The sequence below is a fragment of the Callorhinchus milii genome, unplaced genomic scaffold (assembly GCF_018977255.1).
Source record: "Callorhinchus milii isolate IMCB2004 unplaced genomic scaffold, IMCB_Cmil_1.0 Scaffold1, whole genome shotgun sequence".
Classification (NCBI taxonomy): Eukaryota; Metazoa; Chordata; class Chondrichthyes; order Chimaeriformes; family Callorhinchidae; genus Callorhinchus; species Callorhinchus milii.
The window spans coordinates 53,096,284-53,163,984 of record NW_024704742.1 but is presented as its reverse complement, the minus strand read 5'-3'; the positions used below and the strand labels follow the sequence as shown (position 1 = coordinate 53,163,984).

Genomic DNA, 67,701 nt, shown 5'->3' with positions numbered 1-67,701 from the left:
GGCAAACATTTCCACAATTTTCTATTGGCCCTGGCTCATCAGGAAGGCTTGGAAGGGCAGACCAGTCAGTCGGGGCGGGGAATCATCCCACTCAGATCCTATTGCTATTCACTTGGTGGAGTGCTGGCCAGCCTGACGCAAAACTTAATAGCATTGACGATTTAGGTGAAGTATTTGGTGCACTGATTGAACTTGTTGCTATGTGATTTGTTTCACTCAAACTACATAAAATCAGTTTTTAAATATTTACAGCAGACTCAAAACCACCATTTACAGAAGATGTGAAGCTGGATAAATATCCTGATGTTTTTACTTTATTATCTCCCATAGTCAGGAGTCATCTATGATAATACAAATAATCATTGCATTTGATATAGTGCTTTTAATGTCGGGAGGATGTTGCAAAGCATTTCATAATATTTACTGTAAAGTGTAATGGCAGTGTATTTTGTAGGCCACCACGTCAGCCAGCTTGCGTACAGCAATATCCCACAAACAGCCATGAAGCAAAGGATCAATTTTATTTGGGGGGATTGTTGGCCAGGAAAAACTCCCTTCTCTTTTCAAATAGTCCCATGGGATCTTTAATATCCACTGAACAGGCATAGACTGGAGTCCAGTTTAGTGTCACACCTGAAGGACAGCACCTCCAGTAATGATTGGCATCCGCGAGATTACATTTGAGTATCAGCCCTCACAGCTTTGGAGGCAAGAGAGTGCCACCTGAGCCAGGCTGGCACCCATAGAGAAGAGCGATAATATTTGCAGTGTTCCTTATTCTAATTAAGACAAGTAACACACTGAGTAAGAATCATGGCAAATGTGTTCCTTAAAGAAGTAGCTTCACTGTATAACAGCCTCCCTCACTTACCTCAACAACGAATGCTCTTAATATTCAACTGGTCCCACAGATCAGCTGCTGACAGCCTGGTGAAAAACAACAGGAAATCAACTAGAGTCAGCTTTCTTATCTGGGTCAAGGGAATGTCAGTTGTTTCTACATATAAGGAGAGTTAACATTGGGTAGAGAACAATGGCGGAAGAAGATTTTTACGGTTGGGAGGGGCGAAGCCGGAAGTCGTGGGAGGGCAAAATCACGACCAAAGACACCAGCATGATCACCAGGTTCCTTTGAAGTGTCCATCTTCACCATCGTCCACAGCATTGACTTGGAATAGGCCAGGAATTCTTATCTCAGACCATTATTTGGGCAAGTTTGGGCTAGGATTTTGTATTCAGTGCTTAACCCTGTTATTTGCTTTAAATTAAAATTGTGTGTTTACAGAATGGTAGTTTTTCACTGGTCTGCAAATCCCAGAGTGACCACCGGAGGGCTGCATGGCAAAGATAATTGAAGCCAAATATTAATAATAATAATAATCCTTAATTTGATAGAGCGGCTTTCGCATCAGGAAGTGCTTTGAAGAATGTACTGTAAAGTGTAGTGACTGTGCATTTTGTAGAAAATTGTTAACTTCTAAATATGAATTGATACAGTATGCACAGTATCACTCACAGCTCAGAGATAATAAAAAATAGGTTCCAAAAAAAGTAATTTATTGTTTCCAGTCAATATATTAGCTTTGTCCAAAGCGTCATACTTGTGATGAGATGTTAAACTAAGTTTCTGGTTGCCTTTTCTCTAGGTGGACGTTAAAAATCCTATCACACCATTTGAAAACATTTGGCAGTTTTTCTCAGCGTCCAATAATAATGATAATAAGCCTTGCATTTGATATAACACCTTATCACATCATTGAAACGGTCCAAAGTGCTTCACGGAATATTTTGCAAAGTGAGCTAAAGTCACTGTGCATTTGCACAGCTGTTTGGAGGACCTTGTTGTGCAAATGGCTGCCATGTTCCCCTGCAAAAGAATCACTACGATTGGCAGCAATTGGCTGTGAAGTACTTTAAGACTGTCTGCTAATAAAATCTATGCTCTTTCAAGTTTTTCCTATCAAGGATGAATTGTTCATTGGCGAACTCCCTGAACTGTAAAGCTGAGTTGTTGTAGCTGAGCTGCCACCTTGTGGTCAAAGAGAGTTATGCTCAGAGCTAGTTATTTTCCAATTTTCTTCCCTCCTGTTTTCCTGAAAGCACTGACTCCTATTGGAACTACAGTCCCAGTAACTTGTCCAAATGGTTATTCTTTATGCAAGAGCCTATGTGGGGAGCTAAGGCCAGTCCAGTTCTCATCCAACATACACACAAGTCACTAGAATTGAGAGACTGTGGCTGATTTTTCCCATCTCTAGGTCATTGCATAGATTTCACAGGAAGAATTAGAGAATGGTTAGAAGAGTTGTTCTTACACAGAGAGACGTGGTATGTGGAATGCCTCATCACAAATGCTGCTGAAGTTGAGTTCATAAAAAACATTTAATGTGGAACTGGTTAAATAGTTGACGAAAGATCACAAGATCACAACAGATTCAGATGAAGAAGACCCTTCGGCTCATTTGATCTCATCTTTTCAAAATATCGTCCCAACACAAATCATTTTAAATGAGTCCAACATCCTGGCCTTAACCACCTTTCCTGGTCCCCCATTCCACGTCATTTATCTTCTGGGTAAAGAAATACTTTGCGATATCCACCCTAAAATTGCCCTTTGGGACCATAAACCTATGTACTCTTAATAATATAAATGAGTATGGGGAAGAAACACACAAAAGGAATTAGAGCAAAGAGCTCAAGTGAAGAAATAGCACACATGGAGACATGATAGAATGTATCAAATGCAAGGATTATTAATATTATTATCATCTTAAGGGTGCAATAATAACAATGCCATCTGTTGTCCTGCCTAATTCCGAACTGATTGGAAATGGAGCCTGGAACCTTCTGCTGGTCAGTATGTAAAACTAGACAGGACCAGAACTAATAAACCTTTGGGGGAAACCATTCCACTAAACATTTAATCACGTTTGAGTGATGGTCTAGTGGAGGAATACCAGGAGCAGTACCACAAATCACTGCACGTGGCAAGCCACCCGATTGGGTTGTGTGTACATAACTGATCGTGCCTTCGGTCGCCCTCCCACCTCTCTGCCTTCTCTCAACCCTAACCCTCCCCTCCCCATGCTCGGGTCCTGACCCCTGACTGTACAGCGCCTTGGGACATCCTCCCGAGGTGAAAGGCACTCTATAAATGTAATGTTGTTGTTGTTGTTGCTGTTGTTGTATTGTCCGTGTTGCTACACTTTGGAACATGAGGAGCTTTTCATCCAAAAACTGCATTATACAGTACTTCAAATCCAAGTATCAACATCGATTGCCAGCAGTGAATAGAACTCTAGGGAGCTCTATCTTATGTTGATCACCAAAAAGCTTTATACCCAAGAAAATCTATTATAAGTACATAGCAACTGGACACTAGTTTTAGGGACTAACGTGAAGATAAGACTTTGCTGCCTGTAATAGTGTCTCTCGAAATGTATCATTCCCTTTAATCTGCCCTATTGGTCAAAAGTTCAGATACAGAGTTAACCATTAGCTGAGACAGTGATATGTGCTCAGTGAACAGTGACAGTCCTCCAATATCTCATCCAGGTGGTCTTTCTTCATGCGTCGACCTGTACAGAGAGTGTTAAGTTATTTGGCCGCTCAGTCCTGTCCTCACCTGTTAGCACAGGCACGGGTAGGTCACTGCTCTATTTATATATATAGAGAGAGATATTTTGCTACTTTCATTTGATCATTTCTTCCTTCCATTAGTTTATCTACCCGAAATACTCATAACTGATAATCTTTGCCCTTCATACAGAAACCATTCACATGGGAGTACATTTCAAAACTTCGCAGGATTTAATGTAAAGTGTGTACAAAAACTGTGTATTTTGTAGGCATCTCAAATGCACAATCATATTTCATTATTTGGTGTTAATCCCCAAAGTGGAGAATTTATAATAATCCTTGCATTTGATATTGTGCCTTATCAGATCATGGAAATGTCTCAAAGCACTTCACAGGTATTACCGTAAAATGTAGTGACTGTATTTTGCAGGCAAACACAAAAGCCAATTTTCACACAGCAATGTCCCACAAACAACCTTGACATTAATGAAAAAAAATTCTGAGGGATTGTTAGCCAGGACACCAGTATAAACTCCCTTCTCTTTTCGAATGGGATCCCTCCAAGTCCCCTTACATAAGAACTTAAGAAATAGGAGCAGAAGTAGGCCATTTGACCCTTCGAGTCTGCCCTGCCATTTAATAAGAGCATGGCTGATCTTCTAATCTAATTCCATTTACCTGCCTTATCCCCATATCCCTTAAGCCCTTTAGTTTTTAAAAATCTAAAAATCCCCTTGAACAGGTAGATAGGACCTTGGTTTAACATCTATCCTCAAAATGCAACACACCCCCATCACAAGTCAGCATATTTTGCTAAGGATAGCTATGTTGGAGTATTTTGTAATAATAATAACCCTTATATTTGCTATAGCACCTTTCCATCATGAGGACATCCCAAAACGCTTCATAGGATTTACTGTAAAGTAGAGTGACTGCGTGTTTTGTGGGCAAACACAGCAGACAATTTTGCACACAGTAATATCCCATAAACACTATGAAGTGAGCGACCAATTTTATTTTGGGAGATTTTTGGCCGGAACACTGAGAGAAAAACTCCCTTCTCTTTTCCAATATCCCCATCTGAGCAGGCAGATGGGGCCTTGGTTTAACGTCTCATCCAAAGGTTGTTGTACATATCATAAAACAATAAAGGTCAAAAAAAGCCCAAATAATAGCAGCGAATCTGAGTTCCAGTGCCGGCTATTCATTCAACTTACTGAGCAGGTTAGGAGCTTTCAATTTAGTGTTTAGTAGTTTAGGAGGTTCCATCCTGTCTCAATCTCAGATTGGGTTATTAAGGGTAAATCCTTGAGTTCCTATGAACTACATTTTGGACTACATTTTCTCCGTTTGCAAACAAAATGTATGATCTAATTTCCATAATTACACAACTATCTTCACAATAATGGTATTACGGTCCAATATTCAGCAATTTCTAACAATCCTACAATATAAAAAAAACTCAGGAACATATTTTTAAACAACGTGCATTAAGGAAACACCTTTTAACAACAACAATTTGCATTTATTCAGCGCCTCTCGTGCAGGTGCTTGACAGTGGCGTAGCACGACACCGAGCCAGGGAGAGGGGAGGTGACCACAAGCACAGTCAAACAGAAAGGTCTTCAAACGTGACCTGGTGGAGGGGGCAAGGCGGAGGGATTGAGGGAGCATATTCCAGAGGGCGTAGTGGCTGAAGGTGCGGCCACCGATGGTAAAGCGGAGGACATGAGGGACATGCAGTCGAGCAGAGGAAGCGGGTTGTGGGTTGGTGAGTGAGCATGTCAGAGAGGTACGGAGGTGCATGAAGGGATTTAAAGACAAATGTGGAGATCTTGAAATCAATCCATTCAGTGATAGGGAGCCAGTGGAGCCTGGCTAGAACTGGTGTGATAGGGGTACGGAGTTCAGTACGGATGAATATGTGGGCGGCGGAGGTTTGGATTAACTGGATAGTGGAGCTGGGGAGACCAGCAAGGGGGCCTTTTGAATAGTCAAGACAGGAGGTTAAAATAAAGATCACTGCAGACGATGGGTCCTGAGAAATGATAGGATCTTTTGTTAATACATTTATTGCATTTTTTTTAAAATTCACCTTTATGTGTCAAGTGTGCCAGGTACAGACTTCAAAAGAGTCAGGTTATTTATCTTGTGCTTTTATGGCAAACACTGAAGCGATTCAAGTTTCAACACTTAAAGGAAGCAAGTAGCACTTCTTCAAAGTACAATTTGGAACTTTTAAGCATTAAATATAATTTATATTCACTATTATTCAACTGTGAATTTTACTGCATTGACTGTATGTTACACACCATATTAAAGAGGAAAAACAGAGCATAAAACATTTCATCACAACATCCTAAGAATAGATATGCGATGATAACAAGATGAGAAAAGTGTTCAGAACATAGCTTTCTAAGCTACTCTTTTTGCTATGTAAAGAGTATCTTTCCCACTGTGCTTGATTGAACCTGTTGGCATCTCACAGACTTGTTAAACCCATGGGACTGAATGCCTGAATATAAACTATTTGCCATTTGTCTTCTGAAATATATATATTTCATAAATGTAGAGGTCAAATATGAATTTTAATTAAAATCACGTGCGAAAATGTACGTTAAAATGACATATGTAAAAAAAAACTTTGCATCAACATAAAAAAAATTCCATTGTTATTCGCAGTTTGAAACAATGACGTGAAAACACAATGTTTCTTAACAGATGTTAGGTGTGTTATCGAATGTGTTGCTAAATCTGTCAAGAATCATGAGATAAGTGTTTGTGACATTTCATATGCCATCAAAGGCTGCAAATGCTACCCGCACTGGCATTTATTTCCCATCCATTATCACTGAGTGTGGAGATTAACAAATGAAATGTATAACGTGAATCATAGCAGCATAATTAGTTGCACTCCAATACAAAGCTTTTTCTGGGAACATTAACTCCTGCCTGCCGCAAAATATCACAGAACAATAACAACACGGTTGATAGTCACTAATCAAACTTACCAAATCTGACAAAACTCTCTCTAGTAGACCTGATGTCATTAAGCGATTTTTTGAAAAAAATATGTATGTTGAAGTAAAAGGGAAATACTAAGAATATTAAGAAGCAAAATGCCTAAGCAGTTACTCTGTAGTCCTGTAACTCTGAAATCACTGGCAAAGAAAATGTAATAAAAAAAATTAACATGGGCCAAACATAATAACTTAGAAGCTAAAATACTTCTGTACTGCCACTTATTTTAAATAAAAAATTATACTGGAGCAGTTAATGAGGTGCAATTCCTCAAATTACCAGCGTGTGGATTTTTGATTCCACTCTGGCAGCTGAAGTGCTATTGAGAGATAGTGCTGAGAAATTTCAAGTGGAGGGTGGGTTTCTCCATGTAGTGGACAAGATTAAAAAAATCATTCAGGGAACCTTCACCCATCTCCGGGAGTAGCTTCAGTGGTACAGTGGTGATGGGAGGGATGGGAAGCTGCCAATTCTTTTGATGTTTCGCTCCTAAATATAACCCTCCAACCAGGAAGGAAATGGCCACTTTATCTGCCATCTAAGAGAAACCATCCTTGAAATTCTATTCGCTCACGGAAACACTATTTCTGTGAGCAAATAGTGAACCTGTGGAGCAGGCTCCCTCGGGAGACGGTTGAAGCAGGAAATGTTTCTTCTTTCAAACACAGATTAGATAGTTTTCTTTTAGGAAATAACATTATGGGATATAGTACGTAGGTAGTTTGGGACATATGTGCATTCGACCACCAGGAAAGTGGAAGGCAAACTCGATGGACCTTGGTCATTTTTTCATCTAGCATTTCTTATGTTCTTATGTAAATGATTGCAATTGTCTCCAAAATATTCATCGCATAACCTCTGCTTTCCATTGCTGAATAACACAGATTTGAGCACTTCGGCATTCGATATTGTGCTTAACATTGGCACAACAATTGCGATTGCAAATTGTTTTGTTTTAATGTGCAGGTAAAATGTAACGGTTTGAGGGGCTGCTCCCATTACTTCCATATGAAATGCGCACTTCAGTTAATAACCTCTGCATTTTATGACTCTTTTTCTGCTATAACACACCAATTGCCGTGATCATAGCAGGAGCTGAGAATGTGAAGTTCAGATACATTCTCCTCAATTAGCTGAGACAACTCTCCTTCCCTGAAAACATGATAATACCTCATAAAATCTGTGTCGTCTGCATTTTCTACCTGCTTATCCTCCAAGGCCACAGCTCCACAGTTGGCTATTGTGTCTGATGGCAAAGTCCTTTTGAGAAGCTGAGCTTCACCACCCTGGGAACTTTCTGTTTCCTTGTCCTTCTGAAGTATCTGTCTGCCTTCTACACAATGACCCTGAGAAGTATCTAGCCCACCATTTGTGTAACTCTCAACCCGGTGACTTCTCTGGTGACTGTGCTCTGGCCACTCTGCTCCATCGTGCTTTAAATTTTCAACAAAGACTTCGTCGTCTTCAAAGCTGTGTCCCTTCAACAGCTGGGGGCAGACTGTCTCCAGACTGCAATGAAGGGATGATATCCGCAAGTTGCCTTGGGGCTGCATGGACACTGGGTGGGTTGTCCATGTGTGTATTGGATCTGGCAGGTTCCTCCTGGACTTGAGCTGCTCGATATGGGACCTCATTGTAGCCTCATCCAGAGATTTGGAGAAGAACCAGGAACGGAGTGACCGTCCTAGATGTTTGTAAAATCGATGTTCCTGCTGGTGGGACATTTGGAGGCAGCAGCTCCCAAATGGGTCGTAATTGTCTGTAGTGTATGAGCCATCCTGGCTGGGAGCCCACACTGCGCTGCTCTCACTCTGAGCTGCTCTCTTCAGCTCTTGTGCTTTGACTGTGCTTCCAATGACGCTTTTGTTGTTGCTGTTGCTTTGGCCAGATTCTGACGGGGGTCTAGAGCACAAGGATTTATTCCATGGCACAAATATGTCCTGCTTCTCAAAGCGCCGTTGCTTTTGTTCCATTGCCCACACATAAATCATAATTTGTCCACCAGGTCGCAGTGTTCTGGCCATTTCACTTATTGCTCTGATACGTCTTTCTTTGGTTGAGAAATGGTGAATCACTGCAATAAGAAAGAAGATATTTCATGGCCAGTTTGTGACCTTTACTTAGAGAAAAAGATTTACAGATGCTTAAGTAGGATTGTCTTTGGGAATTTGTGGCGTGCAAGCCACAAACTCATGCATTTAAAGATGGAGAAAAGCTTATACAGTGTACTTACTGTTCATAGTTCTTCTGCTCTACTAGGACATGACAGTCGTAAAGATGTTTTGAGTTCACCCGATAACCCAGAGGATAAACTGTGCAGTCAATAGCACTGAACAATCGACACCAGAATTCTGACATTTCTCATGGTCTCAGCTTTTAGAACAATGTCTTAGAATTTGAGATTGTGCAGAAGTTGGGAAAAATGTGTTTTTTTTCTTAATTTGGAAGTCAGTTTTCCACAGTTCTTTTAAAATGTGTTCAAATCTAGCAGGATTTTAAGATTGTCGTTTCGTACAATAATATACAATTTAGATTTACAGAGCATTTTTCATGATGCGCTTGAGACTGATAGTTGGTTTTGAAAGCTGAGAAGGGAGGGGAGGGGAAAAAATACCCAAACTGCTGTCAAAGAGATGCATTTTAAGATGTGCCTTAAAGCAATGAGAAGGAACGAGCTGGAGGGACTCTGGGATGAAGTTACAGAGAGCAGGGTCAGAATGACTGAAAGCCTGCCTGCTGATGGTAGGGCAGATATAGCTGGGGATATATGGCCAGTGTTTGTTGAGCAAAATGGCAGAGTTGAGGGGATCACAGAGGTATGATGGCAGAGACTATGGAGGGATTTAAAGATAAGGATGAGGATCCTGAACTCGATCCATTAGGAGATGGAAATCCAGTAGAGACCAGTAAGGATGGGGGTGATAAGCCTATAGAGCCTGGTGCGAGAAAGAGCAGGGGAGTCCAGTGAGCAAAGCATAAGTGTAGTCAAGCCTGGATGTGATAAAAGCGTGAATGAGGGCCTTGATGAAGTCATGCAATGTTACGAAGGTGAGGGAAAGCTGAGTGGGCAAGAATTTAGATGAGGGGTTTGAAAGACAGTTGGGTTCAAATGAGACACTGATGTTTGTACAGGCTTCGTGAGGTGGAGTGAGTATCCATACAGGTTGATGCTGTCAGCGCCTGAGGTGAGATTCCATAGATTCTCACTGAATGAATGCCAGACTGATTGATGGCAAAAGGCAATTCTCTCACTGTGCTTGTAAATCCCATTTGCTGAGATCATCAGAGCTTCTGTTGGGTTAGTTCACTGGACTGATCTACTCACTACGGAAGACAGTGCAGTATGCAATTGAATCTCAACAGTTTTATAATAATAATAATCTTTGTACAGTATTTACCATAACGCCATAACGCATTTCACGTTGGGTGGACATTCCAAAGCAATTCACCGGATTTACTGTAAAGTGGAGTGACTGTGAATCTGTAGCAAATTTTTATTTAATAATAATAATCCTTGCATTTCATATAGCGCTTTTCATGTCTTCTAGACATGTCAAAGCACTTCACAGAATATACTGTAAAGTGAATTGACTGTATATTTGTGGGCAAAGCAGTGTCCCACAAACAGTCATGGATTGAAGTGACCAATTTTATTGTTTTTTTCTTGAAGGATTATTATTAAATGGTCAAATGTAACCCTTTGTGAATTGCACTTCTGCGATGGACCCAATGCTCAACACTAGGGAACAACTCTCTACAGAAGTCTTGCAATTCATGGCCCTGTCTGCCAATGTTTGATCATTTCTTTGATCGCTTACCTCCAATGGAGACGACAGCATTAAAGCACTGATCCCTGAAGGGAAGCATTAAGTTGTCGCACACCATGACTTCATGTCCGTGTCTCTTGGCAATCTCTAACAAGGTGCTGCAGTAATCACTGCCCAGTGTGTAGGCTTGGGTGTTCACAGTTAGATATTTTCCAATCCCACAGCCTGCAGTAGGAAATCACTGCAAGTTAATACCAAAACATTGGAGTGAAAAATGCAATGTTTCACAACAGATTTGATGAGACGTGTTTCAATCTGTTATGAAATATTGCATTTTAACCCTGCTGCTCTCTACATTGATACTTGGTAGCAGTTCTAAATCTGATATTATTCAACAAAAGGAAATACTGGAGTTTCTATTTCCTATTTAAATATGTACAGTATTCCTCTACACACTCACTTTCCCATAAAGGTTACCAGATAGACGTCAGAAGCGAGCTTACTGCCTGATTCCATCCTATCCCCCGCCCCACCAGTCACACATCACAGCCATAATGCTGATCAACATAACTCAGCACGGAATGGAGGCAAGAACCTAAAACCTATTATTATCAGGTAGCACAGTTCCTCACTGGAGCAGTGAACAAACCAACAGAGCCATCAAAGGCGCTCCATGCCTGGTCAATTTAAGGAAAGGTGGAAACACAATTGTCTGTCACAGCTTCTCTCATGTGCTGAATGGAACAATTTTTATTTGTACCAACCACAACAATAACTTCTATTTGTATAGCGCCCTTCAGGTCAGGGAGTGCCTTGGAGTGTTTACTTCTGGTTTCTATATTTGTGTTTTATGGGTACTGGTTAAGATATAATTAATTTATCATGAGGTTGAAGGCTTGTTAAAGATATCTCAAAGCTGCAGATACTTTTGCCCAGATGAAGAGTGTGATACATAATCCCACCCCCACCCCTACATCAATGGTGTTGCCATGAAAATAAGAAAACCATGGCACAGCTGGCTCAAGAATTAAGGTGTTGTATAGATTTAATACTGAATTTTTGAGTTAGTTAAAAGTCATAATCCAATTGCCAATAAATTGTGGGGTCAATTATAGAAGAGGGTGTATGTGTGTGTGGGGGGGGGACCCCCTCCCCCTCCTCCCCAGTCTAATGTGCTAATTGCAATAGTAATTTTACTCAGTGATGTGCTAATGAACATCTTCAGTCTCAGGGGATGGAAATTTTCAGTCACTAACAAGTAACCAGTGGAATGAAAAATATTTTTTAATAACATCAACAACATTACATTTGTAAAGCGCCTTTCACGTCAGAAGATGTCCCAAGGCACTGGACAGACAGAGTATTGGACCCGCGCTGGGGGTCGGGATCAGGGAGGGTGGAGGGCAGTGGGGGAAGCAGGGTGATCGAGAGCACGGTCGAAAAGGAGGGTCTTGAGATAGTTCTTGAAAGAGACAAGGGAGGGGACGGGATGGAGGGACTGTGAGTTGGAATTCCAGAGGGTGGGTTAGGGTTAACCCTAAGTGGCAGAAGGCCCGCCCGGCATTGGGCTGATTGGGGATCGAAATAAAATAATAACAAAGCAACATATTTAGCAAAATGGCCATTAAATAGTTCAACAGTGGACATTAAGGGGATGAAATTCCTCTTGCCGTTCAGTGCAGTGAGCTTGATGATGTGCAATTATAAGTGTGATATTCTCATTACAGGCATATATGGGACACTGCTGTGCACAATTGGCTGCCGTGTTTCACCCACAAATATACGGTCAATTCACTTTACAGTCTATTCTGTGAAGCGTTTTGAGATGTTGAGAAGTTGAGATGAAATGCAAGGATTATTATTTATTATTTCATCAAAATCACTGCTCTTAACAGTAGGAGGAACACATCAGGCAGAGAGAGAGGATGAAGGTTACAGTCCCTTACCGATGTCAGCAATGAGACTGCCTGGTCCTTGGTCCAAAAGAAACTGACGGACACGAGGCCAAGCTTTGCTCCGCAGCTCCGTGAAGTACGGTGCTGTTTGCTCGTACACGTTGTGGACGTGTGCTCTTTCCAGCTGAATGGCTTCCAGCTCCATCCTGCAGTGAAAAGCCATATTGGAGTTAATCGGTAATTTTCCTGGAGCTCTTTTACAATATTTTTTAACTGTAAAAGAGTCTTGTCTCCTGGGCTTGACTCCAGTCACATTGGTGCTTACCCATTTATTTCAGTCATATTCCTAATTTGATAACACTGACTATTTATAATAATATTCCCCTGATGTTTTATGGGACCAGGAGTAGGCCATTCGGTCCATCAAGCCTTATTAGATCATGCCAGATCACATTTTAGCTAAACAGCTCTTAAACAGTTTGGAGCAACAACAACAACATTACATTTGTATATTGCATGTCGGGAGGACATTCCAAGGCTCTGGACAGTTAGAGTTTCGGAACTAAGCTGGGGGTAGGGATGGAGGAGAGTGGAGGGCGGTGGGGGGGGGGGAAGCAGGGAGATCGAAAGCACGGTCAAAGAGCAGGGTCTGAGATGGGTCTTGAAGGAGGCAAGGGCGGGGACGAGACAGAAGGACTGAGGGATGGAGTTCCAGAGGGTGGGGACAGAGTGGCAGAAGGCCTGCTTGCCAATAGTGGGGCGAGCGAGGCGGGGGACATGAAGCGGGATGGAGCCCACTGAGCAGAGGGAGCGAGCAGGATTGTAGGGGGTTAGCAAGTCACAGAGGTAGTGGGGACCAAGATCATGGAGGGCTTTGAAGGTGAGGACCAGGATCTTGAACTGTATCCTCTGAGTGATAGGAAGCCAGTGGAGTCAGACGAGGATGGGGGTGATAGGGTCACAGAGCCTGGTGTGGGTGAGGACACAGCTTCTGGATGATCTGCAACCAATGGAGGGAGAAGTTGGAGAGGCCGACAAGCAAACAATTTGCATAGTCGAGACTCGATGTAATGAAGGCGTGTGTGAGGGTTTCGGCAGCCTGCGGTGTGAGACAGTGGCGGAGCCGGGCAATATTGCGGAGGTGGGGGAAGGCAGAGTGGGTTATGTCACATATGTGGGGTAGAAAGGATAGTTGAGGGTCAAACAAAACACCAAGGTTCTGGACTGGCTTAGTGAGGTGGAGTTTGCAACCATGGATGGTGATGCTGTCAGCGCCTGAGGTGAGGAGGTGCTGACGGGAGCCAACCAGGAGGGCCTCGGTCTTGTTGATGTTCAACTGTAAAAAGTTAGCTCTCATCCAGGACTTGATGTCTGACAGACATTCTGTCAGGACAGCAGTGGTCCTGGAGTCAAGGGTAGAGGCAGAGAGGTACAGTTGAGTATCATCAGCATACATGTGGAAGTTGACCCCCATGTCTGTGGTTGATGTCACCAAGAGGGGGCATATAGATATTGAAGAGGAGGGGACCAAGAACAGAGCCCTGAGGAACGCCGCACGAGATGGTCTGGGGTTAGAGGAGAAACCGTTTGAGGGGATGAAGTGGAGGTGGTGTGAGAGGTACGATCTGAACCAGTCAAGGACAGAGCCGTAAAAGTTGAGGTGAGAGAAGAGGTGGTGGATGAAGATAGAGTGGTCGATGGTGTCAAAGGCAGCAGAGAGGTCAAGGAGGACGAGGAGGCAGAGGGAGCCCTGGTCACAGATGGACAGAATGTCATTTGTCACTTTCAAATTCAAAGTACTTTCAAAACCTATCACATGCTGCCCCATGTTTGGAATTAAGTGAATCTCCAGCTTCCTGAGCATTCAGTTGAAATAGCGTGTGCTGAATGTTACAAACTAGTACGTTCCCTTTTCGGTGCTCAGTTAAATGATCTCAGTTATTGCAGCAGGAGGGTTCAGGCAGGGAAAAATTAGCCAAGTTACAAATGTTGTGTGAACGCAGTGAGGCTGGACTTTGCTGTTCCTGACAGATAAACAAAATAACCCACATACACTCACTGTCCAGACTTGCACATAAAGAACAGTCACTTCCGCTGTTTTAAAGCACACACATGGAACTGTGTCTCAGCACGAGTCAGTGCCTTTAGGAGAGCAGGGGGATGGGTAAAGGAAACTAGTTAAGCAAAAATCTACCTTAATAGCACAAATTGCTCTGTTTTATTTTGACACCGAAACGAAACTTACATTTTACGGTGTTAAATATTCACAGTTGAATTTAGGTCCATCATTCCTTTCTTTGCATACCACAGAGCTGGAACAGTTCTGATGAAGGAAGACACTCTAAACATTAAGCTGTTTTCCTCTTGTGGATGGTGATTTGCATGTTGTGCATTGCCAGCACTTTTTGCTTTCCTTCAATTAACATATTCCCTTGGCTGATTTCTCTGACCCATTGGAGGAGGAAAGTCAAACAGAATGAATATAAATACAGTAAAAAATCTAATAATAAAAACATTTTGTTGATGCTTGTAATGATTTTTAATAAACTGAATAAAAATAGCTTTCAAAGCTGTCAGTAGCTTGAGAAAATCACATTGATAACAACAACAACAAAATAACATTTATAGAGCGTCTTTCACGTCAGGAGGACGTCCCAAAGCACTGAACAGTCAGATGTCGGGGTCCGAGCATGGGGGAGGGGTGGGGTAAGGGTGAAGGAAGGCAAAGAGGTGGGAGGGTCTTGACACCGGCCTTGAAGGAGGCAAGGGAGGAAGCGAGGCGAAGGGACTGTGGGATGGAGTTCCAGATTGTGGGAGCAGAGAGGCTGAAAGCCCGGCCACCAATGGTAGGGCGGATCGGGCGGAAGACATGGAGCAGGGAGGAGCCCGCTGAACGGAGGGAGCGGGCAGGTTGGTAGGGAGTCAGCAGGTCAGAGAGGTAGGAAGGGGCAAGGCCATGGATGGCCTTAAAGGTGAGGACAAGGATCTTGAACTCGATCCTCTGGGGGATGGGGAGCCAGTGGAGTCGGGCGAGGGTGGGAGTGATGGGGTCACAGAGCCTGGTGTGACAGAGTACATGAGCTGCAGAGTTTTGGATAAACTGGAGCTTGTGAAGGGAGAGTTGGGAAGGCCGATGAGGAGGCAGTTTCCATAATTGAGCCTTGATGTGACGAATGCGTGGGTGAGGGTTTCGGCAGCCTGAGGGGTGAGGCAGTGGCGGAGTCTGGCAATGTTGCGGAGGTGGTGGTAGGTCATGGCACGGATGTGGGGGAGAAAGGACAGTTCAGGGTCAAACAAGACACTCAGGTTCCTGACTGGTTTAGTGAGGTTGAGTGTGCAGCCATGGAGGCTGATGCTGCCAGCGCCCGAGGTGTGGGGGCGCTGGCGCGAGCCAATCAGGAGGGCCTCTGTCTTGCTGACGTTGAGTTGGAGAAAGTTGGCCCTCGTCCAGGATTTGATGTCGGACAGGCAGTCGGTCAGGACCTCAGTAGCCCTGGAGTTCAGGGTAGAGGCATAGAAGTAGAGTTGGGTGTCATCCGCATACATGTGGAAATTTACCCCATGTCTTCATGATGTGGTTAAATTACATTTCAATCCTTTCTTCTCTGGGCGACTTTTACTTACCTGATAGTAACACTCATTGATTGTTATAAAATAAAATTTTAAATATTCCTGAATATATAGGTACTAAAAGATTTTCAAGTAGAATCGATATGGAATTATTGGGCAGTAGCAGGTTCTTTATACACCAACTGGGGACCTTACTAGTCTGTAAGGTTCAGAGCTCTGGGACACGACCCTGCGTGAGGAGCGCTATATAAATACAAATTCTTGTTGCATTTGTAAAGCAAATGTGGATTCATTCCACAATAATCTAGTGTGGTCAGTGCCATTTTGTCACTGTCAATAGTTCGGCCTGACTCAGTTGGTAGCACTTTCACCTCTTGAGTCAGAAAGTTGTGGGTTCAAACTAAGGTCCCATCTGTCTGTTCAGGTGGATGTTAAAATTTCCATGGCACTATTTGCAAAGGAAGGGAGTTTCTCCTGTGACCTGGCCAACAGTCCCCAAGATTAAAAAAAAGGTTATTCACTTCAATAAGTGTGTCTGGGCACAAAGGTGGACAAAATGGTGAGAGCTTCAACTCCAGAACCTGTTGTTAGGTGGGTTTCATGGCGGTCGAATTAAAGTGGAAGAATCCTCGTGCTGACAGGCACATCTAGCACAGTGGCCATCTCGCCGAGATGTTACTCTATGTGAAGCTGAAGGGCACTATATCACTGCAAGTTGTACTTGATCTAAAAAGCGAATATAAGAATTGTCCAAAATCTGCATCCTAAAATAACAATAAGTTGCATTTATATAAGCCCTTCACACAGGACATCATCTCAACCGCTTAAAATGCTAAGAAACAAAATCTAAGTCTAGACACAGGGGTTCCATTCCCCTCAGATCTCACACAATATATTTAGATAGAAAGCATGACACAGGCAGCAGCATGATCACAGGTGTCACCATATGAGACTGGCTAAATAACTCCTGAGTAACAAATCATAAGTAGTCTCATGAGTGATGCTTAAACCACACTGTTTCCTACAGACTGTTCTATTTATAACACTTGTAATGTCCTCAGCTGAACAAATGTGTATTTCAGCCGCTTCTTTAGTCTGGTTCTAGGGTGAGAAGATGATGCTGCGATGCAGAAAACTCACCTGCTGATGGCCCGGAGGCGAAAGGCGTTGAGTCTGATGTTGCTCAGTGTCTGGTTCTATGCTGTTAAAATCATCCAGATCCTTTCTATTAAGCTTATTGGAAAGAGGGCTAGAAGAAAAGATCAGGCTCGGCTATAATTGCCCCCTCTGGTCAAATAGCTACAATGCTAAAAGATTGTATAGTTGAAGGATGACTGGGAGCAAAGTACTGAAGGACCTCTGTTAATGTAGAACGTACCTGATTGTAGGACAAAACTGTAGCGTAGGACAAAAATGGACAGAAAGCTGCTTTGGGATGTTGAACCATTGCAGAAGCAATTTCTCCATATGAATGTTGCACTCTATATAGCCATTAAAGTCACTATCAGTTTCACAGAGCACACAAATTGCTTTAACAAAATGGGGTTGAGCACTATCAATCACTATCCATTTCAGAGTGAAAGCTTGTGCTCTAAGTGTCAACGTAGCAGTATTTGGTTCTGATGATAACAGCTGAAAACATTTCAATCCAATCCTTGCATTTGATATAGCACCTTATCACCTTGTTGAGACGTCCCAAAGCGCTTCACAGAATATACTGTCAAGTGAATTAACTGTATATTTTGTGGGTAAAACACAACAGCCAATTGCGCACAGCAAACAGTCATGGATTGAGTGACCAATTTTATTAATTAANTTTTTTTGAAGGGATTATTACCCCAAAATGTGGATCGAAGGTTTCACCATATGGGACTGGCTAAATAACTCCTGAATAATAAGTCACAAATAACCTCATGAGTGATACCTAAATCACATTGTTGCCTACAAACTGTTCTATTTATAACTCGTGCAATGTCCTCGGGTGGATATAAAAGATCCCATGATATTATTCAAAAAGAGAAGGGAGTTTACCCAGTGTCCTGGTTAACAATCTTCAAGATTAATATTAAATACAAGGATTATTATTATTAATATTATTAAAGCAATCGCCAATCGACTAACAACCGGGTTCCTGCTTACTGCTAGGGAAACAGAGGTGTGTGGAGTAAGGAAACTTGCTTAAGGTTTCACCCTGCCTGGAAATCAAATTTGGTTAAACGACATGTTAAAATCCACAATCACTGACAGCAGATATAGTACAAGAATGAGGAACCAAAAGAAATACAGCTAGCAAATCCATCAAACAAATATCGTAACAAAATTGCATAATAAATAGCAGATTTACCTCACACTTAAGCCATACCTCAAGGAGAATGGGGAGAGAGCTTTCTTACTGCTGGAAACTCTGGGTTGATTCCAAATCTACTGGCCCTTTTGACGGATTCAAATAATAAATTCCATGTAAACTCAATCAGTAAGTACATAAAAGCAGGCTGATTAACAGCTGATAGCAGAGTTAGAGGTGGGTCTGTTTGGATTAGCTGGACGATGAAGTGTGTTGTCAGGTACCAACATTTCTTTTGTACTCATAAAGATGAAGCATTCGTGTTCTATGAAAGAAAATAATAGTTTAGCAAATATCTGACGCTGTTCCCATCAATTTTCCTCAAGTATTCAAACTAGAAATTCTGACCACACTTTTAGATTACAGAGCTTTTCTGTAGAATGACGTAATTGTGTTTTTGTTGATGAGCATAGCAGCAAATTTGTGTGGTGCAATGTCTCATAAGCATCCATGAAGTAAACAATCAATTTTATTTGAGGGATTGTTGGCGAGGACACTTTCTCTTTTTGAATAGTGCCGTGGGATATTCACTGTCCACCTAAATAGGCAAAAGGGACCCTGGTTTAATATCTTATCCAAAGGACAATGTAGTGTACCCCCAGTGTATAAACATGTGTGTATATATGTACATATGTGGATATGTAAATCTTGCATATGTGTACTTGTTAGTGCAAATGTGTGCTTAAATGCGCATGTGTGTGCTTATATGTGGGCTATCTTCATGTTTCTGTTGGGCACACCACATCCGAGCTCTAACCTGCCCTAACCTAATCTCTACATCCATATTTCCGACAGGTGACACGGGGTGAAGATCAGGAAAGATCCCCAGCTGATTTTTCCCCCTTCTTTCTCCAGGGAAATTGAGACTATTTTGTAGTATCCTCACTGCTGAGAAATTGAGTTTAACTCTGGATCAAACCTTGATCTTCATGATCTACGTGAAACTTTAAATAGTTAGTATAGTGTTTAAAGTCTGACATAGTTCTATTTTTATTTTATTTAGTGGTGATACACTGATCTTCTAATTCAAGTAGGCTGCCTACACCAGGAATTGGAACTTTTTCCCCTCTACAGAGTAAATTGGGACTTGAAATACACTGGCAGTTGACTCTGCATTGATTGATGTGTTTGAAAGAAAACTGGACAGTATCTGTTTGAAAAGGGTAATGTTGGATAGAGAGATAATGCAGCCTGAAATAACCAAATACTCTACAGGTCACAATGGTTTCTGTGCTCCTGGGAGCGAGGGAACAGTGGATGTTGTCTGGGGAGTGAAAGAGACGAGGTTTAAATAGAGCAGGTAAGATGTGGGGTTTGATGAAATGAGTACCCTTGAGGTTCAGGGAGCATCTGTGCAAAACATTATACCAAAGGGGGAAGTACGCAGCAGTATTTTTCTGTGGTATGTGGGAGGGTGGAATTGATGGAGCAAAGTGTTCTTTATGAACCCATACTTTCTTATGATTTTACGACAGAAGACTTGCAATAAAAATTTTATATAAATGAAAGTTTAAAACTAAAGTGCTCCTTTGAGGCCGAGCCAAGACATGCCAGTGGCCTGTTGGAATCCGAAGCTCCTTAGTCACTGGAGCGGAGTTTGTTTCTGTCACAATTTCCACAAGGCATTATTGATTTAACATTTGCACTGGCGTCTATGAGCTCTTGGAAAAAATGATTAACCGTATCCCTGTGCAGCTCTATGATATAATTCTAAAATCAATAAACTCATTAATTTATTTTATTTACTACCTGGAATGGAAAAGATTACAATCTGGCAATTGCATAAGAGAATGGGCAATTGGAAATATAATAACTGTCAATGAGCTGCACATTAGCAACATATTAATTTCCTGTTTCTTTGTTTATTAAAGATGTCAAGGGTACTTTTCCAGCAGTGAGATGAAATATTGCAAAAGCATCAGTTGCAAGAGCTGGAGCAGTAGATGTGCTTTAATTGCAAACTCCATTTCCAATTAGAAATAGCAGGGAAGTTGAAAACCTATTTCAAACAGAGAATTGGAGCATTGCCAAAGCCTCGGAAACCTATTTTGAGCTGCCTGCAATTTCTGACAACAGCAAAGCTCTTGATTTGGATGTAAACAGACCTAAGCTAGCAACTGACCGTAAGCATTTCTCAATGGTGGGCTGTATGAAGCTGAACTTTAAAATTTTTAGTCAGTACACTTTGTACCTTTACATGAATCAAAGCATTTTACCCTTTCAGGAACTTGTAAATATCTGGACTTTCTGCCACTGAACATAGGAACAGTCATTTATTTATTGTAAGACTTTCAGAAACACAGATGCAGTTTGTATCACGTAAATAGTATTATTGTTGATTTCAACTGCATTAGCAACTCAACTGTTAATTGTGGGCAGTGGAAGCAGATATATTAAACACAAATTGTAATGATTTTCCTGCTGGAATAAGCTCTGAGATCCTGGAATATAAACTGTAATTCAATCATTGCTCAGTCAGTGAGCTGAATTTATTTCTTTAGTAACTTCATGGAGTCAAGGATTCAAGTTGAGAGTTAATCAGTGCGTAGATCATAGGAATGGTATATCATAGGAGAATTGTTTTGCCCACAAAATATACAGTCAATTCACTAGAGTATATTCTGTATATTCCTGTAACTCAGTGGTAAGAGCACTTAATAATCCTTGCATTTGATATAGCGCTTTTCACGTCGGGAGGACGTCCCAAAGCACTTCACAGAACACACTGTAAAGTGAATTGACTGTATATTTGTGGGCGAACGCGGCAGCCAATTGCGCACAGCAATGTCCCACAAACAGTCGTAGATTGAAAATGACCAATTTATTATTGTTTTTTGGTTTTGGAGGGATTATTATTAGGCGTGTGGAGTAAGGAAACTTGCCCAAGGTTTCGCCCTGCCTGGAATTGAACTCAGGTCTCTCACTTGCAAAGCGAGTGCTCTAACCACTGAGCTACAGGACTCCACTTGCCTCGCAAGTGAGAGACCTGGGTTTGATACCTTACTCCACATGCCTCTGTTTACCTAGCAGTAAGTAGGAACCCAGTTGTTAGTTGATTGGCGACCGAGGATAATAATTCCTTCGAAAAAAATAAGAAATTGGTCACTTCAATCCACGACTGTTTGTGGGACATTGCAGTGCGCAATTAGCTGCCGCATTTTGACCACAAAATATACAGTGAATTCACTTTATATATTCTGTGAAGCGCTTAAAGATGTCTCGAAGACATGATAAGGCGCTATATCAAATGCAAGGATTATTATTATTATAGGAGGGTCTCACTTGCTGGAAGCTCTGTTCACGATTGTTTCTAACAGCAAATGATAGAGAGCAAGAAGGCTGGCTTCTTAACAATCCCAGATCACAAGAATGTTTCAGATGAAGTAGGCCTTTCAGCCCATCTGATCTCAACCTTGCAGAACACCTGCCCTACCACCCCTCCTTCACAGCATCAAGCTGCTTTTGATATGGATCAAGAGTCCTGCCTCAACCACCCCTTCCCGTCAATTTGTGTCAGTTGTTAATTAGTGGGAACAGAAAGGAGAAACATTCAGGTAGGTTGATCAAGGTTAATTAAAATAATCATGACATTTGATACAGCGTCTAAAATCCCAACAAATTTCAAAGTGCTTAATTGCTGTCAAATTTAGTGACTGTAATTTTAGGCAATATGGCAGCAACATCCCACAAACTGACACAAAATGACCAATAGTTAGCGAAGGTACTGGGTGACATTTGTTTCTCATTTCAAATAGTGTTATGGGATCTTTAACTTCCTCCCCTGAACAGGCAGACAGGACCTCAGTTAAAATCTCAGTTAACGGACACTGCAGCTCTTCTCCAGTAAAAGACCGGTTGTAGTGTCACTTCCTGTTTATCGCATATGCAAACCAGTAAGTGACACTAGCAACTTGATGACTTAGATGTTGGTCTTTCTGGATAAATATCTGAAATTGCATCTGAGTTGTGTTTTATTGAATGTGAACTAAATTGAGCAACACTATTGCAGTGACTAAACCAAGTATTCCGTTGGGTAAATAGAACTATGTTCCTCACAGAGCAATGGAGATGAGTGCAAATCATCTTGGGCAGAAAGAGCACCAGGTGGATAAGATTTCCAATGCTCTCATTTCAACATAGTTTATTTAACTAAACAAACATAAAATGGTACAGCTGCTTCTGTGCTTTTTAGATAATATACTTGAAAAATAATTGTAGTTGAAGGTCAGAGCACTGATTTGAAAATAAAGGATATTTAAGAAATGATTTCTTCATTAAGAAATCTTATTGGTGGACCTTTAGATGCCGGGGCTGTATTAAAGAGCATCTTCTATTTAAGAAAATATCTCTTTCTTTGGGTTAATGTTTTAATTATGTTATTTTTAGTAGTTTCTGACATTTAGAAAAAAAATAGACTTGCAAAGCTGGCTATTTGTGTTACAGATGATTACTCTAACACAAAAAGGTTTGATTACAGGGTTAGTTACTATTTCACTCAATCCTTTTAATTACCACATCAGCAATCATGGACTTAAAAACATTGCTTTTTGTTACATAATGAACTACAAAGAAAATGCAAATTGCTTACACTTTTCCCCCAGTTTTCCTTTCTATTTTGAGAGGTGGAGTCACTTCTCCCTATTAAGGTTCAAATGATTATAACATATAAAATCATAATTCATATTTACATTCTTCTTATTAATTTAGTTTGTTCTGAATATTTCTGTTTAATTACAGGGTGTTGAAAGGAGCTACTGTGCCCGACAGCATAAAAAGCTGAACAATAACGGGCCCAGTTAATAGGATTCTAACAGGATTCCCTAATAAGCTATCGAAGTGTGGATTCATTCGCTTAACTGGAGGCACGTTACACATTTCATGCTGACTGAAGGCAACTGTACTGCAACAGTAGATCATACTGTTGGTGATGTACTTCCGGTTTCCTAACCAAGGAAGCTCATTAGACATCATATTTTAGACACCCATTTATTTCTGTTGATGTTAATTCCATTCTTTCATGCTCAGTAAGACCTGTCAGCCAACATTCAGCCTGAGTGATAAGTTCTAATTATTTGTAACAGGTTGGATTATCATGCGTTTTGCCTGCTCTCTCTATCAATATCTATCAGAAATCTTGTTCCGAAATCTTTAATGTCTCGCTCCCTCATTTTCTGCTTTCAAAACCCATCTAAAAGCGATCTCTTTAGCTCAGCCTCCCCCTCCACCCCCACCCCGCCACCTCCTTCCCAATTCAGGCTTTGTAAAATGCTTTGAGACATTTTTCTCCATTAAATATATAGTTAATGAGTGTAAATCATTGCTGCTGTTGTTGAATTATGAAAGAGCCTTGGACTATTATGAGTTATCAGGGGAGCTCTGCTACCGTATGTACCCTGTGTGCTGAATATTGCAGGATTTCATTGTCGGAAATCTTCAGGGAAAATATTCTCCCTTTGTCAGTATTCACTGGCCTTTGACAGTGAGGATGCATCTCTCCACTTGTCAGTACATTTACAACCTTTGGCAGTGCATGTTGTAAGACTGCTGAATTAACAAACACGGGGATAAGATTTGCCCCTTCCTCTCTAGAATCTAAGAATAAATCTTGTCCCTTTGAAAAAATACACTCTGAATAGGAAAATTGGAATTCCTAGTCCTAACTAGCATTCTGGCCTTGAGAAATCACATTTAAATCCAGTTTCATGTGAGCTATAGAGCAGGCTCTGCTCTCACTTTGAAAACTATGGATGTGTTATATTCTTGTAACTATCTGAAGACAGGGCATAAGAACAAGTAATAATCCTTGCATTTGATGTTGCACCTTATCAATTCAAAACATCGCAAAGCTCTTCACAGAGTTTTTTCTGTAAAGTGCAGTGACTTTGTTTTTGTGGGGAAACATAGCAGCCAATTTGCACACAGCAATGTCCAACAAACTGCCATGAAGCGAATTATAATTTTTTTATCAGGAGGATCATTGGCCAGGACACTAGGAGAAACTCCTTTCTCTTTTCCAACAGTGCCTTGGGATGATTAACATCCACCTGAACAAATAGACAGGTTCTTGGTTTAATGTTTTATCTGAAGAGTGGCACTTCCGACAATGCAGCATTTCCCCAGCACCATATGGCAAATATATGATGTTCTATTATGTTAACTTAGAACAGGAGCACAAAGTCCCAATGTGGGGCTTGAACCTACCACATTATAATAATCCTTCCATTTGATATAGCACGTTATCACGTATTCGAGACAAATAAGTCTAATCTTAGTTCCAAGATCCAAGAGTGGCAACAACAGTAGTGGGGCGAGAGAAAACAACTAATTAAATGTATTTGTCTTACATCCTGATGTGGAGTCCTGTAGCTCAGTGGTTAGAGTACTCGCTTTGCAAGCGAGAGACCTGGGTTCAATTCCAGGCAGGGCGAAACCTTGGGCAAGTTTCCTTACTCCACACAGAACCTAATAGTAATCCCTCCAAAAGAAAAAGCAATAATAAGTTGGTCATTTTCAATCTACGACTGTTGTGGGACATTGCTGTGCGCAATTGGCTGCCGCGTTCGCCCACAAATATACAGTCAATTCACTTTACAGTGTGTTCTATGAATCGCTTTGGGTCATCCTCCTGACGTGAAAAGCGCTATATCAAATGTAAGGATTATTATTATTATTATTATTATTATAGCACTGATTATATTTTTTAGAAAAAACATTGCCATTTCTGATCTTAGTTTGCCGTCTCCCCCACCCCCACCCCACCCATTTCATCTTTAGCCTGGTTGATAATAAGCATAAATTGAAAGTTATTCTAAACTTGTATAGTCAAATTTGGAATATTGGGGTGAATATTACAAAGTTTTTAAACACATTTATGGATAAAAAGTCCTTTCAGCATTAAGCAGTTATTGAATTTTGACTGCAATTTCCAGTCAATAACTAAGGAGCTAATAACAATGTTTAGGCTTGAGGATATATTTATTTTAGAAAATAATAGTTTGGGATACAGTGTATAGTTTGAGACACGACATGTGCATGCGCCTGCCAGGATGGTGGAAGGCGAACTGAATGGACCTTGGTCTTTTTTTCTAGCAATTCTTATGTTGTTATGTTCAGTGCAACCTCACAAGAAACTAACTATACCCAGGATGTATTTATGAAACAACTTGATTGCTGGACTAGGAGAACGGTAGGGTAGGTATTCTGGAAGCATAAGAATAAATGGGCTAAAGGGCCTTCTTCATCTGAACCTCCCTTGAGTGTGTTGATTCTTAAATGAAACACATAAATTGCAGGAAGGCAAATCATTTTTACACGAAATTGCTGTGCAAGCCAATTTATTAAGCTATTAATACCGATTTGGTCTACCACTATAAAGGTGCCAATGTGGGAATATGTAAGTTGCTTCTGAGGGAGAAAACCTAGTGATCTGTGTAATTACCTAATTAAATTGAAAGCTAACTGAAAATACATCAATACTGTGGTAAGCTACTGCTTCAGGTTCACACACTGGTGTTACAGGAGCCGGGATTTCAAGATCTCTGGCACAGTTACTTCTACAGGGTATTTTGCAGAGGCAGTGGCTGGATTGGCAGCTTGAGCTTGTGTCACTGCTGGTGGGTTTGTACTGTTAGTGCAATACGTCAGTTTCTGAGCTCAGAAGCCTTAGGTTTGTGAGAATATTTTATTTTATTGTTTTCAAGAGTTACCACAGTATTGATGTATTTTCAGTTAGCTTTCAATTTAATTAGGTAATTACACAGATCACTAGGTTTCCTCCCTCAGAAGCAACTTACACATTCCCACGTTGGCACCTTTATAGTGGTAGACCAAATCGGTATTAATAGCTTAATAAATTGGCTTGCACAGCAATTTCGTGTAAAAATGATCTGCCTTCCTGCAATTTATGTGTTTCATTTAAGAATCAACACACTCAAGAGAGGTTCAGATGAAGAAGGCCCTTTAGCCCATTTATTCTTATGCTTCCAGAATACCTACCCTACCGTTCTCCTAGTCAGCAATCAAGTTGTTTCATAAATACATCCTGGGTATAATTAGTTTCTTGTGAGCTTGCACTGAACATAAGAATTGCTAGAAAAAAAAGACCGAGGTCCATCAGTTCGCCTTCCACCATCCTGGCAGGCGCATGCACATGTCGTGTCTCAAACTATACACTGTATCCCTATGACTATGACTGTGCTTTCGGTCATCTTTCCCCTACCCAATCTCGTCAGCTCCAACCCCCAGCTCAAGTGCTCAGCCAGCAGTGCCAAGCTTTTTGAGATGTCCTCTCGACATGAAAAGCATAATATAAATGCAAATTGTATTATATTAACAAATCTTGTCACAAATCACTGCAAATTACAATAACTTTCATTTACATAGCATCCTTCACATGGGTAACATCTCGGAGAGCTTGGCCCCAATAATTAGACCACAATATTTAGACACCAATAACAAGTTTGCTGAACAGTTTTTCATGAAAGTCAGAGAGGGTCATTTTAAACAATAAGAAGATTGCAAATTTGTGGGGAGAAAAGCAAGTTGGGGCTCCGGCAGGGACACTGTACAATTTGCAATTTGTTTGCACCAAGGGTAGCATTAGAACCAAATAAGATGCATTTCCCTGAAAGCTGTCAGAAATAGTCAGCTAACAATGAACTCTGGCATCACAGCAAAAAACTGCAAGTTTTGTATTTGAAAGAAGCAGCACCACTTTGAATGAATCTGCTTAAACCCGTTATTTCAGGAGAGGTAAATTTCACAGTTGAAATACAGGTACTGTAAAATAATTCCATTCCAGTCAGTCACAAAGTCTCTCTTTACCTGTTTGCGAGGATGTCCCTGATGTCTGTTCACTTTCTTGTAAAGCCATGACGCACAAGACCTATGGAGAAATGAGCATCAATTGAATCAGAAATGCTCTCCATTTTTTCACAGCAGCTCCAGCAGTCACGGACTCCTGAGAGCTGGAGTAACCTAGTTAGGTGGTGTTTATCTATTGTGTTAGCTTGTATTCAGAGGCGCAGAGCAGGCTGTTCCAGTCATATCCAAAGCGGAGCTCAGTGGTGGAATCAGGCAGGTAGGAGACACTTCCCTCATCTGATCCAAAAGCTTTTTAATTCAGGTGATGTAGTGAAGCCTGCACTGACAGCCCCCAGTGTCCTATGGGAAAGCATTCTCCATTAGAAGCTGCTCGGGTTTAGCATGTGGCACTGCTAACCATTGCTTCAGGGAAGGAAAGTAAGCTCGGCGAGCAGTCAGCACCAAGCGATTCTTCTTTCTCTGCCGGGATTCTGTCCAATTTATTCAGAATCCTTGAAAGTCCTTTCAATCAGGAGGTGTTTTTGATTTGAGATTTGATCATAAAGTACCATTGTGACGCTGAAGCTTGGCACATTTTTGTTTTTCTAACATACGTGACTGAGCATTGCTTTGACAAGCTAAATAATGTGCTGTCATCCTAATGCAGCAGTGAGCAACTCATCTTACAGTTATAAAATAAGCAGTGAGTGGATTGTTAGTAATATTCTGTCTTTCTATTTGTACGTCAAGGGTCAAACTCGTGATTTTTCATAACAGATTTATTTTGATAATCATCACATTGATTGGGAGAAATTCCACTGGGTTTACATTTACTCAATTTATATAGTTTATGGTGTCCAGAATTTGGCAAATTGTTGAATTTAGCCCTAACTTTGAAACCAAATTCTGGATGTTCAGAAATGCTACCTAAATAATGGAATGTTGTGGTGGCCCGATTTCCAGCACGACGAAACCTTAGGCAAGTTTCCTTACTCCACATGCCTCTGTTTACCCAGCATTAAATAGGAACCCAATTGTTAGTCGATTGGTGGATCGCTTTTCCGGGGGTAATAATTCCTTCAAAAAAACAATGATGAATTGGTCACTCAATCCGCGACTGTTTGTGGGACACTGCTGTGTGCAATTAGCTACCACATTTCGCCTACAAAATATACAGTCAATTCGCTTTGCAGTATATTGTGTGAAGCACTTTGCGACGTCTCAAGGTGCTATATCAATGCAAGGATTATTATTACTTTTGCACCAGGTTCCCCTGGGCCCTTGTTATGTCACTGCTTGGATTTTATTTATTGATTATAACATCAAAAAGTGCTTTACAGAAACTACTGTTCAGTGTAGTAACTGCATTTTCTGGGTTAGTCTGACTCATGTGGAAACCCATTACTGTGCTTAACAGTATTCAAACCGGACAGAGAATTCCACCTAAATGTTCATAATCTTTACATTTGAGATAGTGCTTTTCCCATTGGGAGGAAAGCGCTTGATAAGAAATGCTGTAAAGTGAAATGACTGAGTGTTTTGAGGACAAACATACACAAGAAAATTTAGAATGGAATGTATACTCACTTTCTGGAGGGACACACCCTGCATACCTAATTCCAGTGAGTATTAGGCACAGGTTGGCAAAAAACAAGGTTTGGGGATCCCAGAGTGTGTGTTGGGAGTACTGATAAACCTCTGTTTCATATCGAGCTGGTTGAACTCCAGTACACCAACAGACGCTCTGTAAACTGCATCTGCAGCCAATTTGTGCACAGCAATGTCCTACAAATAGTCAGGGAGAAAATCATCAATTCATTTTGAAGTCCTGTTTGCCAGGAGAGAGTCCATTCTTAAAAGGATTTGGATCATGAATTTTAGGGTCATGGATTCTAAAATATGCAGATGAGATCTCAGTTTAACGGCTCTTCCAAAGGTTAGCATCCCCAACATTGCACTGAAACGTTAGACAAGTGTATGAGCTCAGAATCCCTGACATTGAGTTTGAACTGACAATCTTCTGACCCAGATGTTTGAGCGCTCCCAACTGAGTCAAACTGGCAACATTTGATGTGCTGTCTGTGAAGCCAGAGCCTTGGAACGTCCTTCTGAATTGAAAGGGACTATACTAATGGAATTTTGTTGTTGTTGCTTTAAGAGGTTTTGACATTTTAAGCGTCATGTCAAATACAAGCATTATTATTAATCACCAGGATGTAATCTGACCATTAAATATTTAAAAGAAAAACAGCTGCAGAGACTAGAAATGCACAGCAAATAATTGATGTCTGAAAGAAAGATTAGGAGGTATGATAAAATGTACTGCTCAACATGTTATCATGTCTTTCTCTTTCAGATGCTAGGTGACCTGCTGTGGATTTCCAGCATTTCTTTTTAAGTCAAATATTTAATGGAGACACACACTTTAATGATATTGCATTAGTAAAATAACAAAATCAATTAAAAAAATCAGTCCGTAATAACCAGTGGCATCAGTTTATCTCAGCCCTGCTATTGCTAAGTAGTCCACAGTGTGTGAGTGTAATGTTACTGAGCAACATCAAAAGCACCTTATTTTAATTTCCTCCAAAATGAAGATTTTAAATATTCATCTGCAGCATTTCAGTGAATATTTTTTTAACAGATTAGATATTAGAAAATGTTGCTCCCAACAGGACAACAAGCATCAATGTTAATTGCACCAGTGATATCCTGTCAAGACCCAATGACTTCCACAATTCTGTGTTGTTACCGTAGCTCTTCTGGCAGAATGTACGCCTTTCTGCAGGCTTTCAGAACAAATTGTTTTCTCTGCCTTTTGGGCAGTGACAGTACCTGGGCTGCTCGCTTGGGTTATTAATGTGCCTTTGTTTGTGCACATGTGTCCTTCCCAGATTTTCTCATTGAGATAAGCAGTACATCTACAAAACACACAGTCCCCCACTTTACAGTAAATCCAGTGAAGTGCTTTACAGTCTGAAAGGAAAGCATTACATCAAATGTAAGAATTAATATTAATATAAATCATCAAATTATCATCAGTTTATAGGAAAATGAAGAATGCACATCAGTAAAATGTGGGTGGGTCATCTTTTGAAAAAAAACATTCAATTCATATAATAAATAAAACAGTCAGTAATCTATGTGATAGTCTACTATTTATAATAATATAATAATACTTGTATTTTGATATAGCGCATTTCACGTCGGGAGGACGTCTCAAAGCGCTTCACAGAACACACTGTGTTCACAGTGAATTGACTGTATATTTGTGGGCGAACGTGGCAGCCAATTGCGCACAGCAATGTCCCACAAACCGTCGTAGATTGAAAATGACCAATTTATTATTGTTTTGGGTTTTGGAGGGATTATTATTAGGCGTGTGGAGTAAGGAAACTTGCCCAAGGTTTCGCCCTGCCTGGAATTGAACTCAGGTCTCTCACTTGCAAAGCAAGTGCTCTAACCACTGAGCTACAGGACTCCACAACGGTTCAAATTTGGGTTCAAATATATAGAATTGTATCCTAGCAAAGCACATCAGGTATAAGTTTGCCTCAGTTGGAATCCTGTGACACTATTGTCAAAGAGAAGGAAATTTCTTCCACCAGATAAATTGTTCATTTGCTTGGCCACTGTTTGTGGGACACTGCTGTGAATGAATTGGCTCTTGAGTTTGCCAACAAATACAATTGTTATACCTGACAGTAATTATCTGTAACGCATTTTGACATCATAGGAACTAGATCAAATGCAAGGATTTTTATATTGTTGTATTATTTATGTTAAGTGAGTCACCAGAATAAAACACCAAAAAAGCAATTGTTTTATTACAAGGTTCTTACCATGATCTTTAAAACTATAAAAATCCTCATGAATTTCAGTTATTACATTTTACTTGCCATATAATCTTTTAATGTTTTTTAATTGATGTTTCAGTGCTGTTCACAGGCTTCACTTTTCATCTTTATTTCACTCACAAAGAAGTATCTGAATTCCCACATCATTTCACTTGATCTACTGCAGAATCCATAACCCTTGCAGCTGAACACCACTCTGTAATACTGTGGAATCCCTGAGGTCTTAACAAATATCTCTCAACAATGCCATCTTTTCGTTCTTTTCCTTTGAACCTAAATACTCCCTCCTCTTGTGTAGGATTTAGTCATATTGATCACAGGGTGAGAAAAAGTCTCAGCTAGATGAGGTGATCTAGCAATTTTCCATCAAGCCCACGCCCCAAATCTGACTACTACTTCATATCTGGAGAGGCTCATTCACACACACACAGACACACACACACACACACTGAGACAGGAGATAAAAATAGAAGAATAGGTGATCTAACAAGTACTAATAAGTAATTTTTTCTCTTGTCTCTGGTGTCCAACCACCCTCTAACCTTTCTTGTCTTTCTCATTTATACTTGTGTCATGTTGACTTATCTGAATTTTCCTCCGTTATTCATTCAAAGCTCAAACAAACCTACACGCTCACAATAATGAAAAAAAAACTCACTGCACCATCTCTTGCTCTAACTCGCTCCTTCCCAGAGGTTAAAGACCAAATTGCCTTATCTCTCAATCCTCCATTCCTTATACAATCAATAGCATTTTAAAACCAAACCTTGACATTACTGAGGTCTCATCTGTTTGTTCAGATGGATGTTAAAGATTCCATGGCAAGCACGTACACGTTGCCATTTCATTTTGGTCAGTTTGTTGCAGTGTCCTGACCCTGGATAAACTTTTTGTGGGACAATGCTGCATAAATTGGCCACCGGGTAATCAAAGCCTTTGATTCTAAGTGTTAAAAGAATACTATGAATTTAAATGTTTTCAAAAATATTTGATGGTAAAATTGCAGCCCAGTGATTAATAATAACGCTTGGATTTGATGCCTAAAATGTCAAATCATCTCAAAGCTGTAGATTTGTTGAAAAGGCAGTAGATTTTTAACGGTACAAATTGTACCTGGTTTGGTGTCCCGTCTCCCAAAAAACTTCTCAGAAGTAAAAGGCAGACTTTCCATAGCATATGTTTCAAGCAATTTTTGTGATTAAAAACTTCATAATAACTAAATAACAAATATAATAGAATTTGTTTCCTGAAATGTACCCGAAAACCATATGATTATGAGTATACCATTTTAAAAAGTCAAATATATAATATGCATAATTTATGCACTCATTCTTTTGTCAGCCTGAAATTATTCCACACACTAAAAATCTATTCAGCTTGCTCACTCAGCATTTTCAAACTCCGGCCAGCCAACATAATGCCCACAGTTTGGTTTAATCACGAGCATCAACAGGGACGCATTTTTGAGCTTTCCCTGTAGGTGGAACTGAAAACCTGTGGTCTTCGGGGAAAACCCATAGAGTTGGCAGGTATGCTTCCTGGCTACGCAGCATATTGCTGTGTCCAAACTGGCTGCCATTTTTGCCTATAAATATACAGTCAATGCATTTACAGTAAATCCTGTGAAGCACTTTGAGAAGTTGACGGTGTGGAAATATGTAAAATCAGAACCTCTGAGAAGTCCAGAACGGGGATTAGGAGGAACTTTTTCACACAGAGTGGCAAGAGTGTGGGATTCTCAGTTGTTGGGGCAGCAACCATGTGCACATTAACAGAAAGACTAGACGCATGGTTAAGAGTGAATAAAATTAACGGTTATGGGGAAAGGGATGGAATATTGGACTTAGGATAGGATCTAGGATGTCCTAGATATAGAGTATAGACTGTCTCTGACTGTACCTTCTGTGCGCTATATCCAATGCAAGGATTATTATAATGTATCATTTTCTTGGAGCTATTTACAGATTTAAAGCTATTTAAAGACCTAGTTATGGGTCGACACTGCAGAGATGCTAGCACATAAAATAAACAGACGTTCCAATCCCTCACGCTGACCTCCATCCATTTCTTGCACTTTTTAGGAAAGACCATAATAAGTGATCATTAACAAGTGACTGTAACAAGGATATTTCTCTGTGTTCGCAGTCTGCAGCTCCTCATTATAATTGATCCACTTTACATTTCCACCCATGCAAATTTTGGCAGTAGCTAGTGCCAATTTTAATCACATTGATGCCCGGTCTCAGAACCTCTCACCGCTCAGAAACGTATGGTGTATTCTGAGGAGTGACTCACATTTTAATTAATCAAAATATTTAACAACAAATTGGCACTTGCTAATAATTCTTCAGCTTGGTTTCCAGTTCTTTTTAAGGGGTGAAAGGTGCAGTACAGAGCACAATGAAGGGAATAAAATGGATGGCTGCATCTGTATTAGGCAATTTCAGGCAGGGGAGCGAGGCTGCTCAATCCCAAAGGGAAACAAACTGTTAAGATGTTAATTTTAATGCTGAGTATTTGTCGTGCTTGTAATCGTTTTACAGATCTGGCAGAGCAAATCCAACTCAAGCTACTTAGAGCCATAAATTGATTTGAGATTTTCAAAATTTTGTTCAAAAATGAGACAAAAGGAAATACATGATTCATTCAAAATTAATTCACGGTTCAGGGATTTTTTCTAGATCAGCTTCATTTTATTTTTATTTTAATGGATTGTTAGTTTTTAAATAGATTTAACTAGAGCTACATTGCAATTTACAATACAATTTGCATTAGTATAGCGCCTTTCACATCAGGAAGACATCTCAAAGTTGTTTAAAAGAGCTGACATACTAGAGCTATACAAGATTCACCATTTCTCAAATTGAAGTGCAGTACAATATACAAATGCCTTTCAAGAAACAGACATACACAATGAAGAGTGTGCACGTCATCAGGCAGCCTAGATCCAAGGTCCCAGATCTGGTCAATAAAAAAATTATGTTTTGGTCGGGAGAGTGAAGATCTGTCTTCCTTTGCAGATCGATGCTGGAAAAAAATATAATCCCAAGAAATACCTTATCACTCTACAGTAATGCTCACATCACTTCAAAATACTGTATTTATAAATCGGTGATGGCTGGAGCTGAAAAAGGAGAGACCACTTACCAGGAGCGTTATGGTCAATAATTGACACTGGTGATATTCTTGAACATCACATCTTTACCCCCATGTTTTGTTGAGATATTCCAGGAGCCACCGTCCAACCTCAGACTTCATAGACAGCAACTACAATAGTGGCCTTCAGTGGATGGGAGCATTGAGGGTGACAAATGAACCAGTCAATAGTTGGCCTTCTTCACCATTGTCAGCGATGTGTTAATTTTCACATCAGACCCTGCAATCTGTATTCTAATACAATCTTTTTTCTAATCATCTTTTTTTCTAACACTTATCCCAAAGCAGCATTTAGTAAATAATCTAAATTATGGTTGTGCAAAAAATAATTATCTTTTCTCTCTCTTGGCCTGAAGGTGATGACTCATGCTTGATAGTTCAATGGCAAACACCAGCTCCCAAGTGTCTGATCTTCAGGTGTGAACCTCCACAGTCAGACTCAGCAGATGATTCAGACTTGTGACAGGTATCAGCCTGGATCAGTTGGTGGCACTCTTGCATCTGAATCAGAAGGTCCAGGGTTCAAGCTCAATGGCAGGACTTTGAACTCACAGTGTAGGCTGACACTCCAATACAGTGCTGAGGGAGCACTGTATTATTGGAGATGTCATCCTTCGGGTAAGACATTAAACCAAGGTCCCGTCTGCCTCTCCAGGTGGATGTTAAAGTTACTATGACATGCTTTGAAAAAAGAAGGGAGCTTCTCCTGATGTCCTGAACAACAATCTCCCAGATAAATCTCATTTCACTTAATGCTCATTATGAGACATGCTGCGCACAAATTAATTTGTACAAAATCACTACACTTTACAGCAAATCCTGTGAAGCACTTTGAGACATTCTCACACTAAATTAAATGCAAGGATTATTATTATTATAAAGTGATTGGCTTCAATACTCTCTTTCTGTGAAGCAATATTGCTTCTGAAAAGGCTGATGAAATCTGTTGTGTATTACCCTATTTCATTATAATTCTCTTCTTCAATGCAGGATGCAGGCAATCTAACCAATAGTGACAAGAATGATGGCAAGTCTTTTTATTATTTATATGATTAAAGGCAGGAGGAAAAAGCTTCAAAGCATTTCCCAGCACTTCAGGATTGCCTTGATATATGAATGCGTAAGATATAGCAAATCCAGTCATAATTTTCGATAGGGATTCATGTGACATTCACTTCCATTTTATTATAACATAACCATTATAAGCAGGTCCAATGTTCCAGAAAACAATTGCTTCCAAATGAAGAATGAATTTAGAAGATTTTTCTAATACAATGCCATCTTAAACTTTAAAATAAAATGGTCCTAAAGGTAATGCTGGGTGGAATTTTGGGTCTGAGCGGAGTCATAGAGGTATATCTTTGTAAAATAAAATTATAACAAACATGCAAATAAACACAATTACGTACAAATAAGTACAGAACTCAGTGGGAAATATATCTCCACAAAGACAGTAACAATAGAGATGAAAAAGAAAATGTAACCAAACCTATTGTCTTCATCATTCAACACAACATAAAAAATGTTCATTATTTTATTTACAACTAGCTGTTATCAAAGTCCCCGTGCTTCACTTCTGAATTAAACTCCTCATATCTTGGACAGAACATAAGCAACTTAAATTGAATGAAGCACATTGTTCACCCAACAGGCACTAATTCACTTGAACTCAAATGGGCAAAGATGTCTATAATCTGGAAAAAAAATCTCCCACCCCTCCCTCTCTGCCGCCTTAGAGTCATCTAAACTCCTCCCCCTCTTCCTCCCACAATAAACCTATCCTCCTCGGTCACTCTCCTCCACAACCTCCTCTCCACCACTCACAATGCTTTTGCTCCCCTCACTTCCTGAATCGCCTCCTACTCACAGAAGTCACCCTGGTACACCAGCCACCTCCACGCCCTCAAGGCACAGGTGCGTGCAGTTGAACTTGCCTGGCTCAAATCTAATTTAACTGTCCATCGGCAGATCTGGCTGGACCACTTAAAAACTTAACGCTCCGCCATCGCCTCCACTAAATCGTCCTTCTACTCCAAGACAATCTTGGAAGTCAAGGACAATCTCAGGCTCCTTTTCTTCATCACCAACCGGCTCCTCCACCCACCCTCTCATACCACACCCATCCTCCCCTCCAAGCCAACTACGACATAATGCTGGACTTCCTCTAAACCAAAGTTGAGGGGATCCACTCAGCTGCCTCTGCCCTTCCATCTACTACTCCCTCCCCATCTCCCCCTCACACCATGGTCCCTACCTATCCCTCCCTCCCTCCCTCCCTCCACACCATTAAACCTGTCTCCCCCTCCTTTCTCACCACCATTATAACCTCCATGAAACAGACCACCTGCTCCCTCGACCCTATCCCTATCACCAGCTCCACCTCCTTGCCCCTCTATTTACAGACATCAACCTGTCCGCTCCCTCCACTCAGCAGGCTCAGACCTGCTCCATGTGTGTCCTCCGGTTTGACCCACCATTGGCGGTCAGGCCTTCAGCCTCACTGCCCCCACCCTCTGGAACTCCATCCCATATCCCTCCTCTTCTACCTTGTCTTTGACTACCCTCTCTGCACTAAACCCTCTCTGATGATCTCAAACCCGCCCCACCACCAGTCGGGTCCTAATCCCTGACTGTTCAGTGCCTTGGGACGTCCTCCTGACATGAAAGGCGCATTACAAGTATAATTTTGCACATTATTTTGTGTTGTATCAACTTACATCCTCTCTCCCCACATTTAAAACCTACATTGAGACCTTTCTTTTTGGCCTTGCTCTTGGTTTCCTTTCCACCCCCACCCACCACCTCCCACTCCCAGCTCACACTCCTGTGGCTCTGTGAAGCAGTTTAAGACATGCTTGTGACGTGAAAAATGCTACATAATGTAAAATTGTTGTTGTGTAATCATACATCAGAACTGGATCAGCAGGATTGACAACAAGCCTGTGTTTGGGAGAAATAAATTAGCAACGAATCCTGATGGAAGTATGTGTGTGAGTGTGTGTGTCAACACAAAACTCAGTTGTCCTCAGTTCCAAGTTGTAAATAGCTTGACACTCACATAAATAATGGTCATTGGCCAACATACAAACATTCATGGAACGTTATCTGAAAAAGATTGTGGTTTCTCTAAGACAGGAGTGAAATAGGCCAACAGTAAGACAAAGAAAGCAGTAGGACGTAAATCTAGAACAGTTTTATATAAAAAAAGACATTTCCTTTTAATCAGGACACAAGAAGAAACTTTTCTTTTCAAATAGCGCCACAGGATCACTAACATCTAGAAGATCAGGCAGACCTTGATTTAACTCTCTTCTGTCAAGAACAGTCAAGTTTTAAAATTTCCCTTCATAATGGAGCAATTTTAGTTGAAAAAACAGGTAATTAACATAAGCAAGCTAAGCAGTGAGTTATGTAAAAATTAAAAATAAACATTCGAAAGGTCAAATATGCATGAAGTGCTGTTATGTTCTGTAGCTCATATTTATACAGGCTGAGGAAAAGGTCTTTCAGCAACAGGAGCCAAACAATTACCATAGCAATTCTAGATTACCCGCACAAGGCTGTCATTATATCCACAAGACTGCTTTGAAGAGAAGTGTTTTTCCTTTTGCTTTACCCGTGGAAAACTGCTTAAATGTGAAGGTAATGAATGAATCCAAGTTAGATGGGATCAGCTGTAGCTCCAGGATGAATATTGGATAAATTCGGATTCGCACCTTCCTTATGGCCTTGATCTTTCTTAAAACTAAGAGAAAATTCTATTGAGACCAATAGCCAGATATGTGCTTTCTCCCAGGTGAACTGAAATGCTGTGAGCTTCCCAAAATAGCGCTTAGTTAAATTGTCCGCAGCTGGTAGTCAGTGGATTTCATGATGGAAATGTTCCTGCTGTTGCCATTATTTCAAGGATTAAAGAGGTTGTAGAATAGGGATGATAGATGGAGGGAGCTGAAATGGATGTGGCTGTTAATATTTATGATTAATCAGGCTGGAGAATTAACACATTTTAAATATAATCAGTCTATGAGCATGGAAATAAAATGACAGTCAAATAGATATGTTTACATCTGCATATTTCCCAGCACATTATAGCACATTGAACATCACAACAAACAACACTAACAACTTGCAATTATATAGCGCCCTTCAAGTAGGCTTACAATGTACCACCAAATCTTTAAGGGTTAGATTGGTTGGCTGAACACTGTACAGTTCTTCACTTTGTGCAATTGGATGTTCCTGTGATTTACAAACCTGTATAAATGGTCACAGTGGAAAGGTATAAATGCTGCCATTTGAGATTGAGACGGAATGTGTGGAATTGGGCTGGAAATGTTTTTGATTGATTGGTGTATTTTTCAGATTTCTCCAGGAATTTTCAGGAAGATTTTTTTTCTAATAGTTTTAAATCAGAGGCGGCAGCTTGACTCAGTTGGTAGCACTCTCGCCTCTAAGTCATAAGACTGTGAGCCCTATGCCCTATGTTGTGAGCCCTCAAGCCCTATGTTGAGACTTTAAATTCACAGTCTGGGCTGGCACTTCAATGTAGTAGTGAAAAGGGCTAAATCCCTCCACGCCTTGGCACCCCCCTATCTCTCCAACCTCCTCTCTCATCACAGCAGTACCTGCCGCCTTCGCTCTACTAGCTCTGGCCTCCTCCTTGTCCCTCGAATCCTCTGCTCCATCATCAGCAGCCGTGCCTTCAGCCACTGTGCCTACGGTCACCTTCCCCCTCCCCCGGCTCGGCATCGGGCTCCACCATTGTTAAGCGCTCTGAGACGCTGCCTGGCGTGGAGGGCGCTATATAAACACAACTTGTTATTGTTGTTGTAGTGATGGAGGAGTACTGTAACGTCAGAGGTGGGTGTATCATTGCTGTAGCCAAATTGGCTCTGTGTTCACCTACGAATATACAATAAGTACACTTTACATTAATTAAATCATGTTGTGAGGAGCTTTGCGATGTCTCAACAATGTGATAAGGTGCCATATAAAATGCAACACTATTCTTGTCCAGTGTAAAGAGAGAAATCTAAAAAGTGGGAGCGTGGCTTCTACCAAAATGATTATATGGATCATGATACCTAAGATACAAAAGCAGCAACAACCACATGAATCACCATATTAAATGAACGTTTAATCACCCATAAAATATACAGACACTCCACTTTACAGTATAGTCTGTATATATGCTTTCAGAAGTCTTAGCGACAAGATAAGGCACTATATCAAATGCAAGAATTATTTATTATCGTTATCATTACATGTCACATTTCTAACCCCATTATTGGAGACTAGATTGTCACCTTAATCTTGTCTTGAATACAGCACTAAGAAAACACTGAAGTCAAAATGAACTATCCAACAAATCAGATAAATTACAGATATTCAGGGGGATTCAGTTGCCAGAGAACTGGTTAGGAATTTTGCCAAGTATAAATGTTTCATTTTTTGATTCATGCATTTGAACTAAATGGTTTGATTTGCACTTTCTCCTTTTGATGGAAGGGTGTAAATTAGATGACTTTAACAGATCAGGAAATACTAAATCATTTATGCTGGAATGGAATAAAAATTAGCATTCACAAACATTTGACATAAAAGCACATCGCACTTACCATATCCGTGTGTAGAATTTGAAGTCCTGCTCTGATTGGCAATTGCCTTCATGGTTTGCTGAGCTTTCATGTTAACAATCACGGTAAAGGCAAGGGAGATGGTTTAGTAGAGAAAGAGCAGTGCTCTCACCACACCTTCTCCAGCAATACAGTTTTCAGGATTGTTGAAAGAAAAGTCACATGCTGTAAATTTCACACACGTCTGCCCACCCCATTTTCAGCAATTTTCTCACCATGGAATGAGGATCAAAATCCGTATCTAATAACATAACTTTGATCATTGCCTCAAAGGAATTCAGCAAATTCAATCAGGAAATCATAAGTGATTTCTGTCTGGACACAGAAGACAGTAAAAATTGACATTCACTGGCATAAATAATTGTCTTAACTTCCTGAGTTCTGTGGTACAATCCACTCAATAGGATAATGGTTGTTTCACATCCATAGCATGAAGTCTGCAACCTTTTCTGAAGGGACTGGAGGAAGGTAACAAGAGAACATGGACAATATCATTGTATTTCAAACAAATCTTTGGAAGCAATTTTGGGTTAGGTCCAAGGTAATTTTTTCTTTCTATCACTGGAGAAGCAAGTCAAAGATGGCTTGTGGTTCACATATTCTTCTTGCAGAGAGCAGTCCTGCTTGCAGGAAAGGAGCTACTTAGCATATGACCTTAATAGCTTTAGAGTGGATAGAAAAGCTCATAAAAGAATTTTATGCTTGCTCGCTGAGACAGGGGGAGTTGACAGTTAGTGAGCTGAATGGTAAGCTTCAAGCGATATCAGCAACTGATATGAGTTTGTATCTTATAAAGTCGATTTTTTTCATCAGTGTGGAGTCTAGAATCCGTCCTTCAGATAAGATGTTAAACTGAGGTCCCATGTTCAGGTGGATGTTAAAGATCCCATGGCACTACTCAAAAAGAGAAGCGAGTTTCTCCTGGTGTCCAGGCCAACAATCCCCCGAATAAAATTGATCACTCACTTCATGGCTGTTTGTGGGAACATTGCTGTGTGAAAATTGACTACAGTGTTCACCTATTTAACGTCACTACAGTAAATCTTGTGAAGATATTCTCCTGATGCAAAAGGCACTATAACAAATGCAGGGGTTATTTAATTTATTATTTAGAATGTATGGAAACTCTTTTTCATGCTTAAAAGCTACTGAGAACTCACAGAAACAGAGTTACTGTTTGCCAGTTCTGGAGTGCCAGTCCTGACCCAACTGCCCAGTGCCTTGGGACGTCCTCCCGACGTGAAAGGCACTTTATAAATGGAATCTTGTTGTTGTTGTTGTTGTTGCATAATCTGTTCCCCAGGAGAAGGCTCTTACCACACATGTCTGTGCCAGAGAACACAGGTGCTGTTTCACCAAAGTCAAGGCATTAGGACCCCAACATATTCATTTAGGACGTTCAGCCCATTGGCCCTGTTCAAGCAATGTTTTATACCTTGTCAGATCTTTTAATCCCAATGCCCAACTTTTCGCCAATACGTCTACTTAATACTTCTACTGATCAAGTAATGTCAATTTCTCTTTTAAACTAACTATTGATTTTGCTTCTACAGCTTCCTAGGAGCAACGATTTTCTCAGCCTTCTATGTGAAGGAATATTTCCTGATCTCAGTTTGAATGTCTTAGTTCTGATGTTAAGGCTTGTAATGGATCCAATGAAGCTTAAGAAAGATTTTTCATGGAACCATTAAAGTTGCTTTTTATATTCACAAAATAAAACTCCAGGATTTGGGGGTCTATTTATTCAGCCAAAAAAGGGAGGAAAGAGGAAATGTGTGGTCCTGGTAGAGTATTGGTCAGAGCATTCGCCTTGCAATTGAGAGGTTTGATTCCCAGGTAGGTGAAATCTTAGGCAAGGTTCCTTACTCCACATATCGCTGTTTACCTCGCAGTAATTAGGGACCCGCTTGTTAGTTGATGGCAGATCCTTGCTTTTACATTCCAGATATATTTGCCTTATTGACTGCTTTTGGATTATGGTTTAAAGTACTGATGGAATTCAGCCAGCTCAAACCACTCAGCTAATCAGAGCAAGGCTATTTATATAGCATTTCAGAGTTTTCCGGCATGTGGTAAATTCTTGAATGCAGCCGTCATTTTGAAGTGTTTTTCTGAAAGTTTCTTTTAAGAACTGCATATTCTACAGAATGAATTCAACAGTTTGCCAAATTCTGGACACTAAAATGCTTCATAGAGAAAAAAAGGAAAGAACGTTACAGAATGAATCTGGCTAGTGTTTCCAAATCAATCAATTATTCTTTACTGATATATTATGTCTCATTTCCTTTCACTCTTACTTCTCACTCTTCCCTTACTCTTCCCTTAGAAAACGTGTATGAATTGTTTCCACTCTTACACCAACAAGGGGAGTGGCAATTGAGCTTCTAACTGAACACTACAGAACATAGTTAAAGGAAGACTATCAATGGAAAAATATTTTGAGGGCGGGAGGGAGGGAGGAAGGAACGCTATATCAAATACAAGGATTACATCAAATGTTGGAGGCTGACATAGCCCATGCCGACCTCATCCTGTCTGAGGACCTGACCAGTGTGAGACATGGAGACAAACAGCAGCAACTCCCTGACTCCCCGAAGAGGTTGGATTCCTGTGCCTGTGTCCTGGGATCTGAGGGTTTCACATCAGGGAGACATTACTTGGAGGGACAGATGACAAACAAGACTGTGGGATATGGGAGTGGCCAGAGAGTCCGTCACGGGAAAGGAGACATCACACTAACACCAGCAAACGGATACTGGGTTGTATGGCTGACAAATGGGATGAATATGAAGCTTGTACCTCACCTGCCACCCTCCTACCCCTGAGCGAGACCAGGAAGCTGGGAGTCTACCTGAACTATGAGGGGGGATAGGTGTCATTTTACAACACCGATAACATGTCTCATCTCCACACTTTCACCCACACTTTCACTGAGACAATTTATCCTCTCTTCTGTCCCGGTGGAAATGACAGTGGGAAAAACTTTGAGCTGCTGAGAATGTGCCCACTGACAGTTTAATGAGGAGGAAAACACTCAGCCATTAATTGTGTTTGACTGTGATTCCCATCAGGCTGGGACGGTGCTGAGGGTTTGATTCTGTGCTTTTCCCCATGTTTTGTTAATATCAAACTATAGATTGTGGAGTCCTGTAGCCTAGTGGTTAGAGCTCTCGAGTCGCAAGTGAGAGGACCTGTTTTTTATTTCCAGTGGTAATAATCCCTTCAAAATATTAATAATATGGTCACTCAATCCACGACTGTTTGTAGGACACTGCTGTGCGTAATTGGCTGGTGTGTTTCGCCCACAAAATATACAGTCAATTCACTTTACAGTATATTCTGTGAAGCGCTTTGAGACATCTCAAAGACATAATAAGGCGCTGTATCAAATGCAAGGATTATTATTATTATGTCATTACATGCATATCTAAATAATCCCATTCCTCGATTGGGATGAAAACTGTGATAATGTGATGTAATATAATGTGTTGTGATGTGACAATGATGTCATAATTATCACTGACAATACCTATCACAGCATTTACTGCAATTTTCACACAATTTAGATTTGATAATTGCATTTTACAAGAAATTAGCTTTTATATTTCCTGAATTAATTTTGCAAATAAAACTTTTATTTGCTTATATATCTACTGCTTATTTTTTTAGCCCAGTAATTCTGAAATCGTACAAAATGACCATCTTTGTACATCTTTGCATTGGAATAAATTATCATCCAGCTCAATGCTCCAGTATTCTAATCAATCCTCCTATAATATTAGTAATCCTTTGATGTATTGCCTTTCACGTGAAGAGGATGTTTCAAAGAGCTTCACAGCATTTACTGTAAAGTAATTGGTGGAGAAAATGTGTATTTATGGTAGAACATCTTTTATTGCTGTTCCTCATTTATGTCACTGTCATTTTCTCAGATTCATGCAAACATTCATAAGTCAATTTACAATCCAGCATTGGCTAGGATTCAAAGGTTTTGATTCATGCCATGGTTACACTTAGATGCAGATGTGTAAGCCAAGCTCAGTGATTTAGAATCTGTCCAGCCAGAGGAGGGGAGTTCCTGCAGTTGTATTATATTGTCTGCTCCCTGCAGAGCAACTCCAAAATATAATTATTATGTGCATGTGCTTGCATGTCTTACACCTCCACATGTTCCAACAATCATTTAATATGTTTAATGGAGTCCTGTAGCTTAGTGGTTAGACCACTCACCTCGCAAGTGAGAGGACCTGGTTTTGATTCCTGGGCTGGGCGAAATGTTGAGCAAGTTTCCTTACTCCACATGTCTCTGTTTACCTAGCAGTAAGTAGGAACCCAGTTGTTAGTCGATTAGCAGATTGCTTTTCTGGGGGTAATAATTCCGTCAAACCAAAAATAAATTTAAAAATTTAAAAATAAATTTAACTAATAATAATTTGGTCACTCAATCCATGATGGTTTGTGGGACATTGCTGTGTGCAATTGGCTGTCAGGTTTCACCCACAAAATATACAGTCAATTCACTTTACGGTATATTCTGTGAAGCGCTTTGAGATGTCTAGAAGACGTGATAAGGCGCTATATCAAATGTAAGGATTATTATTATTAAACAGTGAACACGAGGTATAACGGAGGGGCATGTTTTGCAGTACCAAAATTAATTTAGGAAATATAAAAGCTAACTTCTTGCAAATGTTCTCATGCTTTCGGATGAGACGTTAAACCAAGGTCCCTGTCTGCCTGTTCAGGTGGATGTTCAAAGTCTCATGGCACTATTCAAAAAAGAAGGGAATTTCTCCTAGGGTCCTGGCCAACAATCCCCGAAATAAAATTTGTGGTTCACACCATTGCTGATGGTTGGACATTGCTGTGCGCAAACTGGCTGCCACGATTGCCTACAAAATACAGTCAATACACATTATAGTATATCCTGTGAAGCGCTTTGAGACATCTCAATGAAGTGATCAGGCGCTATATAAAAATGCAAGGATTATTATTATTATAAATGGAACGTGACAACCAAAATAAGGGGTTAGGGAGAACAATAAGAGGTCACGTTGTTGACATCTGCAGCCAATTTACACAGTGGAGTTGATGCTAGTATAAAATTAACCCCCTTTTATCAGACTACAACAGCAACTTGTATTTCTATAGTGGCCATCACATGGAATAGTGTTTTGGGGTGCCAACTAGTAGTAAAAATACATGAACTGGTTACTGAACTGTTTTGTGGGTGTCAAATATCTGCTAATATGTGATCCATTCTGACCCCTAATTCCTAGTCGTAACAAGACACTGTGCAAACACCACAATGCAGTGCAGTTACACATGGTTGGCACATGGTGTATAATAGGCCCCACTGTCGCACAATTTAGATTTGATATTTACATTCCATAAGTAGTTAGCTTTTTTGTTTCCTAAAACAATCCTTAAATTCAGCCCATGGACAGCATATTTTTAAGTACATAAGGCAAGCAATAGAAAATATTTCTGGTAATTGCTCAAATGGCATCCAGCAAATAATACTATTTTTTTTAAAAAATGATGCTATATTGCGGGTTACCTGGGTGATTAAAATTAAAATTGATATTGCCACATGATTTAAAAATAACAATTATTCTAGATTCTGTATCAGAGCCCTCAGGAACCAAGTTTGCTGTGTGTTAAATGTAGACAATGGGGCTTTCATTTTCTCGTCCATTAGGTGCAATGTTAAACTAAGGATCCATTTGCCTGTTCAGGTTGAGGTTAAAGATCCCATGGCACAGGACAAAAAGAGACAGAGTTTCTCACAGTACCCTGGTCATCAATCCCCCAGATAAAATTAGTTATTCAATTCATGTTGGATACTTCATGTTGAAGTTTACTAATACACCCTTGATTTGGATTGAGCTAAATTACACTTCAAGGCTGTTTGTGGGATATTGCTGTGTGCAAAATTGAGTGCCGTATTTACCTACAAATTTTACAGTTGCTATGTTTTATAATACCACTGAAGCACTTTGAAATGTTCTCTCAATATGAAAGGCATTATATCAAAATACAAGGACTATTATTATTATTTTATGCTGCACTGCAGAGCGTAAAATATATCATCAGCTTGCACTTGATTCAGCACATTTCATGTAGAATGAATTTCCAATGATGTGATAATGTCACGGGATACATTGATTTTTTCATTCTGTTGAACCTATTCTTTGCCTCTCTCATATAAATGAGCCAATGCAATACACACAATATACGTTCTAAATCTTGAGACTGAAAATCAACACAGGCAGTCAGCAAGTTATTACTGAGCTCCAAGAACAGGATTGAGCCAAATACGTGCAGCTGAATAATGCTGGTTAATGAGGCTGGCACTGATGTACAAGTGTTTGAATCAAGGCCCTTCTCAGGCAGTAACCTTACCTCAAGGGCTGAAGGGCTTCATGAAAAAGGCACTCAACAAACATGGCTAAAATCTTCTTGAAGTATATTATGTAAAAGATAAGCAACATGCTCAGCAGCCATTTGGGATTAACAAGGCAATAACTGTAGAATGCAGTAATTGCCCATAAAACAAATGCAAGTTTTGTTATTCGTCTACTCCTATGCAAATTAGTTAAGTATTCATATCACTTCTGACCTTCAGATGAGACTTTAAAATGAGGTTCTGTCTGACAGTTCAGGGCGTTAAAAAGATACCATGGCACCATTTGAAAAAGAAAGGAGCGTTTCAGAGTGCCCTAGCCAACAATCCCCCAAATAAAATTGCTATTTAACTGCAAACTACACAGTCACTACACTTTATTTGGAGTCCTGTAGCTCAGTGGTTAGAGCACTCGCTTTGCAAGCGAGAGACCTGAGTTCAATTCCAGGCAGGTCAGGGCGAAACCTTGGGCAAGTTTCCTTACTCCACACAGAGCCTAATAATAATCCTTCCAAAAACCCAAAACAATAATAAATTGGTCATTTTCAATCTACGACTGTTTGTGGGACATTGCTGTGCGCAATTGGCTGCCGCGTTCGCCCACAAATATACCGTCAATTCACTTTACAGTATATTCTGTGAAGCGCTTTGGGACGTCCTCCCGACGTGAAAAGCGCTATATCAAATGCAAGGATTATTATTATTATTATTATAATAAATCTGTAAAGTGTTTGAGGTGTTTTTCTACTGTAACATGTGTTTTATCAAATACAAAGATCATTATTACTTTCAGGGCCTATGTTTTCTGTGTTGATTTATGCCCAGGTTTAGCATGGAAGGTACAAATGCTTTTTACATTCTAATGTTTGCTGGTTGTGGTTTCTTTCTGCATGATTAACAGCATTCCTGGAAAGCAAATTTAATCACATCAGAATAATCTGTCTATTGTGTTGCTTTGGGGAAAATGTTCTTTGGTATTAAATCAAACTGTTTTATAGATCAAACAAAAAGATTCAATACAAGGCAGTCTCAAAATGATACAGTTATTCAATTAACCTATGTGCTTTAGCTACTGAGAGATGGCACCTGAATGCAAGATGTGTGTGAGAGAGCTAATGTAAGCTTTTGTGACATACTTAATGACACATATTACCTCTTACCTTCCTAATCCTGGAATGCTCTGGTTATTAAACAAATGCATTTTGAAAAACAAAGAGTCCTGTTAATCTAAGTAATATTACAGTGTACTCACTAATGAGAAAATCTATTAAAGAGGGATCACTGAATGTCTTTTACTGCAACTTCATACATACTGTATTTCTATAACTGAGGCTGACCAGAGAACTGTTAATCCAAACGAGTCACGTTGTGGTGGAAAGCATTCAGTAACCAATTAATGTATTGAGTTTACAAAACATGTGAGGAAAATCGATCGTAAAACAGACAGAAGATACGGTACTGAAACTTGCAAAATGTGACAGTTCATAACAGATTCAATGCCGTTATGAAATGTTACATTTTTCTCCACACTATGCCTGCTTCTAATAAGTGCAGTTGCGTGGAATTCTGACCTTTGCAGAACTTCAAATTCATTGCTAACTACATGCCAATATCACTTATGGCATTCTACAATGTCAGCAAAAATCTGATGACCTGAAAGCCAGCCATTTTGGCTTCCCACGAGCTAAAATAGTCCGACTTCTGAGTCATTCATTTGTCATCAATGTTATTTCCTGCATGTTGCGATTGCTTAGCACACAGGAAGAGAGGTCGCAAGACACTTGATCAAATATTCAGCAATTTGAGTCTCCGCAGGGTAAAAAGCCTGACTTCTGGGTTATCAGGTTGTTGCTGATGTCATTTCCTGTGTTACTCGTGCACAGTGAAACTAGCTATTGCAGCCAACAACAACAACTTGCATTTATATCACCGAGGATTCAGGGAGAGTGTTCGGGTGTAAGATTTGAAGCGTAGTGGCTGAAAGTGCAGCTGTTGAGGACACAAGGAACAAGCAGGAGGCCGGAGCCAGGGAAGACAAGCTTCTCGAGAGGTCAAAAAATAATTTTCAAGACTGGTCTTGGATTATGAGAGAACAAAGGTAAGGAAAGATTTCCTGTCATTGCTTCTCAGGATTAATGTCACTTCAGGAACAGATCACACTGGGAGGTGCTTTCATTACTTGAGCAAATGCTCACATTCTGCTGTGACTTGTCTGCAACTCCTGGCTGCCTGATAAATAGTGCTCCACCTCGGTGCCTTGGTGAGACAGCCAATATAACCAAACACTGGAGTCTAATTAAAGTTCTGTATACTATTGATTAGAGCACTCGCCTTGTAAAAAAGAGGACTCAGGTTGGAGTGGGCAGAGTGAAACCTTATGTAAGTTTCCTTACTCCACCTGGCTCTGTTTATCTAGCAGTAAGCAGGAATTCGGCAGTTAGATCATTTTCTGGAGGTAATCATCTCTCCAAAATAAATAAATGAATAAATAATAATAATTTGGTGACCCAATCCATGACTGTTTGTGGGACATTGCTTTTCGCAATTTCACCCATAAAGTATACAGTATATTCTGTGAAGCGCTTTGAGATGTCTCAATGACGTGATAAGGTATAGTATCAAATGCAAGGATTATCATTATTATGTTATGATTCCAAACTGGAGGCCTGAAATTCCACCTCATCTTAGCTTGTAAGACCAATTTGCCTTAACATTTTGAATTGTGTAGAATTGGAGAAAAATCTTAAATTTGATCCTAACTTAGAATCATATTTCCACAATTCTTAAAAGAAAAATGGATTCCAAATCACAACGGTGCAAATGTGGAACTCTCAGACTTGTTTGGCTGGTTACCTACTGGGTAAAGAAAAATTTGCTGGTATCTGTCTTGCTATTGCCCTTTTCAATTCTAAACCCATGTTCTCTTGTTCTACTGTCTTGGTTCATACTATCATATTGTTCTGACTTGTATTCATATTGTGCCCTTCATGCAGGCAAGTGTTTCGGAGTGCTGCAATCAGCAATGTTTGTTTTTGTTGAAAGTACAGCACATCCACTGCAGAGGTAAATCTGTGGGTGGGGGGCCAGGCCGGAGGGTGGGCAGATAGGCTGGGGGGCAGGGAAAGCCTGGCATTGAAAACGGTTCAGGCATGTTCACCATGTTTTCCCAAACATATGTTGCCGTTGATGGCATAACATGGTGCTCCATGGCACTGGTAAGCGCTTTTGGACATCCTCCAACTCCGAAAAATGCTAAATAAATATAAATTTGTATTGTATTGTGTTATAATGAAACAGTTGCATTGGTTTTGGGCCCTACAGTCTCACATGCTCTTGCATTTTAATGAGATATTTGAGATGGTCTGTAATGCATTCTAATCAATTAACACCCCCTCAGCTCCTCACCATCTTCTCCCTCCTGCAGTTTGAATGTCTCGTTCATCGTGATCTGTGCCTGTTTGAATTCCTCACCCAGACACAAAGTTACATAGTGCAGCAGTCGGAAGAGAAGGGTATGGATAAATCTGGCTGACACTCGACTTTTAATTGGGCAGCATTGTACTTTATTGCGGGTGTTGGTAGGGAGGCGATGAAATGGGATCAAGATCTCTTTGTTTGTTTAATCTCCTGCTGTTAAAAAGACTATTCGTCTGAGCCACCAAGATGTTTCTGTTTTGCCCTGATCTGCAAACTTGTCGAGATTACTCACCTTGCTGTAACATTGGCTGACCTCTTTAAAATGCACTGACAACCAATCGTTCAGCGATAGGTAACCTAATTGAGCTTTAAGTCAACAGATTTTCATCCCTCCTCAGCCAGAAAGAAACAGAAATCTGCAAACCGTAGCAATAGAACATTTCAATTGCTGCTTTACATCAGTTCCAACCAGCTAATACTCTTTGGGAATTGGGCAAGCCGGGTACAGCTCTCCAGAGCCCTCACTCCGTGCCAGACAGAGGCAAACTTTTATGTACAGGTGGCATACACATGTAGAACTCTGAATAGGCAGCACAGCCTTTTTACAATTGGTGGGGGTGGGGGCGAGCGTGGAAAGCCGGAGGTCGGGGTGGGTGAGAGTGAGGAGCCAGTGCAAACCTTACTTCAATGACTCCCAGTATCAGGCAACCAAAGATGTCAGAGTGATCACCAGGCTCAATGTCCTCTGCATCATCAATGAGCTGACAACAGCTGCCATCACCCACACCCTGGACAAGAAGAGAGAGGGGGAGAGGAACGTTCTCATTTTTGACCTGGGCAGCAGCACTTTTGACAAATCTATACTCACGATCGACGGCGATAGTGGAAGCTTTTTACATTGGGGGGAAATAAATATACTTCCGCTCCTTCAACATTTTCTTTCGGGGGGCGCTACCACGCTGATCGCTTCAGCATGTATCAGACATCTGGCTGTCCACAAAACAAATTCCAGACTATCATCTCACCTTCAGTACTATACTCGCAAAAATTCCAATGATGATCCTTCTGACTGTGTAATTTTGGTATGCTTGATAACTAAAATTAATGAACTGAGAAATTTTACACCCAAGACCTTGACTTTGTAATATTATTTTATTAATTTATTAATTATATTATTTTAGCTGAGAAATATTTTATACTGATAGCAATCCTCCATCTCAAAGTATCCTTTTCCTCTAAGTATGTTTTAGCAACATTTACAGATCTTCTAATCATGTTGCAAGAGTATTTATATCTGCGTTGATTGTGCTTGTAACAAGATTATATACTGCGCCAGACATTTCTCAATAAGTGATTTAACTGCCAGCCCATGACAGTTTCCCAGAGCTAATAATAGTGTTCTAGATCTGTCAGATGTTAAAGCTAAAGAAGTGGAAGTGATAACAAAGCAGCATTTTCTTTGCTCGCTCAACGGTTGGCTCAGTTGGTAGCAGTTTGGCCACTGATTCAGAAGGTGGAGAGTTTTAAACCCTATATCAACTTTTGAGCTATTGTTGACACTATAAAGCAGTGATCTAGTAACATTGGTGTCGCCTTTTGGTTGATTTATTAGAAAGAGCTTGATGTGCCGTTTTACAACGGATGTTAAAGATCCAATGAAACTATTGTCCTGTTTGTCACTCAGATAAAATTAATCGTTCATTTAATTTCTATTTGTAGGATAGTGCTGTGCGCAAATTGGCTGCAGTGTTTGCCTACAAAATGGGAAGTCATTACACCTTCCTTTAAAGTCCTGTGAAGTACTTTGAGACATCCTCCCAGTGTGAAAGGTGCTATATCAAACATAAGTTTTTTAGTTAAAATTCAAGATTGTGAAAAATTGTGAAATTCACCAACAACAACAACTTGCATTTATATAGCATCCCTCATGCAGGGTAGTGTCCCGGAGAGCTTGACAGTGGTGGAGCATGGCACGGAGCTGGGGGAAGGAAGAGGTGACCATAAGCACCATATGAGGAAGGTCTTCAGGCGTAACCTGAAGATGGGGAAGGAAGGATTGAGGAAGAGTGTCCCAGAGATCCAGAGTGTATTGGCTGAGGTAAGTAACGGTCGGAGGTGGGCAATGTGGCGGAGGTGGAGGGAAGCAATCCTGGTCAGGGACCGGATGTGGGGGACGAAGGACATCTGTGAGTCAAACTTGACGCCTAGGTTGTATCTATAAAATGGTTGGACAGTTTATAATGTGATCTGAAGAAGGAAAAGGAAAGATATGAATTAAGTCAATGTTTTTTGTGTCATCACATGAATGGTTTGCGTGACGTCATAGTTAAAAAATGAAAAAAAAATGTTTTTAAAAATTTAAAACCCAGCAACAACAACAATGTCCTGGCAGCCCCTGGCACTGCCATCCCAGCCATGACCTGGGAGGCTGAGCCTGCGGGCTGATGCCGTCCCGCTGATCGCTCGCTCCCGGTCTCTGCGTTCGCGTTTTGGCTGCCGCCCCGACCCGAGCCTCCCACTCCACTCCAAATGTCTCTCCTCCCACCCCCCTTATGTCTCTCCTCCCACCCCCCTCTATGTTTCTCCTCCCACCCCCCTCTATGTCTCTCCTCCCACCCCCTCTATCCGCTACTCCCCCTCTGTCCTTCTCTCCCACCTCCCTCCCCGCCTTCTCCCTCTCCTCGAACCCATCACCACTTCCCTCTGCTCCAGCCTGGGCATCCTCCACCGGGCCCATCGTGGCTCCCGGCACTGGCTGTCCCAGAGCAGCAACCCCACGTGTCCAATCATTCACTCCCGCCACTCAAACCGCCTCCTTAAGGCATATCCAACTTCCCCCTCCCTCATACATACCCTCTCTAACTCTCCACTCACATCACTCTCCACAACCATCTCTCCTGTACAACCCAAAATCCTCTCCGCACCACTCTCTCCTCTCTCCCCCCACTCCAGCAAACCCACCCACATTTCCCTCCAAAATGTCCGTTCCCTCTCAAATAAAGTCCTCACCATCCACGACCTCATCCTGGACGAGCACCTTGACATTCCTGGGCTCACCGAAACCTGGCTCTCCCCCAATGACCCCGTACCCCTAGTGGAAGCCTTCCCTCCAGGCTACACCTTCCACCTTCCACCACACCCCCCATCCAAACAAACATAGCGGCGGGGTAGCCTTCATTTCTAAAGCCTCACCCCCTACTCCTCTGGCTGCTTCCCCTCCTTCGAGCACCTGACCCTCTTCCACCCCTCTCTCCCTTTGAAAATTCTCCTTGTCTACCGCCCCCCCCTAAGCCCCTCGGCTACTTCCACACAGACATCTCTACCCTCCTCTCTTCCCTGTCCCTCTGCTCCGAGTGCCTGCTCATAATGGGCGATTTCAACCTCCACCTAAACTCCCCTGCACCTCTTCTGCCGACTTCACTGCCCTCCTCTCCTCCCTAAACCTTACCCTCCATATAAATTCACCCACCCACAACCGTCGTCATGCACTTGACCTCATCATCACCCATGGCCTTGACATTTCCTCAGCATAGTGAACAAGGCCATCTCAGACCACTTTTTCATCTCCTTCTCCTCTCACATCCCTCTCTCCTCCACCAAGCCCTCAACCATCCTCTACCGCACTTGGAAAAGGCTACCCCCGAGACCCTTACAAAGGTCCTCTCATCATCAAATATCCTATCCCTCTGGCCTTCCACCCGCAGAGATCCTGAAGCAGCCGTCCAGCTGCTCCATGATCTCCTCTCCTTCACCTTCAACTCCCTCGTCCCCCTAAAATCTAAGACCATCTCCAAACCCACCCGATACCCCTGGTACAACAACCACCTCCACCACCAAAAAACCCAAACCCGGCTGCTCGAGTGCAGATGGCGGAAAACTGGTCTTACAGTTCACCGCCAACTGTGGCCCGAGCATCTCCACAGCTACCGTCGTTCTTTGACCCGCTCAAAAACGGCTTCTACTCCAACATCATCTTGGAGGCTAAACACAACCCTAAAATCCTTTTTTCCACCACCTACTTCCTCCACCGTGCCTCCCCTCAGGCCTCATCAATCTTCACATCAAATGCCATTTGTGAGGAGGTCATGGACTTCTTTTCATCTAAAATACTTAACATCCGCCAGGCAGCCTCATCCACCTGCCCCTTGTCACACACCACCATGCCCTCTCTGACCCCCTCACCTTCAACATCATCTGCTCCTACCACCAACCCCATTCTACATTCCTTCCTCCCCATCTCTCCCTCCTCCCTCTCACCCACTATCACCTCCATGAAACCCACCACCTGCTGTCTCGAACCCCTCTCCACCAACTTACTGGTCACCCAGCTCCCCCTCCTCTGCCCACTACTGGCTGACATCATCAACCAGTCGCTCTCCTCCGGATCAGTCCCTGCCTCCCTCAAAACTGCTGTCATTGCCCCTCTCCTCAAAAAACCTTCCCTAGATCCCTCAAACCCCAGCCACTACCGCCCCATTTCTAACCTGCCCTTCCTCGCAAAAGTCCTAGAATGCATTGTTGCCAATCAACTTCGTGCACACCTCTCCTCCCACTCCCTCTTCGAACCCTTCCAGTCGGGCTTCCGTCCACAGTACAGAGACTGCGCTTGTGAAAGTCACAAACAACACCCTCTCTATCTGTGAACAGGGCTCCCTCTGCCTCCTTGTCCTCCTGCACCTCTCAGCCGCGTTCGATACAGTCGATCACGCCATCCTCCTCCACCATCTCTGACCTCCTCTCTCCTCAAAACAGTGCCATTGCCTTCATTCCTCCGGGTCTGGCCTCCTCCTCGTCCCCCGAGTTCTCCGCTCCACCCTCAGCAGGCGTGCCTTCAGCCATTACGCCCCGAGGCTCTGGAACTCCCTTCCACAACCCAGCATCAAGCTGCTTTTTTTATGAGACCAGTGTCTTGATCTCAACCATCCTTCCCAGCAATCTGTTCCAGTCATTAATTAACCTCAGGGTAAAGAAGAACTTCTTGGTGCCTGTTCTGAAATTGTCCTTTTGAATTCTAAACCCATGTCCTCTCGTTCTACTGTCTTGGTGCATCCTAACGTCTTGGTCTGGGTTCACTTTTTCAAGACTGAAGAAGTTAGCTTGTCTAATCGATGACAAGCTAACGTCTTCAGACCCAGCTTGTCTAGTTGTTGCTCATAGCTCACATTTTGTTGATTGTGAAATCCTCTTCAATTTCCCCTGGAACTCAAAATTATCTTTTGTTACCTATCTAATCAGACTGCCTCCTCTTGGTATTTGAAACATGCCAAAATAGTCAGCAGTCCAAGTCGAGTATTATAATCAAACCTAGATGTTATATGCAGCCTGAATCCCTTCTTAGGAAAGCTGCACTGAGAGGATATGGGTAGAACTGATTTATTTAAAGAAAATGTAATAGCTTCACACATTTGAAAGTACAAGCAGTTGGAAACATTCTGAGACAGGGCTACACCTCTGTGGATCCCTAGAAAGTGTGAACTGCACCGTCTGAACAGTCTTTGAATATGACTGTGGCAATAAAATAGAAGGAATTTTAACTATGCTCCAAGAGCTATCACATGAAATACAGAGGAACCCCTTTACAGCTTAGAGCATGGATCTACTGTGGATCCACGCTTTCCCAAAGTGTGGTACATCCAGTTTCCGACACTGACTAGTCAGATTCTCAAGCTAAAAACCAGCTGTCTTCTGAGTTCTCAGGTTGCCACTGATGTCATTTCTTGTGTGCTGCATCTGCACGATAACATGTACAGGAAGCACCACTGACATTGGTTGGAAGTGACATCAGTGACGCTCTCTGTGCATTGCGGGCATGAGCAGCCCACAGGACGTAACTTCGGCGGTGCTTCCTGTGCAACATGCATGAAGTGACATCAACAGCAACCTGACAACACAGAGATCTGCCATTTTTTATTGGTTCATTTAAAACAGGATTTTTCTGTAGGAGGACATTTCAGGGTCATTTATTTCAAGTGAACCTTCTGAAGAACCAACGTGTCATTGAAATTAATCTTAAATTTGATTCTTCATTTCAGATATTCTCCAAAAATTAGGCGCCATTGATATACAACACTTATAATTGGATTTACTCTCAGAGGTCAGATTGACAGCACCCTAGCTTAGTCAGATGTTAGTGTATTCAAGCTGAGTCAGATGTTCATAGATACAAATACTTGAGCTCATAGTTTTCCTACAAAACACAGTTACAACTTTTTACAGTAATTCATGTGATGCGCTTGAGCTGTCCTCCCGACATGAAAGGTATTGTATCAAATGCAAGGATTAATATTATAATTAATAACTAACAATTATAATATTATTATTACACCATAAGGGCTGCCCTTCCAGTGAGATATTAAACTGAAAGGAGAAGGGAATGTCTCCTCATGTCCTATCCAACGTTTCTCCAGATAAATTGGTCATTCCTGTCATTGTTTTTTGGGGATCTTTCTGCATGCAACCTCTTTGCCCACAAATGCACAGTTACTGCTCTTCACAATAGTTACTCTTTGAGACATTCAGACATTATAATTGCTATATCAGATACAAGGATTAGTAATATTTTCTTCTATTTTTCTCACTACACTCTCCAGCAGATGATGACTTTTGCTGTGGTGGTGTTCCACAACAACAACAACAACATTACATTTGTATAGTGCCTTTCACGTTGGGAGGACATTCCAAGGTGCTGGACAGACAGTTTCAGACCCGAGCTGGAGGTCGGGATCGGGATCAGGGAGGGTGGAGGGCAGGGGGAGAAGCAGAGTGATCGAAAACACAGTCAAAGAGAAAGCTCTTGAGATGGGTGTTGAAGGAGGTAAGGGAGGGGGCGAGACAGAGGGACTGCAAGATAGAGTTCCAGATGGTGGGGGCAGAGTGGAAGGCCTACCTGCCAATAGTGGGGAAAGCAAGGTGGGGACGTGAAGCAGGCCGGAGCCCACTGAGTGGAGAGAGCGAGTGGGATGGTAAGAGGTTAGGAGGTCGCAGAGGTAGTGGGGAGCAGGACCATGCAGGGCTTTGAAGGTGAGGACCAGGATCTTGAACTGTATCCTCTGTGTGATGGGAAGCCAGTGGAGTCTGCTGAGGATGGGGGCGATAGGATCACAGAGCCTAGTGTGGGAGAGAACATGGGCTGCAGAGTTCTGGATGATCTGCAACCTATGAAGGGAGGAATTGGGGAGGCCGACATGTAGGAGTTTGCATAGTCGAGCCTCGATGTAATGAATACGTGTATGAGTGTTTTGGCAGCCTGCGGTGTGAGACAGGGGCGGAGTAGGTGATGTTACGGAGGTGAGGGAAGGCAGAGCAGGTCATGGCATGGATGTGGGGTAGAAAGGATAGTTGAGGGTCAAACAAGACACCAAGGTTCCGGACTGGCTTAGTGAGGTGGAGTGTGCAACCATGGATGGTGATGGGAGGTGTGGAGGGGCTGACGGGAGCCAATCAGGAGAGTCTCGGTCTTGTTATAATGATAATAATCCTTGCATTTGATATAGTGCTTTTCATGTCTTCTCGACGGCTCAAAGCGCTTCACAGAATGTACTGTAAAGTGAATTGACTGTATATTTGTGGGCGAAATTCGGCAGCCAATTGCGCACAGCAGTGTCCCACAAACAGTCATGGATTGATGTGACTGATGTGATTGATGTGATATAGAGAGATGTGACTGAAAACACAAAGAGGTATGTCTTTGGATAGGCTTTGAAATCAGAGAAAGAGAGAGGGAAGGCAAGGTGGAGGGAATTGGGAAGAGATTTTCAGCGGGTGGAAGCAAGGTATCTAAAAGCTTGTCTGCTAATGGTGGGGCACCGGCGGGTGGAGGGAGAGGATAAGAAATAGGCTGAAGTTGGTGGAGTGGAAGGAATGATGTCCAACTCGATCTTGTGATCTCGAGCTTTGTCTGCATAGATTAGTTTTATTCCCAAGCAGCAGATTTACAAACTGAGCCATCAACGGAGTTGTAACATTGTCTTTTTATACAGAAGTGCTATACGTATCCAAAGGCTTGACTACATAGTCTGTTTGAAAAGCCCAGGCATCAAGTGAAAAAGTGAGACTTTCAGGAAACATTGGACTGAAGCACCTTTATTCACTTTGGCAGCGTATCAGTGCAATGATCATTCACACATAGAACATTATTGCAGTCATTTAAGACTAAAGCTATAATAACCATAAAAAAGAAAATGTATGAATATGGCCAACCAGCATAAAATCCCCTAAGACCTTCCCATCACACCTATCATACATATGGTATTACAAGACACTGAGCTATAGAGGTAACATGAATGTTACTTACACTTGAATTTTCAGTATCTCCATGCGCTGAGAAATAAATCAGAAGATTGCTGCTTTTTTTCCAATCTGTTACCTATGAATTGTGATACAGATTCCCTTTAAGCATCCAGCTTTCAGTGTTAAATAATCTTTCCCATTTCATTTTCTGAATCCATTGCAGCATGCTACGCTTCCAACAGTTATCGGGTCATCTCCCAATGATTGCTCAAGTACAGTTCTGTCAATCTTAGCTCACTGATTTTTTTTTCACTTTTTGACAGCTTGTGGTTCTAGATACATAAACAGCCACTGTCAACACCCTGCAAACCAGCAAATTAATCTTAAATTCAGAACACAGCTACATCAAAATAAAATGGCTCGTGAGTATTGAAGTGAGGTTGACACCCTCAAGCATGGGAAAGGAAGACAAAATGAGAAGGAGAGACACAGAGAAAGAGTCAGGGGAAAGCAGAATGATGGAACAACTGAATGAAACAGTACATAATAGAGCAAATGAGTGATTGAGAAGGGCAACAACAAAGAAAAGGAGTAAACAGAAAAATATATCACCAAAATTCTTTACCTTGTGCTCTGCTCCCAGTGTTGTGCAGTTCACCTTCCTCTTTAGAATTGTAAAACATACTGAAAATCTTTCTGTGACACACAATAAAAGCTAAACAAGCTCTGTAGTGAATGATCAGACCTCAGCTTATACAGGTCGCCCATGCATAAGCACTGCCTAGTTAATTCATGTATGAAATAGCAGGCTGGAGCGATGAAGTGGAAACGGCATTGTACGCTGTCTAAAGGAATAGTGAATTCATTGCAGAGCAAGATGGACACAGAATTTAAAGCAATCAAAAAGACACTTTGGCAGAATTTAAAGTGTCCATTACAGTTTCAATAGCAACAAACAAATACTGTGCTTTGTTGTATTTTTCCCATAGAAACTGAATCAGTCTCATTTCAAATGCCCCCAGGCATCATTTTCCTTTGCAGTGACTACCAATGTCACCTTTTATTCTTAAAATACACATAGTGACCATACAGTAAAGATTCATGGGGAAGGTTATCAAAGCAGAAATAAATGTTACCCATGGCATTATAGCCACTCGTTTCACCCTCCTTTTCTCTTGTTTACAATCATTCTTTGTTGATGTACCAAGGACAAAGCAGTTACAATATGCTTGCAGCATGCTAACATGTTATATAATAATAATCCTTGCATTTGATATAGTGCTTTTCACGTCGGGAGGACGTCCCAAAGCGCTTCACAGAACACACTGTAAAGTGAATTGACTGTATATTTGTGGGCGAACGCGGCAGCCAATTGCGCACAGCAATGTCCCACAAACAGTGGTGGATTGAAAATGACCAATTTATTATTGTTTTGTTTTGGAGGGATTATTATTAGGCTCTGTGTGGAGTAAGGAAACTTGCCCAAGGTTTTGCTCTGCCTGGAATTGAACTCAGGTCTCTCACTTGCAAAGCGAGTGCTCTAACCACTGAGCTACAGGACTCCATGTTGCAAGGAAAGAGTCTAAACAAGGTCAACGAGCAGTTAGCAAGCGTGCATGGAGAGTTAGATCAGAGTAAAGACTCAAATTGTAACAGCTATAGGCAGTGACAGTCTTTGGTAAACAAATAGATGATTTCACACATGATTGCTTTCGACATAAGGATGTATTTATCAATATGATAGTATGAACCCATTGCTGTGCAATAAGAAAATGTATTTTCTTCTTGATTTTCTTATTTTCATTTCACCCACAAATACATAGTCAATCCATTTTACAGTATATTCTGTGAAGTGCTTTGAGATGTCTCAATGATGTGATAAGGTGGTATATCAAACGTAAAGATTATTGTTATTATTATTAAAATACGACTATTAAAAGCAATCTGGTTTAAAATTAGAATTAAAATTAATTATATATGTTTATATGTTTTAGAACCTACGTGGTAAAAATGTACTTAACACTGTGCAACACTCTCTTTGAAAAATAATTGTTGCCTTGAGCAAAACAAATGTAATTCTTCTATGTGATGTAAACCAAAATATCCTTCTAAATATGTCACAAATTAAATATAAACTTGGGGAGTTGGGGTCGTTCCTCTATAATGTCTCTGAAATGTCTTAAAGTGCTTCATAGGATTTATTGTATTTGCACGCAGCAATATCCCATAGACAGCCATGAAGTGAATGACCATTTTTTAATTTAAGGAATGTTGGCCAAGACACATGGTAAAACTCCATTTTCTCTTCAAATAGTGCCATGGGATCTTTAATATACATCTGAACAGACCAATGGGACCTCAGTTTAATGTCTCATCCAAAGGACAGCACCTCCAACACAATGTAGCACACCCCCAGTACTGCATTGGAATGACAGTTTAGACTATATACTCAAAGTCCAAACGTATAACGTGAACTCACAGTCGTCTGACTTGGAGCAAGAATGCTACCAACTGAGTTAGACTGTATATAATACAATGGTAACAGTTTCAAGCAGGAGTCTATCTAGCCTACCCACGCAACTTCTCAAAAGATTCCATCAACACAACTAGCTTATCATTTAATATCCCTGAAGCCTTTCAGTTTCCAGGAACTCATCTAATCCCTTGTAGAAATGCTTTATAGTTCCTTGTATCAACACCTGTGCTGGTGGTTGATCTCAATGTCTACCAGACTTTTTTAAGTAAAATACATTTGGCTCCATTCCAGTCAGCATGAAGTTGTTGGCAACAAGATTAATCAGTTACTGACTTGCACATCAAGGGCTTTTCTACTTAGTTACACTACCGGGTGATGTATGGATAAAATGTATCATTACATCCAGCAGTAAAGCTATTATGAGGCTGACTTATATAAGCTAATCTTACTAGCTGGGGGCTGATGAGAGTACTGTGCAGGAACAGCTGAACAGATGTACAGATATCTGCAAAACAGCACCAGTCAGTTAAAAATAACCCTTGTGTATCAAAAATCACCTTGTCATGTCATAAGAACTTAACATAAGAAATGCTAGATAAAAAAAGACCAAGGTCCATCTAGTTCGCTTTCCACCTTCCTGGCGGTCACGTGCACATATGTCCCAAACTACCCATGTACTACATCCCATGATGTTATTTCCTAAAAGAAAACTATCTAACCTATGTTTGAAAGAATCAACATTTCCTGCTTCAACCGTCTCCCTAGGGAGCCTGTTCCACAGGTTCACTATTCGCTCATTGAAATAGTGTTTGCATAGATTAGTTCTGAATTTACCCCTTCAATCACAGGCTATTTCCTCTGGTTTTACTATTCATGATCTATATTGTCTAGACCCTTTAGAATATTAAAGACAGAAATCATGTTGCCTCTCAATCTTCTCTTTTCCAGCGTGAACATGCCCAATTCACTTAGTCACTCCTCATAGTCCAGTCCTTCCATTCCCTCATTCATCTTGGTTGCCCTTCTCTGTATCTTCTCGATTTCTCCAATATCTTTTTTGTACCTCTGTGACCAGAACGTGTCATCAGAACATGACAAGGGATTTACTATAAAGTGGAGCGATTGTGTAAGTGAAGGACAATGTACACAGCAGTATCCCACAAACAACCAATGAATGAAATGAATAACAATTTTATCTGGAGAATTGTTGGCCACGAAACCAGCAGAAACTCCTATATGTTTTCAAACAGTAACTTTAGGTTTTTAATGTCCACCTAAACAGACAAATAGGACCTTGGTTTAACATTTAATAATAAATAATAATAATCCCTCCAAAACAAAACAATAATACATTGGTCATTTTCAATCCATGACTGCTGTGTGCAATTGGCTGCTGTGTTTCACCCACAAATATACAGTCAATTCACTTTACAGCATATTCTGTGAAGCGCTTTGAGACGTCTAGAAGGCGTGAAAAGCGCTATGTCAAATACAAGGATTATTATTATTTCATTTAAAGAACGGCACTATTGACAGCGCAATTGATGTGGTAGTCTTAGATTATCATCTTAAAGTTCTGACATAGAGCTTGAACCTACAACCTTTTGACCCATTTCACCACCTGAGCGAGTTTATGTAACAAAATTGGGATATGTCCAGTACTCAGAATTCTACGTTCACAAGATCAGGTTTGGATGAATAAGGATCTTCAACCCATTTGACTTCTTCCTTCCAGAATAACCCATGTTACTGTCTCCCCACCACAGCATCAAGCTGCTTTTTAAATGGATCCAGAGTCGTAGCCTCAAGTGTGAGAAGAGAAACAGAATCAGACTTAATTTCATTTAAGTCAAGAATCCTGAGAGGGGAAATGACACAGATATGTTACAGATATGTGGGATATGGAGGAAATAAGATTGATATTCCACCTGTGCAGCTCAGGGGTATTTTGGTGTAGCCCCATTATTTTTGAACTTGAGTCCTTGGGATGAGATAGGAAAGTTGTCACATACAGAAATATGCAAATATGTGAATCCTACCACCTGAGGAATGTGGAATCCTGTAGCTTACTGGTTAAAGCACTCGCTTCCCAAGCGAGAGGACCTGGGTTCGATTCTCGGGAGGGGGCAAGTATCCTTACTCCACACGTCTCTGTTTACCTAGCAGTAAATAGGAACCCGGATGTCAGTCAATTGGTAAATCACTTTTCCGGGGGTAATCATCCCTTCTAAATATAAACAAATAAATTAATAAATAATGTGGTCGCTCAATCCACGATTGTTTGTGGGACACTGCTGTGCACAATTAGCTGACACATTTCATCGACAAAATATACGGTCAATTTATTTTACAGTATATTCTGTAAATTGCTTTGAGACGTCTTGAAGACGTGATAAGGCGCTTAGCCATTCAGCTCCTTAAGCCTGTTCCAACATTCTATAAGATCATGGCTGATCTGTACCTCAAGTCCAATTACCCACCCTTGTCTCGTATCCCTTAGTACCTAACAAATGCCTATCCATTTCAGCCTTGAAGACATGAATGGATCCAGCAGCCACAGCCTTTTGGGGGCAAAGTTCCAGATTTCCACTATCCTTTGTGTGAAAACTGCCTCCTAGTTTCACTCCTAAATGCCTAGCTCTAATTTTAAGATAATGCCCCCTTGTTCTGGATTCCCCTACTGGAGGAAATAGTTTCCCTGTATCTACCCTATCGAATCCCTTTATTATTTTAAAAACCTCAATCAGATTACCCCTCAACCTTCTAAACCGAAGGGAATAGAGACCAAGGTTATGCAAGCTGTCCTCATAATTAAACTCATTTAGCCCTGGTAGCATTCTGGTGAATCTTATTATTATTATTACAACATATGGGAGCATTGAAGCAATGCATCACCATAGAGCTCCACTAAAACCGTTTTAATTAAATTGTTGAACAACTGTTGCCATGGAACTCATCTAAGTCTTTTACAGAGTTATATTGCTGCCTTTATGAAGAAAATTCCTTTTATACCTGAAGGTAGTTAAACGCTCAGTCTCCAGTACATTTTATTGTGTCTCAATCTGTTTTATGACTGAGTAGGTGGAGGAGTATGTGGCTAGATTTTGAGAATAAGTTCTTAGGTTCTCAGGAGTAGATTAATGTGTGTGACTCCCATTTCTATACGTTTAGGTACAAGTTCTAGCAGTACATCATGTCATCTCTACTTTGAAAGTAGATCATGTTGGAAGGAGATCCTATATGGCATGATTGGAGTCCTGTAGCTCAGTGGTTAGAGCACTCGCCTTGCAAGCGAGAGACCTGGGTTTGATTCCTGGCAGTGTGAAATGTTGGACAAGTTTCCTTACTTCACACAGCTCTGTTTACCTAGCAGTAACAACAACAACAACAAGATCGCATTTATAGAGCGCCTTTCACGTCAGGAGGACGTCCCAAGGCACTGGACAGTTGGGTCGGGATCCGAGCAGGGGGGAAATGGTCAGGGTGAGGGGGAGGAAGGGAGGGAGCGAGGAGGGGGGAAATGGTCAGGGTGAGCAGAGGGAAGGGAGGGAGCGAGGAGGGGGTAGAGAGTCGAGAGGGGAGCTGAAGGTACGGTCAAAGAGAAAGGTCTTGAGACCGGCCTTGAAGGAGGAAAGGGAGGAGGCGGCGAAGGCACTGGGGGATGGAGTTCCAGAGCCTCGGGGCTGAGAGGCTGAAGGCCCGGCCACCAATGGTAGGGCGGTTGGGGCGGGGGATGTGGAGCAGACCGGAGCCAGAGGAACGGAGGGTACGGGCAGGTAGATAGGGGGACAGTAGGTCGGAGAGGTAGGAGAGAGCAAGGCTGTGAATGGCCTTGTAGATGAGGATGAGGATCTTGAATTCGATCCTCTGGGGGATGGGGAGCCAGTGGAGGCGAGCGAGGGTGGGAGTGATGTGGTTGCGAAGCCTGGTGCGGGACAGTACACGAGCTGCAGAGTTCTGAATGACCTGCAGCTTGTGGAGGGAGGTGGCGGGAAGGCCGGCGAGGAGAGAGTTCCCATAGTCCAGCCTTGAGGTGATAAAGGCGTGGACCAGAGTTTCAGCAGGTCAGTAAGTAGGAACCTGATTGATAGGAGATTAGCGGATCGCTTTTCCTGGGGTAATAATTAATTTTAAAAAAATAATAAATTGACCACTTCAATACATGATTATTTGTGGGACACTGCTGTGCGCAATTGGCTGCTGGTTTCACCCACAAAATATACAGTCAATCCACTTTACATGATATTCTGTGAAGCACTTTGAGATGTCTAGAAGACGTGAGAAGGTGCTATGTCAAATGCAAGGATTATTATTATTATTATTGGCGTACTTCCAGTTACCGGTAGAAGTTCCCACTTGGATTCCTTGATTAAGAAATCTCACATAACGGCGTGCTCACCAACACACAACTGAACAACACCAAAGGAAACAAGATTTGCTGTGGAGTGTATTTTAAGCATCTGGATGATTGTCAGTTCCTTGTGTTCATTCTAGGTGCTTCGAGGCATCCTCCTGGTATGAAAGGAGCTATATCAAAAGCAAGGTTATTATTTTAGTTCAGATTACTTTATTCCGAGTTCTTCAAAAATAAAGCTTGAAAACTCTGATAGTCATAATAATAATAATCCTGCATTTCATACAGTGCCTTAGCACGCGGTAGAGACATCTCAAAGCACTTCACAGAATAAATTGTGAAATGTTGTAACTGTGTTTTGATGGTTTGAAATGCTACATAAATAGAGGATGTCTAGACTTAGTTAAATGTCTCCCTGTATGTTTTGAGCATTAAAACAACAACTTGCATTTTCATAATACCCTTCACGTAGGTAACACCGAAAGAGCGGCGGCGAATTGAGTGGGAGAGGGAGGGAGACAAAGTGGTAGGATGGAAGAAAAAACTGCATATCAGCTGGTGATATATGTGATACCTTCATAGGCAAGGAACAGACCCTAAAAGATCTCTATGGCCTCTTTGATCCTAGAAAAATGAAGATTTTTTGCTACAGACACCTCCAACAATGTAACGTTCTGCACCGGAGTGGCAGCCTAGACTGAAAGCTTAAGAACCGATATTGGGGCTTGAACACACAACCTTCATAGTCAGCAGCAAAAGTGTTACCGACTGACACAAATTTATCAAAGCTGATGACCCACATTGGTGCTTCCTATCCTGGCCTGGTTTGGTTTTGGAGATGGCAAAAGATACTCTCCTTGAATGAGTGGCAGAAATGTTTGTTTCTTTTTTAGCACCAATGCTGTAACTGAATCATAAAAGCTGAATTGTGGTCTCTACGTATCCAGATATTCATTCATGGTTAAAGGTTATCTGATATAAGTTCACCCCAATGAGTCCAGGGGCTTGAAATTCAATCTAGTCTTTTTAAGAATCTGAAACACTGGGGTTGAACCTTCTAAAAGTTAAAACTGCAGCATTCACAACCTAGATGTTGCTGCCTTACCATTGACCTTTATTTTACTCCTGAAAAATTGGAAGTCTTCATTGTGGTCGGTCTATTACTTTCAGATTGTTGTTTGGCCAAGAAAAAGCCTGAACAGTTTTGACAAGAGGCTGGAAAGTAAAACATTGGTTGCAGAACAGACTTTGCTAGTGTTTGTAATTGCAATTTGTTTTAGAATTATTTAAACGGGATCTTTAATGCACACCTGAACCAGTGGACGGCAGCTCGGTTTAACATTTCATCTGAAGGATGGCACCTGCGGCAATGCAACACACCCCCAGCACTATTCTGCAGTGTCAACCTAGACTATGTGAGTTCAAAGTCTCACTGCGGGACTTGAACCCACAACCTTCTGACTCAGAAGCGAGAGTGCTACCAATGCCAGGCTGACTGGGCTGCACTGTAGTTTCAGGCACATATGTTTCAATTAACAAATTGAATTTCAATCTATAGATATCAATGCCTGGTTGCTCTCCAACTTGTAGATGTGCTTCTGTTACTTAGCTGAAGATTCACTGCATTGAGTTCCTGCTTTTCGTCCCCAAAGCCTTGAAGATAATTAGAGTTTTATTCCTATACCCTCCAGCTGGGCATTGATCCATTCTTAAGCCACTGTGAAATTGGAACTGTACATCCACTGATGGTATAATATTGACCTTAACAGTGTTTGTGAATCCATCACAGTATTCCATGGACTCCTGCATCCTGCTGTAGTGGAAAACCATCGCCACAAGATGGCACTTTAGATTACCAGATTTGAAACTCATGGGATCACCAGAGGTTCAGATGAGGAAGGCTTTTCAGCCCATTTGATCTCATATTTTCAGAATATCCACCCTACCGTCTTCCCATCACAGCTTCAAGATTTTTTTATAAAGCGAGTTCAAAAACGAAAATGCAGCACTGCTTCATTGAAAGAGAAATTAATTTAAAGATATATAACTTTGTAAATATAATTGGAAACGGGCGGGCGATGCTAGCAAATCAAATTCCACATTTAAATGCTGCCAATAATTCCATCTTTTAAGAGTTGTAGCAAAGCAAAGTTCAGTTTTCGTATTGCCTTTTTGAGACATTCACATCAATGGACTTCACTTCGACTTGTGCGGCTTCCCTGAGACAACCAGATCTACTCAGAGTTGTTGCTTTCAGGTCCATTACAGTTAGTTAACAGGTAGAGCTATTTATCTTTCTCATCCCCCATGCAAACACCAGAATATGGTCAGATATTCAAGTCAACAGTGATGACAGACTTGAAAAAAACAAGTGATGCTGAACCTCTGCTTAGAACATTGTTTATTGCCAGGTGCTTTAATACAGTATTACTCTGCACTGTCATTTGGTGGTTTGAGTCCCAGAAATAGAATGAAGTTGCATAAGTTGTTTTGATGCTAGTGATGGGGTCAAAGCACTTTCACTTTTGATAGAAGGGAAACTCAACTCATTCAGATTGTAGGAGTGGGGGGTGTTTAGAAGGGCAACATCATTCACCAAAAAAAAATCACAGTGCAGCTCAACTACAGGTCTGCACCTTAGCTACAATCAGCAAATTTCCTGCTAACCAGATAATTTTGCGAAGCCTTCATAAGAAGCTACTAAATGTTAAGAGATAAGGTCTGCACAGTGTTCAATACCACAGTGCAAAATTATGCTCAAGGGAAACAAAAGTCCTGTGCTTGGTTTAGTCAATGTCTTTGTTATAGCACTAGATGGCAGTAGGTATGAAGATAATAATAATAATAATAATAATCCTTGCATTTGATATAGCACTTTTCACGTCTGGAGGACATCCAAAGCACTTCACAGAACACACTGTAAAGTGAATTGACTGTATATTTGTGGGTGAACGCGGCAGCCAATTGCGCACAGCAATGTCCCACAAACAGTCGTAGATTGAAAATGACCAATTTATTATTGTTTTGGGTTTTGGAGGGATTATTATTAGGTGTGTGGAGTAAGGAAACTTGCCCAAGGTTTCGCCCTGCCTGGAATTGAACTCAGGTCTCTCGCTTGCAAAGCGAGTGCTCTAACCACTGAGCTACAGGACTCCACATATCCCACATATTATTGGGCACAAATAATAAATT

The 67,701-nt window shown here is 41.2% G+C and overlaps 1 protein-coding gene across 6 annotated transcripts; it reads right to left on the bottom strand.

Annotated features, from left to right (window-relative positions):
• Positions 1-7,384: 7,384 nt before the first annotated feature.
• Positions 7,385-58,330, bottom strand: LOC103178183 (tRNA methyltransferase 9B (putative)). Of its 6 annotated transcripts, XM_007892780.1 has the most exons (7): positions 58,305-58,330; positions 57,744-57,815; positions 27,000-27,060; positions 14,508-14,707; positions 12,314-12,468; positions 10,419-10,592; positions 7,385-8,674 (listed from the first exon to the last, which is right to left on the bottom strand). In XM_007892780.1, coding segments are annotated over exons 4-7 (1,362 nt in total). In that variant the 5' UTR covers positions 14,510-14,707; positions 27,000-27,060; positions 57,744-57,815; positions 58,305-58,330; the 3' UTR covers positions 7,385-7,643. The 6 variants fall into 6 exon arrangements, with proteins under 6 accessions (XP_007890971.1, XP_007890973.1, XP_007890974.1 ...); XM_007892782.1 differs by lacking the exon at positions 57,744-57,815; XM_007892783.1 differs by lacking the exons at positions 57,744-57,815; positions 58,305-58,330 and adding an exon at positions 39,610-39,644.
• Between the last annotated feature and the right edge of the window lie 9,371 nt (positions 58,331-67,701).

Excerpts from the sequence above, each read along its gene's own strand:
- LOC103178183 (XM_007892778.1), bottom strand. The coding sequence starts at position 12,485 with ATGGCTTTTCACTGCAGGATGGAGCTGGAAGCCATTCAGCTGGAAAGA. Across the intron at positions 10,593-12,313 it reads CAGTCTCATTGCTGACATCG|GCTGTGGGATTGGAAAATAT; the intron begins GTAAGGGACTGT and ends TTCCTACTGCAG. Across the intron at positions 8,675-10,418 it reads TGCTGTCGTCTCCATTGGAG|TGATTCACCATTTCTCAACC; the intron begins GTAAGCGATCAA and ends TTCTTATTGCAG.